This window comes from Triticum aestivum, chromosome 4B (assembly GCF_018294505.1).
Source record: "Triticum aestivum cultivar Chinese Spring chromosome 4B, IWGSC CS RefSeq v2.1, whole genome shotgun sequence".
In the NCBI taxonomy this organism is placed as follows: domain Eukaryota; kingdom Viridiplantae; phylum Streptophyta; class Magnoliopsida; order Poales; family Poaceae; genus Triticum; species Triticum aestivum.
The window spans coordinates 169440237-169512325 of NC_057804.1; positions in this window are offsets into that span (position 1 = coordinate 169440237).

Genomic DNA, 72089 nt, shown 5'->3' on the forward strand with positions numbered 1-72089 from the left:
ATAAACCATTTTATAGGGAGACATACCCATAGGACCTTTATAGGTTGTTCTGTAGGCCCAAAGTGCATCATCTAGTTTCTTAGACCAATTCTTTCGGAACCTATTAACAATTTTTTGTAATATAAGTTCTATTTCTCTATTGCTAAGTTCAACTTGACCACTAGATTGAGGATGATAGGTTGATGCAATTCTATGGTTAACATCATATTTAGCAAGCATTTTACGGAAAGCACCATGAATAAAGTGTGAACCACCATCAGTCATTAAATATCTAGGGACTCCAAACCTCAGGAAAATAACTTCTTTGAGCATTTTAATGGAAGTGTTATGATCAACACTACTAGTTGGAATAGCTTCTACCCACTTAGTAACATAATCAACAACAACCAAAATATGTGTATACCCATTGGAGGAAGGAAAATGTCCCATATAATCAAAACCCCAAACATCAAATGGTTCAACAACAAGTGAATAATTCATAGGCATTTCTTGACGCTTACCAATAGTACTAATTCCTGACATTCATCACAAGATAAAACAAACTTACGGGCATCCTTGAAGAGAGCAGGCCATTAAAAACAGATTGCAATACCTTGTGAGCAGTTCTATCTCCCGCATGATGCCCTCCATAAGCTTCAGAGTGACAATTCTGTAGGATTTGTTCCTGTCCATGCTCAGGTACACAATGTCTAATAATACCATCTACTCATTCATTATAAAGATGTGGGTCATCCCAAAAGTAATGTCTTAAATCATAGAAGAATTTTTTTTGTTGGTATGTTTAACTATGTGGTATGTATTTAGCAACAATATAATTAGCATAGTCAGCATACCAAGGAGTGTTATGAGGAACATTTATTGCAGCCAGGTTCTCATCATGAAAGCTATCATCAATAGGTAGTGGGTCATCATGGATATTCTCTAACCTAGACAAGTTATCATCTACGAGGTTCTCGGCTCCTTTTCTACCAGTGATATGTAAATAAAATTCTTGTAGAAAGTGAACCCACCTAATGAGCCTAGGTTTAGCATCTTTATTTTCCATAAGATATTTAATAGCAGCATGATCAGTGTGAATAATTAGCTTGGAATCAAGAATGTAAGATCTGAATTTATCACAAGGAAACACAATTACTAAAAAGTCTTTTTTCAGTAGTAGCATAATTTCTTTGGGCACTGTCTAGAGATTTGCGAGCATAATGAATAACATTCATTTTTATCAATTCTTTGTCCTAGAACAACACCAACAGCAGAATCGCTAGTATCACACATAGTTTCAAAAGGTAAGTTCCAATTAGGCGGTTGAACAATAGGTGCAGAAGTTAATGCTTTCTTAACTGTTTCAAAGGCTTCTAAACAATCATCATCAAAAACAAATGGAACGTCCTTTTGTAAAATATTTGTAAGAGGCCTAGATATTTTTAGAGAAGTCTTTAATAAACCTCCTATAGAAACCAACATGACCATGGAAACTATGAATACCTTTTATATCTCTGGGACATGATATTTTCTCAATTGCATCAACTTTTGCTTGGTTCACCTCAATACCTCATTCAAAAATTTTAGGCCCCAAGACAATACCCTCATTAATCATAAAGTGTCACTTCTCCCAATTCAAGACAAGATTAGTTTGCTCACATCTCTGCAAAACTCGATCAAGGTTGCTCAAGCAATCATCAAAAGAAGTTCCATAAACAGTGAAATCATCCATGAAAACCTCAACAATCTTTTGACAAAAATCAGAGAATATAGCAGTCATACATCTTTGAAAGGTAGTAGGTGCATTGCATAAACCAAAAGGCATACATCTATAAGCATAAGTTCCAAAAGGGCAAGTAAAAGTGGTTTTATCTTGATCAGGTTGTAAGACAGGTATTTCAGAAAAAGCATAATATCCATAAAGGAAGCAAAAGTGTGTGTGCTTTGATAATCTTTCTAGCATTTGATCGATAAAAGGCAAAGGATAATGATCTTTTCTATTATCTTTATTTAACTTTCTAAAATCAATTACCATTCTATAGCCAGTAATAATTCTTTGTGGAATTTGTTCATTTTATCATTAGGAACAACAGTAATACCTCCTTTCTTAGGGACACATTGAACATGACTTGGTCAAAAGGTAGCGGGCCGGCCCACGGAAAGCCTGTTAACGACCTGTTCGCATATAGCCCATTTACAGCCCGCTAACTCACGACCCGTTATGGGCTATCTGAATTGGGCCCAGTAGCGTTATCTGGGCCGTCGAATATGATTCTAGAATGTTGTAACTTCCAGCCCATGTATGGCCCATGACGTCTTTCGGCCCATAGAGGCCCTTTGTAACTCTTGGCCCTTTAAATGCCCGTGGTGAAACCGGCCCATAATGAATAGTGTAATGCTTTACATCCACTGGTATAGCGAGGTGCTATACAAATAGTTTTTAACCCCTTTCCATGACGGTGTTCTGAACCGTCGCCAAGTGAGTGACTGCGATAGGGGGGTCCTTCCCACACGACCCGGAAACCATCGGTGATATGCCCTCCTGACACACACACTCGGCAAAATGAGGTCGTGTGCAACCGGCGAGCGATCAAATACAGTTATACGTATAGTAGTACTAAAAAATATAATTATACAGGCAAAATCATTTCCGATCGTAAGTACATCCCACACAGTCAGTCCCCGCTAAACCTTTCCGTTCATATATACATCCCACACAGTGGCTATAGGAAAACGTTTCCGTTCACAGGTACATCGCACACAATTTTCCCCATTAAATCATTTGTGATAGCGTTGCCATTGCACATGATATTAAAATTTTTAGCGTTTGCATTATTGAATGCATCACACACGGTGCATAGAAGAAACTGTTTGGCAAAGGCTGTCCATCACACACACTTTTTATGTGGTAAACATTTGTGCAAGGTGGCCTAATGCAAACAGTTTTCAAGAGGATGTTGTGTGTGATTGTTCATTGATCCAACACGGTTTAATCCTAGAAACTATGTGCGTTGCCTAAGGTCATCGCCCACGGTGTTTTCTCAATAAGCATTTGCAATAGAAAACCCAATTAGCAGGCTAATTGTCCTATTATTAATAACCTTTCCATTTATTAATCTAATTGACATTTCATATTAAGCACCCAATATTTTTCATTTTCATATTAAGGAAGTAGGATTTCATAATTGAAATACATCAGAGTACAACATCATATAGCTTCAGCACTCAGCTACCCCATTACACAACTACATCAGCACCAAGTTTCAGATGCAACATCTATAACCTTTAGAAATTAGCATCATAGATGGTACATAGACAGATGAATCTCATATGGAAAACTGCTGAAACCGAAGGCGAATATTGAGCCTTCATTGATGTTGAAGGTCTTTGCAACTTTAGGCCAGTGCCTATGGATGATTGACCTTCCAACCTTCATCCTCTTCAGGAACACTTCAATATTGAACCATGGGTGTTGTATGAATACCTTCCTCGCCTCCTGACCATACAGGTGGTCTTAGAGGTAATCATCAGTGAACTGCTTTGGAAAGGCCTGAAAGAAAGGATGTGCATAAATATCTTCTCTATATTGGAAATGAGGCAAAGGGATAAAAAAGGAAAGGTATAATAGTTAGTACCATCCTGTAGTGAACTAATGCCTTCTTCATTGTGCAGAGAAAGATCTTGTTGTTTTTTGTCGCTAATTTCTTTATCCGAACAATCTTTCTGAGTTTCTTGACTCGACTGATATTCATGGACAACTCATTTCCCCATATGCAAAAAGGGTCGAACAGTGGGTCAAAACCTCTGACGGCAGGACCCACATGTGCAAGACCAAATTGTTAAAAACCTAAATATTAGAATGGTTCTTGCAATTGCACAATAACATGCTATTAGACAAGGGACCATGCATGTGCAAACCTCGATTGTAAACCTCAGTGCTTCCCATTGTTTCCTTGCAACACATATAAGGTAGTTAGTGATCAAGTTAAGTGAGGGTTCACATGCTATTAGTAAAATATGTTGATGAAAAATAAGCACATTGCAGATTCATCAGATTAATTCAAGCCACATGGAAAACCCATTTATCCAAACCAATCATGATTAAGAACTAGGAAATATAGCAATTGTATATGTTTCTCGTGTATTAAGTGCAGTCAAATTCGATTTATTCCTCACATGCACAACAATACAAAATTCTACCCATGACAATCGGGCATCGCATTGCAGAATTGAACCAAGCTGTTAACTAAACAAAACAACAAATGAACCAAATATTAACTAAGCGCCACATTGCATAATATAACATACTCGTAATAGAATATCAGACAGTTAACCAAACCAAGCATGCTTAACAACTTGGAAATATAGCAAATGTATTTGTTTCTCATGTATTTAGTACAACCAAATTCGATTTATTTCTCACATAGTATACAATAATAGAATGCACTCACAAAAATTGAACATTGTATTGCAGAATCGAACCAAACAGTTAACTAAACACCACAACAAATGAATCAAACATTAATTGAGCACCACATTGAACAATGTATAACATACTAGAAGATCAGACAGTTAACCAAACCAGGCATGCTTGACAACTTGGACATATAGCAATTGTATTTGTTTCTCATGTATTTTGTAAAGATAAATTTGATTTATTTCTCACATGAAGACGCTACATTGAACATCACATTTGCAGAATTGCACCATGAAGAATTGAACATCACATTTGTAGAATTGAATCAAACAGTTAACTGAACACGACAACTAATTAACCAAACAGTTAATAAGTGAGCACCACATTGCATGACATATAGAACATATACACTAGAGCAACAGATTGCATGGTCAAAGTAGATAGCACAATTCACTAGAATTTGTTAAGGAAAGGCAGGAGCAGCACATGCAACGGGTAAACCGAGCATGCTTAACGGGTGTAGCTAGAAAACTGAACATGGGTCCATATAGTGAGCTAATAAGACAAGCTACTCCTCTTCGTCAGAGATATCGATGATAATTTGCTCCTTTGACATGGAAGAGGGCGAGGCCTCCGCATCGTGGGTGCCCTCGTCATAGTGGTGAGAAGCCTGAGCCGCTCCGGGCACCAACCTGTTGGCTCTCGAGTTGAGTTAAGCACGTGCATGCTAAGAAAACACCTCGTAGTCTTCGTTGAAGGCACCGAGGGTGGCCTCAAGAAAACGCCACGAACTGTCATTTAAAGCAGCCAAACGCGTCGCGGCATCGCCATGTGAGGTGTCGATGGTGGCCTCCACGGTGAGGTGCTCCTCCAAGATCTGGGGGTCGACACAAATGGCAGCCATCGCGACCTCATCCGCTCATGCGACCGTGATTTGCTTCTCCGCTGCCAAATGCACCTTGAGCTCCTGGCTATACTGCGTGCACCATGGCTTAGGGGGGCGCTTATTTGGTGGAGGGTTCGGTGATTTGGGTGGAAGGTGTCGTGCTGGCGGTCGGGGCATGTCGGATGTGGAAGGAGGATGAGGATGGGGGTCAGGTGTGGATTACCTGCCTGGATAGACGAAGCCGAGTAGCATGAAAGAGGGTCGCCGCTCGCCGGTGAGGAGGCGGCGCTGCAAGCAAGGAGTGAAGGTTTCAACTTGGAAAGGAAGGCGGAAATAGGGGAAATGTGGCTTTTGTTAAGGGGGAGGGGGCGGGGAGGTAGATATTTCCGCGGATGCCAAATTTTTTGAATCAGTGCAGCGAAAAAACTGGCGCGCAAAGTGTCATCAGTCACGGTCCCTTTTTCAGCACTGTGTACGATATGTGAACATCACGAACGATTCATATAGCTTAACCCGTGTGTGATGAGTTCGAACGTGAAATTTTTTGGTTCAAATGTCCTTGGTTACAGTGGTCATCCACGCCATTGCATAATTTGGGTACACAAAGGAGACTACAACACACCCACACTTCTTAATCGGGCAATTTCAGAAATTAAACTAAGATAGCTGACCTCAACATTACTCTAGCAAATTAAAGACATGTGGTCTTAATTAAACAAAACATACACTAGTACATCGACGTTCTATACAAACGGTTTTTAACCCCTTTCCGCGACGGCTTTTGGAACCGTCACCAAGTGAGTGTGGGTGATAGGGGGGCCCTTCCCACACGACCGAGAAACAGTCGGGGATAGGCCCTCCTGGGACACACGCTGGGGAAAAATGAGCTCGTGTGCGATCTGGTGGGGCATCGAAACCCAATTGTTTCCATTCGTATGTACATCCGACACAGTGAATCCTAGAAAATCATTTCCGTTCGTATGTATATCACACACAGTTTTTTGTGTGGAAACAATTGTGCAAGGTGGCCTAACGCAAACAGTTCTCCGCCGGAAGCCATGTGTGATTCTTAGTTGATCAAACATGCCTACTTTCTAGAAACCGTGTGGATTGTTTGAGTTCTTCGCCCACGGTGTTGTTTGAGTAACCGTGTGCAATAAAAAACCCCAATAAGCAGGGTAATTAGCCTATTATTGATAATCCATGTACTAATCAAATTGATATTTCATATCGTATAACAACAACCAGGATTTCATAATCAAATTACATCAGATAGCTTTGGCACTTAGTTACGCCATTACACAACAGCACCAAGTTTCACATGCAACATCAAAAACCTTTGGAAAGTAGCATCATACACGGTAAATAGACAGATGAATCTCATCTGGGAAACTGCAGAAGCGGAAGGCAAATATTGAGCCCTTAGTGATGTTGAATGTCCTTGCAACTTTAGGACATTGGCTACGGATAATTGCCCGCCCAACGTTCGTCATCTTCAGCAAGAATTCAATATTGTACCGTGGGTGTTGAATGAATACCTTCATCGCCTCTTGACCATGCAGGTGGTTTGAGAGGTAATCATCGGTGAACTACATTGAAAAGTATTGAAAACAAAGATATGCATAAATAGCTGTTATAAATTTTGAAATGGCGCAAGGGATAAAAACAAGGTAAAAGAGTTTGTACCATCCTATAGTTGACTGATGTCTTCTTCATTGTGCAAACAAAGATCATGCTAGTATTCATCACAAGTTTCTTCATCCTAACAATCTTTCTGAGTTTCTTGACTTGACTGATATTCATGGACATCTCATCCCCCCCTATGCAAAATGGGTCGAACAGTGGGTCTAAGCCTCTGATAGCAGGACCTACATGTGCAAGACCAAAATGTAAGAAACCTAAATATTAGAATGATTCCTACAACTGCACAATAATGTGCTGTTAGACAAAGGACCATGCTTGAACAAACCTCGATGGTAAACCGCAGTGTCTCCCATTGTTTCCCTGCAACAGACATAAGGAAGATCTTGATCAGGCTAACTGAGAGTTGCGATACTATCAGTAGAATATGTATTGAGTATAGCCAAATTCGATTTATTTCACATGCATAACAATACAAAATTGTACCTATAGCAAATGAAAATTAAATTGCAGAACTGAACCAAACATGTTGGGGATATGACTATTGGGTATGACCCGCCCAGGAGGGGCCAGGTTATCCCAATGGCGGTTCATCAAGACGAAGCTCATGAAGATGTTAAGATGGTGGTTCATGAAGCAGACTTGTTAAAGGGCTCAAAGCCCAGTGGCGGCTTAAAGCCCATAAGTGTAAACCGCCATATATGTACAACTTATATTGTAAGGCAAGTATAATTTATCACCAGGCCGGACACGTTGTTTATGAGTCGGCCGGGACTCTGTAGGCTGCTGGGTGTCAACCTGTGTATATAAAGCGACGACTCGGCAGCAGCTTAGGGCAAGAGAGAAGAGATCGAAAGCTAGGTCAAGCGTAATCGCTCCCTGGTAACCGCCTCAAACTGGATTAGGCCTTTACCTTCACCGCAAGGGTCCGAACCAGTATAAACTCCTCGTGTCCTTTGTCCCGTTTAACCCCTTTAAGCTAACCACGTCACGATGGATCCATGACTAAGTCCTCACACTAGGACATCTGCCGTGACAATTCCACGACAGTTGGCGCCCACCGTGGGGCCACCACACGGTGGTTTCGAGTTCTTACAGGGCAGCTTTGAAGGGATGAAGGGGTACGCTGTGGGCCGGATGACCAAGAGTCGTCGCGCAAGCTCTACATCAATGATGCAGGCTGGGGCCCCGAGGCCGGCTCAATCGAGTACGGGTACCGGGTCCCCTTCGACAGGATCCACGTCTTCATCGGCAAGATCGGCGAGCCGGGCCCTGAGCCAGATATCTGCACCGACATCATCGAGATGGCTCAACGTGCACGACCCGCCCGGGTTCAACCCGCCATGAAGCACGTCTTTGTTGGATTCATCCATGGGGAATTTGAGGAAGGATCCGTGTATGGTGGTGAGACGACCATCTATTCTAATGGTGAATCATCCACATGCGAGACTAATTTAATGTATCAGCTGCAAGACGGCCGGCTTGGGGGCTGTTCCAATGGCGACAGTATTCCGGACCCCTATGAGCCGCCAAATAGGGTTGCAATTTTCATGACCGCTACACAGCCAGCATAGAATTCTATGACTGCAGCGGCGATCATTTCTGGGTCAGCAACAGCAATGGCGGCCGGGGCAGGAGGCCCTGTGCGCCCACCGGCTCAAGTTTTGGCTGACTTGCTGGACAGTCTGACAACATTGTTAGCAGCAAATGTTAACCCGACGAATCAAGATCAGTATAACACGGAGGTTTCAAAATTGCGTGACGAGATAGCGGAAGCCAAGGAAGATCTGGCGGCTGAGAATGCTAGGATGACTGCTTGAGCGAGCTGTTTTGGATGCTCACGCACAACAGATACATGTTGATTCCTTTCGGCTCTCGTTGGATCAGAACGCTTCTAATGAAGTCATCAGGAGAAGGCACCGGAGTCGTCTACCTCTAGTTTACGAGGCGAGGAACCTCTTCAACACACCTGGTGCAAGGACCAGTGATCCACCAGGGGTAAATCGGTTGGTAGCTGCGCCTGGGACTGGAGCGCCGGCTCAACCACGCACAAAGGATCTGCTTCGTCTGTATCATATCCCGCCACAATATGTGCCAACGCCACCGGGTCATTATTCTAACCCTTTGGATAATATTATCGCTCCGGCGACACGATTGGCGGCCCTTCCAGTTGAAAGCGAGTCTCCAACTATGATTGAAACGCGGTGGGCTAGAGATCTTCTTCAGACAACATTGGTGTAGCAGGAGGCTTATTCTTACAGTCGTGAAAGGATTCACTAGACCCCTTGCCCAAGCCGGAGTTATAGCAGATACATTGACTCACCGGCCATTTCAAGCAGTGACAGGGGCCATAACCAGCCTCATGGACATGACCCGACGCGTGATGGTGCTCAGGATTTGGTGGATCAGGACAGGGCACGTCGGGAGGCTGAGCTGGCGGCTCAACAAGCGGCTCATCTACGGCCTCTGGCTTATCCGACAACTTCGGTGGAGATGGGTGTGACCTCCATAACCTTGGGAGTACCATGTTTAGTGTCGGCTCTACGAAACGTACGTCTGCCCAAGGATTTCAAGGGTCCTCGTAAGGTACCCAACTACACAGCTGACTTACCCCCTGAGGCGTGGGTTGAGAGTTATGAGATGGCGATGGAGCTGTTGCATGTGCTAAGTACTTCACCATGATGTTGGAAGGAACAACCCGTACTTGGTTGAAGGGGCTGCTAGCCAACTCAATTGGATCATGGGCCGAGTTAAAAGCCCAGTTTATCCAAAATTTTAAGGATACGTGCAAGCAGCCTATGTCAATTGTGGATTTGGACGCTTGTGTCCAGAAAGAGGGCGAGTCAGCAACCCACTGGGTACGTCGGGTCTCGACTATCCTGCACTCATCAGATCAAATGAACGCCGGCTCAGCAGTCTTAATGTTAGAGAAGAATTGTCATTTTATGCCCCTTAAGCAGAAACTTGGGCGTCTTAAGCACTTGGGCATCTTAAGCGCCACTGTAATGAAATGGGGGAGCTCATGGGGGCTCTTGTCATATATGCCGACTCTGATAGTACCAATGACCCCGAGTCAGATGAGGAAAGGTTGGGTAAGGGAAAAAAGAGTAGCGGTGTGAAAGGGCAGCAAGGTGGCAACGGTAAACGCAGAGCTGAGGGGAGTTTGGACTTCTTGGCTAATACTAGGGCGCGGAATTATAACCAGCGGCGCAAAGCAGGGCCGGCTCAGGCTGAAGGTTCAAGCATCAACCTCGAAGCATTGATGAATCAGCCGTGTCTGAAGCACGGATCTCATGAGAAGCTGTCCAAGCATCTATGGAAGGATTGCAATATCATGAAAGAATTCAGGAAATCCCATCTGTTTCAGAATAATCATGGGCCGAGTGGCAGCTCATGTTCCGGCTCTCATGGTCCGGGTTACGGTGGTGGCGGTTCTCATTACGGTTTTCAGGGCCAAGGCAATCAAAGCAACCAAGGCAGTCAGAGTGGTTATCATCAACAGTCTTGTTAGGGGAATCAACAACAGCAGTCTAGGTATGAAAGTAATCCAAAGCAGTTGAATAGTGAGCAGTACCATGTCTTCACCATGAGTTTATGCAAGCGAGACCAGAAGCTCTATAAAAGAGGTGTGAGCACCGTTGAGCCGGCGGTTCCCCATTACTTGCGATGGTCTGAGCAACCCATTGTGTGGAGTCGTGAGGATCACCCGCCCCGGGTTGATAATCCTGGTCAATTGGCTTTGGTGGTGGAACCTCAGGTCAGAGGGTACAAGTTCACTAAGGTACTCATGGATGGAGGCAGCAGTATTAATATCCTTTACTATGATACTTTCCATCGTATGGGGCCGACTGATAAAAATCTTAAGCCATCCAATACTGTTTTCCATGGGGTGGTGCCTGGTAAGTTGGCATTCCCTGTAGGCAGGATTAATTTGGAAGTGGCTTTTGGGGATGAACATGACTCCAGGGCCGAGATGCTAACCTTTCAAGGTGTTAAGATTCAAAGCCCATATCACGCTTTGTTTGGACGGCCGGCTTATGCCAAGTTCATGGCACGGCCTTGTTACGTTTATCTGCAGCTCAAGATGCCGGGTTACAAGGGGACCATCACGGTGCATGGAAGCCGGAAGATAGCTTTCGAGTGTGAAGAAGGTGACGCTGCTTTTGCTGAGTCTGTCTGCGCGATAGAGGAATTGAAGTTTTATAAAGAGAATGTTGACCCGGCAGATATGACATCTTTGAAAAAGCCAACTACAGAGCATGATCCGGTCTTGAAGTTTAAGTCGGTAGATGACACTAAGCTAGTTGACTTCGTTCCTGGCGATTTATCCAAGCAGTTCAGCATCAGTGCTAATCTGGATCTGAAATAGGAAAGCGCGCTCATCGAGTTCATCCGTGAGAACCGAGACATCTTTGCATGGAAATCTTCTGACATGCCACGTGTACCGAGGGACTCGCTGAGCACACTCTCAATACTGATCTGAAGTTTAAGCCGGTCAAGCAATTCCTTCATCGTTTTAAGGCGTAAGGCCATTGGTGAAGAAGTGGCACGGCTCTTGGCAGCTGGGTTCATTGTTGAAGTTTTTCATCCTGAGTGGTTGGCTAACCCGGTGCTGGTACTTAAAAAGATGGCACCTGGCGTATGTGTGTGGACTACACGGACTTAAACAAGGCTTGTCCGGCTGCTCCTTTCGCTCTCCCCCATATGATCAAATTATTGATGCTATAGCGGATTGTGAGCATTTGAGCTTTTTGGATGCTTATTCTGGTTATCATCAGATCAATATGGCAGTTAAGAACCAGGAGAAGACAACTTTCATCACTCCATTTGGAGCCTTCTGCTATGTGTCTATTCTGTTGGGGCTCAAGAGTGCCCAGGCGACTTACCAACGGTGTGTGCAAGATTGCCTTCATAATCAGATCGAGCATAATGTTCATGCTTATGTGGATGACATTATGGTGAAATCCAGGAAAAAGGAGACCCTGATTGATTATTTGAAGGAGACATTTGACAATCTCTGGGTTTATAAGATGACGCTTAACCCGGCCAAGTGTGTTTTTGGTGTGCCAGCAGGCAAGCTTTTGGGTTTCCTGGTTTCGGAACGAGGTATAGAAGCTAACCCGGAGAAGATAAAGGCTATCACCTCTCTGGCTAAACCGGCGTGTGTCAATGTTGTCCAGCATTTGACGGATCAAATTGCGGCCTTAAGCCGGTTCATAAGCCGATTGGGTGAGAAGGCTATTCCTCTTTACCAGATGATGAAGAAGACATATCACTTTGTTTGGAGTGATGCTGCGAATCAAGCGTTTGAGGACTTGAAGAAACAGTTGGCTGAGCCGCCCGTTCTTGCTGCTCCCATTGACAAGGAGCCCTTGCTGTTATTTGTGGCTGCCAATGGCCAAGCTATTAGTGTAGCCATTGTGGTGGAAAGGAAGGAAGCATGCAAAGAATACCCGGTTCAACGGCCGGTTTACTACATCAGTGAGGTCCTTATTGAGTCAAAACAGAGGTACCCTCATTGGCAGAACCTTGTATATGGGGTTTCCATGGCTAGCCGAAAGCCTAAGTAGTATTTTCAGGGTCATCCTATCACTGTGGTTAGTTCTGCCCCTTTAGGGGATATCATTCAAAACAAAGAAGCCACAGGTCGGGTAGCCAAATGGGCCATTGAGCTTGGACCTCACGGTTTAAAGTATGTGCCTCGTACAACCATCAAGTCTCAAGCACTTGTTGATTTTATCAATGATTGGACAGAATTGTAGATGCCTGAGGAGAAGCCAGATAACACATATTGGACTATTCACTTTGATGGGTCCAGGCAGTTGGAAGGCTCGGGGGCTGGAGTTGTATTGACTTCCCCACGAGGTGATAAATTTTCTTATGTTCTCCGGTTGATGTTCCCTTGTACTAACAATGCAGCTGAGTATGAGGCCCTGCTCCATGGTCTTCGGATGGCTAAGGAGATGAACTTAAGCCTGGTAAGGTGCTTCGATGACTCAGATCTGGTAGCTCAACAAGTTTCCGGCACTTGGGATTCTAAGGATCCGCTCATGGCGGCTTATCGTCGAGAGGTTGATGCTATTGCTGGGCATTTCAAGGGTTAGCAGGTTGAACACATTGATCGCGGGAAAAATGAGGCGGCTGATGCTTTAAGCCGGTTAGGATCTCAGCGTAAGCTGGTCCCACCTAACACTTTCCTGGATGTTCTGCATAACCCTTCTGTCAAATTGCCTACAGAGGAGGATCTCGCTATTCCTGACCCGGAGGCACAATTGGTGGAGGCTCTTCATGTTATTCCTGATTGGACAGTTCCATATTTGGCTTATATGACCCGGGGCGAGTTACTTGAGGATGAAACTTTAGCCAGGCAGATAACCCAGCGGTCTAAGTCAATGACTATTGTCAATGGAGAGTTGCATCATCACAGTGTCATAGGGGCATTTCAACATTGTGTTTCTCCTCAAGAAGGTTGTGAGATTCTACGAGAGATTCATGAAGGATATTGTGGTCATCATGCCGATTCTAAATCTCTCGTAGCCAAGGCTTTCCGTCATGGGTTTTATTGGCTGACGGCTCACGCTGATGCTGAGGATCTAGTCAGTAAATGATGGTTGTCAGAAGTTCTCACGACAAGATCATGTGCCGGCTCAAGAGTCGAGGATGACTCCAATTACTTGACCGTTTGCGACCTGGGGGCTTGATATGGTTGGGCCCTTCAAAAGGTCGAAGGTTAAGAAGACCCACCTTTTGGTGGCGTTTGACAAGTTTACAAAGTGGGTTGAAGCAGAGCCAGTTAGTAAGTGTGATGCGGCGACGGTGATTCAGTTCATCAAAAAGGTGATTTTCCGGTTTGGTTTTTCCCATGGCATTATCACTGATAATGGCACTAATTTATCCAAGGGTGCTATGAAAGAATTTTGTCAACGTGAGCATATCCGGCTTGACGTATCATCAGTGGCTCACCCCCAATCTAATGGTCAAGCTGAGAGAGCCAATCAAGAGATCTTGAGAGGCATCAAACCCCGACTTATGGTTCCTTTGCAGAGGACGCCGGGTTGTTGGGTCGAGGAGTTACCCTTAGTGTTATGGAGTATCAATACTACCCCAACAAATCTACGGGTTACATGCCTTTCTTCATGGTTTACAGAGCGGAGGCGGTTCTCCCTAGTGACATCCATCACGAATCGCCCCGTGTGGCGGCTTATGTTGAAGCTGACAATGGAAAGGCACGTCAGGATGCACTTGACCTGTTAGATGAGGAGCGTGACCTTGCGGCGGCTCGTTCAGCGATTTATCAACCAGATCTGCACCGTTATCACAGCCGGCGGGTTAAAACCAGAAACTTTCAAGAAGGCGACTTGGTGCTACGGCTTATTCAAGATTTGACTGATATGCATAAATTATCCCCACCTTGGGATGGGCCTTTTGTGGTCAGCAAGAACTTGCATAATGGGTCATATTATCTTATTGATGTTCGAGACCACAAGGACTCACGCAAATCAGAGGAGGAGACCTGGCAGCCGTGGAATATTGCTCATCTTTGGCCTTACTACACTTGATTCACCGGCTCTCATGATGTACATATTTATATCAGTGTATATACTATGAGAAATATAATAAAATGAGCACCCCTGATAATTCAGGGCCTCTGTTGTCTTCAAATATCAGAATCTGAGTCGTTATTTTCAGGACATATGATTAACTTCCGCGGCTTGAAGCCTGGTTTACCGGAACCAATGAGAGTTTTGTTGCACAACACAACTCGAAATAAGTACCCGACGAGCACAACTCATGGATATGTCACTTGGGGGCTTCCTGTTCAAACATAGGTGTATTCACCAAACAGAACATAGCGTTACTACCCTTTGGACTGGGTTATGTTGTTCAAACATAGGTGTATTCACCAAAGAGGACATAACCATTCCGGATCATCCTGCCTGTATGTCAGCTGCTTCTTCATCAGGTAATCCTGATTGGCTCGGCGAACTCTTAACAGTCAATCTTTAAAACAAGACTCTGAACTCGTTAAGGTTAAAACGCCGGTTTGTCATGTGAGGGTATGGCTACAGATAGGGCGGATGAACCCAGGCTACTAAGACGCCTTCATTGAAACTTGGGTAAACCTGCCTGTTTGCTTGATGCTACTCCGACCTCATGTACTCTCGATAAGTCAAATCTGAACTTATCCAGGTTAAACCATCAATTGGGTCATGTGAGAGACGGCTTACAGAAAGCAAGGATACTCCAGTGGCTATCATGCTAGTTTCATTGAAGTTTTATGTTTAAAGGTTTGGTTTTTCCAATTTATGACAACCTCGTTTTTTATGGGTTTTATCTTGGATTTATATTACTCCTTTTTTCTCGCCTTGTGGTTTTCACAAATCGGGCCAAGCAGCCCTGTATGTCTCATATTTGAAGCATCTTCGAGTTTTTATATACCCCGCCAGGAGGGCAGACTATAAGTCGCTAGTATATGATACTTGGAAGCATTGTATTCTAAGTTTTGGGATATTACCCCTCGCTGTATGAGCGTTATAAGCTCGCAATAGTTGACAATTAAACAAGACATTATATATTCAATTCTTGGGTTGTCACCCTTACTGCACTAGTATAATAAACCGGCAGTATGATCAATTATCACAGGTATGATATTTTTTGATTATGTCTGGTTATGATTAAATCGGCCCTGGTTATGAACTGTTTTAGTGGTTTTATATGGGATATTATGACCCGTCCTGCGGTAAACCACCAGGACACTTGTGATCTGTTTATGTGCAGGGTAATGCTAAATCTCATCTGCATAAATCGACGTTATGATAAGCATAAAGTAACTTTTTCACTGGCGGATCAAGCATTGTTGAGCAAAAAAAGCATGCACGATGGCACGACAGATCAAAGTTTCACTACTCTATTACATGACTTGGCGAGCCAAAAAGATCAAGTGTTTTCAGAAGATAAAATATATGAACCGCCCAGCGGATCAATCTTCTTGGCCTTGACGATTTGAAGCTTCTGGATCATCCTTCTTCGGTTCTTCGTCCTCCTCCACCGTCTGGAAATTTGGTGATGACCAATCGATGCCACACAAGACTTGGAATTTAGCTTCATCATCTATAAGTTCTGACGAATCAACTTCAGCGGCGAAAGTATGCTTATGGATTGGGGGGGTCAGATCCATCACTTTATAAGCCAACGTAGGCATCTTCTGATTCTCCATGTCATAAGCCGGTTGATATCTGGAAAGATCCGTTCCATTTGCAGTCAGACTGGCCAGGGGACATATCTCCTTCACGCAGGCCGTAAAGTCTTTCTTATCAAAGGGAGTGCCATCTTCTTTTGAACTTGGATACCCAGTAGCTAGCTCGGTCGGGTCTAGCTCTGCTTCCCATGCCTTGGCCCGGCTTAAAGTCATAACGGCACAGGCTCTTGCAGAGGACCGCTTCATTTCTTCAATCCTAGCAGGCAGAATTGAAAGTTTTTTCAAAACATCACTCAGAAGAGTGGGTGCTTGATTCGTTGGAGAAATTGTGGCCAGCGCGCGCTGAGTTCCAGCATATAACTGTTCAACCAGTGTATATACAGCCGTGAGCTTCACAAGCATTTCTTGGCTAAGATTGCTGCTCCTGGGACCTGAGTAATAATTATGGATTTATTAGAGGCGGTTTGTACCATCAAGGAAGAGATTCAATGTTGATACTAGCAAGGCGACTCACCAAAGATAGCATAAACCATCTGAGATACACGCTGTCTTAAACCGGTAAGCTCAGTTGTCACCTTTTGAAGATCAGCTTCCGCTTTTCCAGCCTGCTGTGTAAGAGCAGTTTTCTCTTCAGCCCAGGCGACTCTTTCAGCATCAAAACCGGTCTTCGGTTTTTTTGTCTCCTCCAGACTAAATTTGAACTTTGATTCGGATTTTCGGGTCTCAGCTTCTTGATGCTCCAGTCGAGTTTTCACATCAGCCAGTTCAGATTGAAGTTCAGCAGTGGCGTCCGATGTATGCACAGAGTTGAAATCATATTCATATTTGGGTTACAAGAAAAAAGTCCCAAGCCTTTTGCAAGCAACAATGCTTTATACTTGGGGGCTAATGCATACGGAAACATTCTTCATACAAATGGAAAAATATAAATAAGTCCCAAGTACTTTGCAAGAAAGAGCACTTGGCACTTGGAGGCTAATGCATATTGCTCGCATTTCATTACCATTTTATGATGACCCGATTATGCTGCAAACAACCACAGCCGGCTCATGGGGACTACACAAGTAAGCTTTCATTTATAAACAATGGTGAATAGTACCGGTTCATTCATGCTGATTAAACCGGTCCTAGGGGCTACGGATGCAATGTGAATTGTTAAAGGCCCGGTTCAATTCTGAAAGTGAAAGCCGGCCTTTGAAAGATTCTATCCAAGATGCTTCTTATACTCATAGCTATTCTAAGTCTACAACATATTCAATCCTACCATACGCAGTAGACTTGGGGGCTAGTAGGATATACATAACTTATTAAAGGAGGATTTTATACCTCATATTTTTGATGCATCTGCTTCACCATATCAATTTCAAGGTCGCGGCTGGTGTGCACTTGGTTGAGGTAGCCAGAGAGTACTTCACTAAGACTCAATTGAGAATAATTGGCGATGTCAAATCTCACTTTTCGCTTTTCAATGAACTCCTATTTGGCGTGTGCTTGGCCAAGACAATGGGATTTCCCGGTTCTTTAAAGCCGATGCCAATGGTCACAATATCGTCGGCATGTGTTACCAAAGGTTTAATTGGGCTTGTTGATTCAGTGGTCACAGGATTGAGGTCACTCGAGAAGTCAGGAATTTCTGGTGGAACATCACGAACAAGCTCTTCAGTTTGTAACACGGAGGTGTCAGATGCCGGGATTTGCTACTCCGGTTCATGGACTTTGGGGTCTTCCGCTGGCTTGATCACCTTTGCCTTCTTGCTAGGCTTTGCTTTTCCACTGCATGGGTTATGAGAGGTCAATAAAAGTATGAGAACATAAGGAAGCAGAGGATAACAAGTAATTATTATTACCCAGGGGCTGTTTTGAAAGCTGGCAGTTGGGTCTGTGATGAGTCGCCGGAAGAAAAGTGAGAAGCCTCCTGATAGTTGGAATCAGAAGAATTAAGCGGCTGACGAATGATACCCGCCAGTGGATAAAAAGAGTTTAAATTTGGAAGGATCTCGTTTCGACATTTCCGCGGAGGTGGAGTATTCGGTAAGCCGGAGGATAATTCTTCACCTCCGCTGGTCTGGGTTTGTCGCCAGTTCTCATGCTTCTGTTGTTTCAAAAAAAGTGAGGATCCAAATGAGCTAAGGGGTGTGAAAAGCTTACTTTCCTGGTTACCCGTCGAATTTTCTGTCTTGGCAAAGGCGCTAAGTGGGAGGAAATAATAGTTACCTCTTCTTCGACCGCTTGACTGGCCCCCGTGTCATCCTGATAATAATCAGTGTCAATAAGATGGTTGAAAAAAGAGCCAAGGGAATCAAGGGCTACCTCCGACTCAGAACTATCGTCTAGCTCAAACATATCGGAAGCGCTCAATTTCTTCTTATTCTTCTTGGCGGCTTTCACTTTGGCCCTCGCCTTTTTGGCAGCTTCATGGTCATATGCTTTATTCCAAAAATCGGATTTAGCCTGTGAAAATCATCAAAGTTGAGTGAGTTGAACATTTGAGTAATAAGGTGAAATAAGTTATTTAGAGACTTACATCTGGTGGCGGGTTAAGCCTGCAGAAAGGGTTTAGTCCCACTTTGCTGCAGCTCTCTAGGCTCTCTTTTAGAAGGGTCTTTGTCATTTCATTGATGGCATCATCACTTAAGCACACGGAGTCGTGGCGAGGTGGATTTTGCACCACCCGTGTAGGTACACATTAAGCCGGGGCGACGGCTCAAGGGTATGATTTGCCAAGAAACCCAGCACCGAACCAAGTCAACACCGGTTAAACCATTTCCTAGCAGGTCCATGACCTTTGAAATAGTGGGGGCAAGCTTGACACGTTCAACAGTGGTAAGCTTTTTAGGAAGATGATGCTTTGGGTCAAGCCACTACACGCAATAACCCGACAGAGGATTCTCGTCAGCCGGAGAGGTATCTTTGCAATAGAACCATGTTTGGTTCCAATCTTTTGGGTGACTTGGCAGGCGAGCGTAGGGGAAGATAGAATCTCTTCTCCGTTGAATTAATACCCCGCCAAGTTCTAAGCTGGGTCCGTTGGTAAATTCATTTTGCTGGTTCAGATAAAAATATTCTCTCAAGAGTTCAAAATTGGGCTCCTCTTGAAGGTATACTTCACAGAAGACTTGAAAATTACAGATGTTTGACATGGAGTTGGGTCAGATGTCTTGAGGATGCAATTGAAAGAAGTGCAGAACGTCTCAGAAGAATTTAGATCCAGGTGGTGAGAAGCCCCGGTTCATATGATCAGTAAAAACAATGATCTCACCATCCTGCGGCTGAAGTTTTTTCTCATTTTGCTTGGGAGCGCGCCAATGCAGAATGTCTTTTGCTGGTAAGAAGCCGATCTTAACAAAATCCTTGAGCGTGTTTTCGGTGACGATAGAAGGAACTCAAGTGCATGAAGTGACTGTGTTCGGCATTGTGAAGGAAGAAGCCTAAAAGAAAGAAAATTTACCGGTTTACGTTGTTTCATTAAGCCGGGAATAAACGTAGTAGTATATATTCAGATTGGCGGCTTAAACGAGGCCTAATGACATATGACTAAATTATAACTGGTGATGTAAGCCGCCATGACAGAAATGGTATTCAAGATCTATCAAGAGCGTATTCTACTAAGTGTTGAAGCAAACAGGTTTCACAAATTGATGCTAGGATTTCGGATCTACGACACTTCGGATAATAGAAAATATTTTTGACCTAAATTACAGTGCTCAAGCAGTTCATATGTTCAGATTTGTTTTTCTTATGCAAAGGAGATGGTCTAATAACAAAGGCAAGTATTACGACTGCCGCAGTACATGAGGAGTGCTAAGTCTGAATCAAAGTTGCGATCTACAACAAAGAACAAGGATGAACTCCGACGAACTTGTAGGAGACCCTAATGTGATCCAGAGGAAAGGGAAGGGGGGAAACTTACCTGAGCTGTTAAGTGGTGGAGGCAGGGGACCAAGCTCTGGACAGATCAGGTTGATGCAGTGGCTGTTGTCGATTCAGTAGTGGAGGTCGAGGACGGCGGCAGAGCTCGGGCACTGGAGCGGTGTGAGGAAGAAGAAAGAAATGAAGAGGCAAGGGGGAAAAAAGGGACCCCTGGCCCTATTTATAAGGCTGGAAGGATAAGTGGCATGCGCGGGAATCGAGGAGACCAAAAAATGGATACGTCATGACGGAAACACCTCGATTTTCGGGATGGTTATTCAAGATAAGGATCTGTTAAGATATGCTGAGTATTGTGCAACATTAATGATAGATGACGTCACGGCGGGTTTCCGAGATTCCAGGAGATGATGTCATGGCGGGTTATGATATCTCGTGAGAATAATCAAAGATAGATTTTTTCTAAGTGTTTGAAGGTTGACATGAACAAGTTCAAATCAACCTGGGTCTAATGTTGGGGATCTGACTATTGGGTATGACCTGCCCAAGAGGGGACGGGTTATCCCAATGGCGGTTCATCAAGACGAAACCCATGAAGATGTTAAGAAGGCGGTTCATGAAGCAGACTTGTTAAAGGGCTCAAAGCCCGGAGGCGGCTTAAAGCCCATAAGTGTAAGCCGCCATATATTTATAACTAATATTGTAAGGCAAGTATAATTAGTCACCAGGCCAGACAAGTTACTTATGAGCCAGCCGGGACTCTGTAGGCCGCTGGGCGTCAACCAGGGACGACCCGGCAGCGGCTTAGGGCAAGAGAGAAGAGATCGAAAGCTAGGTCAAGCGTAATCGCTCCCTGGTAATTGAAACATCAGCAATACCACCTCAAACTGGATTAGGCCTTTACCTTCACCTCAAGGGGCCGAACTAGTATAAACTCCTCATGTCCTTTGTCCTGTTTAACCCCTTTAAGCTAACCTCGTCGCGATGGCTCCACGACTAAGTCCTCCCACTAGGACATCTGCCGTGACAATTCCACGACAAAACAGTTAAATGGATAGGAGACCAAATGAACCAAAAAAGTTAACTGGTCACGACATTGCTGCTACCTCTTGAGAACTGCATTGGTTTTCCCTTGAAGAGGAAAGGATGATGCAGCAAAGTAGCGTAAGTATTTCCCTCAGTTTTGAGAACCAAGGTATCAATCTAGTAGGAGGCTCCACACAAGTCCCTCGTACGTTCACAAACAAACAAGAACCTCGCAACCAATGCGATAAAGGGGTTGTCAATCCCTTCATGGTCACTTGCGAAAGTAAGTCTGGTAGAGATAATAAGATAAGATAAATATTTTTGGTATTTTTATGATATAGATTGGAAAGTAAATATTGCAAAATAAAGTAGATCGGAAACTTATATGATAAAAGATAGACCTGGGGGCCATATGTTTCACTAGTTGCTTCTCTTAAGATAGCATAAGTATTACGGTGGGTGAACAAATTACTGTCGAGCAATTGATACAGAAGTGCACAGTTATGAGAATATCTAGGCATGATCATGTATATAGGCATCATGTCCGCGACAAGTAGACCGAAACAATTCTGCATCTACTACTATTACTCCACACATCGACCGCTATCCAGCATGCATCTAGAGTATTAAGTTCATAAGAACGGAGTAACACATTAAGAAAGATGACATGATGTAGGAGGATAAACTCAAGCAATATGATGTAAACCCCATCTTTTTATCCTCGATGGCAACAATACAATACGTGCCTTGCTGCCCCTGCTGTCACTAGGAAAGGACACCGCAAGATTGAACCCAAAGCTAAGCACTTCCCCCATTGCAAGAAAGATCAATCTAGTAGGCCAAAGCAAACTGATAATTCGAAGAGACTTGCAAAGATAACCAATCATACATAAAAAAATTTAGAGGAGATTCAAATATTTCTCATAGATAAACTTGATCATAAACCCACAATTCATTGGATCTTGACAAACACACCGCAAAAAGAGTTACATCGAATAGATCCCAAAGAAGATCGAGGAGAACTTTGTATTGAGATTCAAAGAGAGAGAATAAGCCATCTAGCTAATAACTATGGACCTGAAGGTCTATGGTAAACAACTCACACATCATCGGAGAGGCTATGGTGTTGATGTAGAAGCCCTCCGTGATCGGTTCCTCCTCCGGCGGAGCGCCGACAAAGGCTCCAAGATGGGATCTCACAGGTACAGAAGGTCGCGGCGGTGGAAATAGGGTTTCGTGGTGCTCCTCGATGTTTTCAGGGTATGCAACTATATATAGGCGAAGGAGGTCGGTCAGGGGAGCCACAAGGGGCCCACGAGGGTGAGGGGCGTGCCCGCCCCCGTAGGGCGTGCCCTGGACCCTCGTGTCTGCCTCGGCTGCTTCTTGACGTCCACTCCAAGTCTCCTGGATTGCGTTTGTTCCAAAAAGATCGCTCCCGAAGGTTTCATTCCGTTTGGACTCCGTTTGATATTCCTTTTCTTGGAAAACACTGAAATAGACAAAAAAACAACAATTTGGGCTGGGCCTCCAGTTAGTAGGTTAGTCCCAAAAATGATATAAAAGCGCAAAGTAAAACCCATAAACATCCAAGACAGGTAATATAATAGTATGGAACAATCAAAAATTATAGATACGTTGGAGACATATCAAGCATCCCCAAGATTAATTCCTGCTCGTCCTCGAGTAGGTAAATGATAAAAACAGAATTTTTGATGTGGAATGCTACCTAGCATAATTATCAATGTAATTTTCTTTATTGTGGCGTGAATGTTTAGATCCAAATGATTCAAGATAAAAGTTCATATTGACATAAGAGTAATAATACTTCAAGCATACTAACAAAGTAATCATGTCTTCTCAAAATAACATGGCCAAAGAAAGTTATCCCTACAAAATATATAGTTTGGCTATGCTCTATTTTCATCACACAAAATATTCAAATCATGCACAACCCCGATGACAAGCCAAGCAATTGTTTCATACTTTTGATGTTCTCAAAATCTTTCATTCTTCACGCAATACATGAGCATGAGCCATGGACATAGCACTATATGTGGAATAGGATGGTGGTCGTGGGAAGAAAAAAAGGGAGAAGATAGTCTCACATCAACTAGGCGTATCAACAGGCCATGGAGATGCCCATTAATAGATATCAATGTGAGTGAGTAGGGATTGCCATGCAACGAATGCACTAGGGCTATAAGTGTATGAAAGCTCAAAAGGAAACTAAGTAGGTGTGCATCCAACTTGCTTGCTCACGAAGACCTAAGGCATTTTGAGGAAGCCCATCATTAGAATATACAAGCCAAGTTCTATAATGAAAATTTCCCACTAGTATATGAAAGTGACAACATAGGAGACTCTCTATCATGAAGATCATGGTGCTACTTTGAAGCACAAGTGTGGAAAAAGGATAGTAACATTGTCCCTTCTCTCATTTTCTCTCATTTTTTGGTGGGCTTCTTTGGCCTCTTTTTTATTTGGGCTTCTTTGGCCTCTTTTATTTTTTGTAAAGTCCGAAGTCTCATCTCGACTTGTGGGGGAATCATAGTCCCCATCATCCTTTCCTCACTTGGGACAATGCTCTAATAATGAAGACCATAACACTTTTATTTACTTACAACTCAAGAATTACAACTCAATACTTAGAACAAAATATGACTCTATGTGGATGCCTCCGGCGATGTACCGGGATATGCAATGAATCAAGAGTGACATGTATGAAAGAATTATGAAAGTGGCTTTGCCACAAATACGATGTCAACTACATGATCATGCAAAAGCAATATGACAATGATGGAGCGTGTCATAATAAACGGAACGGTGGAAAGTTGCATGGCAATATATCTCAGAATGGCTATGGAAATGCCATAATGGTCAGGTATGGTGGCTGTTTTGAGGAAGGTATATGGTGGGCGTATGATACCGGCGAAAGGTGCGCGGTATTAGAGGGGCTAGCAATGGTGGAAGGGTGAGAGTGCATATAATACATGGACTCAACATTAGTCATAAAGAACTCGCATACTTATTGCAAAAATCTATTAGTTATCAAAACGAAGTACTACGCGCATGCTCCTAGGGGGATAGATTGGTAGGAAAAGACCAGCGCTCGTCCCCGAACGCCACTCATCTGGAAGACAATCAATAAATAAATCATGCTCTGACTTCATCACATAACGGTTCACCATACATGCATGCTACGGGAATCACAAACTTTAAAACAAGTATTTCTCAAATTCACAACTACCCAACTAGCATGACTCTAATATTACCATCCTCATATCCCAAAACAACCATCAAGTATCAAACTTCTCATAGTATTCAATGCACTTTCTATGATAGTTTTTATAATACCCAACTTGGATGCCCATCATATTAAGACCAATTTTATAACCGTAGCAAATACCATGCTGTTCAAAAAAGACTCTCAAAATAATATAAGTGAAGTGTGAGAGATCAATAATTTCTACAAAATAAAACCACCACCGTGCTCTAAAAGATATAAGTGAAGCACTAGAGCAAATTTTGTCTAGCTCAAAAGATATAAGTGAAGCACATAGAGTATTCTAATAAATTCCAAATCATGTGTGTCTCTCCCAAAAGGTGTGTACAGCAAGGATGATTGTGTTAAACTAGATAGCAAAGACTCAAATCATACAAGATGCTCCAAGCAAAACACATATCATGTGGTGAATAAAAATATAGCTCCAAGTAAAGTTACCAATAGACGAAGACGAAAGAGGGGATGCCTTCTGGGGCATCCCCAAGCTTAGGCTTTTTGTTTCCCTTGCATTATCTTGGGGTGCCATGGGCATCCCCAAACTTAGGCTCTTGCCACTCCTTATTCCATAATCCGTCAAATCTTTACCCAAAACTTGAAAACTTCACAACACAAAACTCAACAGAAAATCTCATGAGCTCCGTTAGTGCTAGAAAGAATAACCACCACTTAAGGTACTGTAATGAACTCATTATTTATTTATATTGGTGTTAAACCTACTGTATTCCAACTTCTCTATGGTTCATACCCCTGATACTAGCCATAGATTCATCACAATAAGCAAACAACACACGAAAAACAGAATCTGTCAAAAAACAGAACAGTCTGTAGAAATCTGTAAGTTTCGAGTACTTCTGGAACTCCAAAAATTATAAAATAAATTGGTGGACGTAAGGAAATTTTCTATTAATCATCTCCATAAAGAATAAACCTAAAAGCACTCTCCAGTAAAACATGGCAGCTAATCTAGTGAGCGCTAAAGTTTCTGTTTTTTACAACAAGATCATAAAGACTTCACCCAAGTCTTCCCAAAGGTTCTACTTGGCACAAACACTAATTAAAACATAAAACCACATCTAACCAGAGGCTTGATGAATTATTTATTACTAAACATAAGAAAAAAGTAAAGAACAGAAATTAAATTGGGTTGCCTCCCAACAAGCGCTATCGTTTAACGCCCCTAGCTAGGCATATATAATTTCAATGATGCTCACATGAAATACAAGAATTGAAGCACAAAGAGAGCATCATGAAACACGTGACAAACACATCTAAGTCTAACATACTTCCTATGCATATGCATATTATAGGGAAACAAATTATCATAGCAGACAAAAACTAGCATATGCAAGGAAGCGGAAAGAAACAATAGCAATCTCAACATAATGACAAGTAATTTAGTAACATGAAAATATATACAATCATATTTTCCTCTCTCATAATAATTACATGTGGGATCATAAGCAAATTAAACAAAATAGCTATCGCAAAAATATTTTTAACACGATCCACATACATGCAAAGTTGACACTCTTCCAAAATAGTGGGATTAACATTAACTAAAGTCATGACCTCTCCAAACCCACTTTTATCAAAAATATCATAAGATTGAACATACTCCAAATATGTGGGATCTAAAGTTGACACTCTTCCAAACCCACTTTCAATATTATTGCAGACACTATTATCAAACTCATATTCAGCATGGGGCTTAAATAAATTTTCAAGATTATAAGAAGAATCACCCCAATCATGATCATTGCAAAAAGTAGTAGACATAGCAAAACTAGCATCCCCAAGCTTAGGGTTTCGCATATTACTAGCACAATTGACATCAATAGAATTTATAATAACATCATTGCAATCATGTTTTTCATCAAAGGAACTATCAAGTATGAGTGCAATAGCAACGATCTCAGGTTTAACATAAGGAACTATAGCAAATTCATCTTCACAAATATTGGCATCATGGCCACAAGAATGGCAAGCACCATGTTCATCAAGGGATATTTCAATCAAATCATCGGAATCATGATTATCTATAGATTCATGCATATCATTTTTTTCTTCCAAAGCAACGGACATTCTCTCAATAAATTCCTTAACATAGGCATTATGAGCACAGTTTTCATAGCAATATTTAAGTATGTCAGAATTTTCAGATTTGTAGAGAGTAATATCATACTTTTCAATCAAAGAAGTAACTTCATGAGCACCCTTAAAAACAACAAATTCTTCAATTTGTTCGATATCATAGTAACTATAAACACCCTTTCCATAAGAAGATAATATTTCATTATCATTAAACTCACATAGGTAGGGGAGGTGTTTTTTAGGGTTCTTAGAGCAACAAGTAAAATCATAAATTTCACAAAGATTCCAAGCATAGAATAGCAAACTATTTATGTGATACCATAAGAGCTTCCCCTTTTCAGACAAACGATGATGCACAAAATGAGCATGCTCATCTAAAGATTTCCCATCAACTAGGCTAGTTGGGGTTTCAGCACGAGCGCATAAGGATCAAAGATGATCCAAGTAGAACACTTTAAGTGGATCCATATCAATAGGTTTTTAGCAAGAAAAGATGCAAGCACATAGAAGGCACATGGAGACACAAACAAACATAAGATCGAACGAAAGAGGTACAAAGAAAAAGCAAAGTTTTTCAAAAATCGTTTTAGAAGTGGGGAGAGGAAAACAAGAGGCAAATGGCAAATAATGTAATGCGAGGGTGAAGAGTTTGTGATGGGTACTTGGTATGTCTTGACTTGAGCAAATACCTCTTGCTACCTCTTGGTTTTCCCTTAAAGAGGAAAGGGTGACGCAGCAAAGTAGCGTAAGTATTTCCCTCAATTTTTGGGAACCAAGGTATCAATCCAGTAGGAGGCTCCACACAAGTCCCTCATACCTACACAAACAAATAAGAACCTCGCAACCAACGCGATAAAGGGGTTGTCAATCCCTTCACCATCACTTGCAAAAGTAAGATCTGATAGAGATAATAAGATAAGATTGATATTTTTGGTATTTTTATGATATAGATTGGAAAGTAAAGATTGCAAAATAAAGTAGATCGGAAACTTATATGATAAAAGATAGACCCGGGGGCCATAGGTTTCACTAGTGGCTTCTCTCAAGATAGCATAAGTATTACGGTGGGTGAACAAATTACTGTCGAACAATTGATAGAAAAGTGCATAGTTATGAGAATATCTAGGCATGATCATGTATATAGGCATCACGTCCGCGACAAGTAGATCGAAACGATTCTGCATCTACTACTATTACTCCACACATCAACCGCTATCCAGCATGCATCTAGAGTATTAAGTTCATAAGAACGGAGTAACACATTAAGCAAGATGACATGATGTAGAAGGTTAAACTCAAGCAATATGATGTAAACCCCATCTTTTTATCCTTGATGGTAACAATACAATACGTGCCTTGCTGCCCCTGCTGTCACTAGGAAAGGACACCGCAAGATTGAACCAAAAGCTAAGCACTTCTCCCATTGCAAGAAAGATCAATCTAGTAGGCCAAACCAAACTGATAATTCAAAGAGACTTGCAAAGATATCCAATCATACATAAAAGAATTCAGAGGAGATTCAAATATTTCACATAGAAAACTTGATCATAAACCCACAATTCATCGGATCTCGACAAACACACCGTAAAAAGAGTTACATCAAATAGATCTCCAAGAAGATCGAGGAGAACTTTGTATTGAGATTCAAAGAGAGAGAAGAAGCCATCTAGATAATAACTATGGACCCGAAGGTTTGTGGTAAACTACTCACACATCATTGGAGAGGCTATGGTGTTGATGTAGAAGCCCTCCGTGATCGATTCCTCCTCCGGCGGAGCACCGACGAAGGCTCCAAGATGGGATCTCATGGGTACAGAAGGTTGCGGCGGTGGAAATAGGGTTTCGTGGTGCTCCTCAATGTTTTCAGGGTATGCAAGTATATATAGGCGAAGGAGGTCGGTCAGGGGAGCCACAAGGGGCGCACGAGGGTGGGGGGCGCGCCCACCCACCTAGGGCGCGCCCTGGACCCTCGTGGCCCCCTCGGCTGCTTCTTGACGTCCACTCCAAGTCTCCTGGATTGCGTTTGTTCCAAAAATATCGCTCCCGAAGGTTTCATTCCGTTTGGACTCTGTTTGATATTCCTTTTCTTGGAAAACACTAAAATAGGCAAAAAAAACAGCAATTGGGGTTGGGCCTCCGGTTATTAGGTTAGTCCCAAAAATGATATAAAAGTGTAAAGTAAAGCCCATAAACATCCAAAACGGGTAATATAATAGCATGGAACAATTAAAAATTATAGATACGTTGGAGACGTATCAATTGCAGAATAGAAACATGTACTAGAAGATAAGACAGTTAACAAAACAAAGAATGCTTGAGAACAGTACTACAAAATGTAGCAATTGTTGGACCAAACTGTTAACTGAACATTACATTTCAGAGGACCAAAGTGTTAACTGAACATTACATTTCAGAGGACCAAATTATTAACTGAACATCAGATTGCATATTAACATGATAGAGGACAAATCACTAGAAGGCATTGGCGGTGGCCTCAAGAAAACAACACGAACTGTATTTTAATGTAGACAACCGCGTGGCGGTGTCAATGTTGGCCTCGAAGATGAGGTGCTCCTCCAAGATCTGGCGGTCGGCACGCATGGCAGCCATAGCGACCTCGTGCGCGCGTGCGGCCACATGCTACTGAGCTCCACGTTATACTGCATGCAAAATGGCTGTGGGCGGCGCTTAATTTGGAGGAGGGGGACAGTGATTTCGACGGAAGGTGTCGCGCCGTCGGTCGGGGCATGTGGGATGGGAAAGGAGGAGGATGGTGTGGGTGGGGTGTGGATTACCTGACCATATCAATGAGGTCGCGCAGCAAGAAGAAGGGTCAGCGGCGAGGAGGCCACACAACAAGAAGAAGGGTCGCTGGCGAGGAGGCGACGCTACAAGAAGAAGGGTCACTAGCGAGGAGGCGGCGCTACAAGAAGAAGGGTAGTCGACGAGGAGGCGGCATTGCAAGAAGATGGGTCGCCGGCGACGAGGCTGAGCTGCCAGTAAGCATTAGTGAAGGTTTGAACTTGGAAAGCAAGAAGGAATAGTGGAAATGTGGCTTTTTGTGGGAGGGAGGGGGCGGGGAGATAGATATTTCCGCGGTGGCGAAAAAATTTCGCTCGGTGCCACGAGAAACTGGTGCACAAGTGTGGTTCAAGCGGGGGCGATGGACTATAGACAACGAAGCTTCCTGTATAAGCCAGACAAGACGGTGCGCCAAGATATTTTGTACCGCATCCCACATGATTCTTTCTAGTAAACTGTTTGTGGTATACCTGATTTTTTTCATTATGTTGTTACGGAGGGAAAGGATGGTGTTTGAATTGCTAGAACATTTATGTACAGTGACATGCAACTACTCCTACACGAGTGTCGTGTTTAAATTTGGAATTATTCCAGGTTCATTTCTCCTTTTTATGCATTAATTGAGTTTTTGGATATTTAATATGCATCATTCAAATTTGAACTACATGCACATTCTCCACTCCATGAAGTATCTTTACCTCTAACAATAGAAAAAAAATTAGGTGACGTTGGACCATCCGATCGAGAGGGGCTGAGAGGTAGAAAATGATGCACATGCAGCGAGGTAGTGAGCTTGGGAAGTAGAGATAGGCCGGTTTCAAAGGAAGATATACTTGAAGGTCATCGGGATGTGGATAGGTGGCGGCAGGAGGCCGGATCCGCCCACACTATGGCAGCGATGAAGGGATCGGAGGACCTCCCGCGCCGGCTCTCGGCCAAAGATAACGTTGCGGCTGGTAGTGGGTCTCCTCCCTTGCTATCGACGACGGCCTAAACGCTGCCCCTCCTCCCATTCCACTACAAATAAAGACACATATATGACATTTTGGGCCGAACGATTTTTTTCTATCATACTTATGACACTTCTATGATGATAATTGTGACAAAACCCGGTATCATCATAGATGTGGTGGGCTCCTACTTATATGACAAAAAATCATGACAGAAAATGGGCTTTTCGTCCTGGGCGGGCCGGAGACGCAACTGCATGACATTCTTTGGGCCGTCCATGATGGAAAAAACCGTGGTAGAAGCGAGGGCGAGGAAAATATCGGGGAGTTCCCGGTTACGGTGGGTGGTCGGGGGCCGAGCAATGTGTGTTTCTCTTGTACACATACACGTGTGGGTGCGAGGCATTGGGCTCTAACTGAACCCGTGCGAGGCATTCGCCTACTGAACCAGAGAGATTGCACTGCAGGCTACGTGTTACTGAACCCGAGCGATCGATTGATGGTTGTTAACTGAACCCCATTGAGCGATTCCTTCATTACTGCTACTAACTCAAGCCGATCGAACCTGCTACCTCTGGATGAACAGTGAGCGTTGTTGGGGGGTTGGATGAACAGTTCCCGGTGGAGGGTTGGATGAACAGGAACTCGTGGTGTTGCCGCTGGATAAACATGACCCTGATCAATTGAGCCGGTGGAGGGCTGGATGAACAGGACCCCGTGGAGGGCTGGATGAACAGGACGAACCCGTGGAGGGCTGGTTGAACAGTAGCCAGTGGAGGGCTGGATGAACAGTAGCCTGTGGAGGGGTGGTTGAACAGGACCCCGTGGAGAGGGATGGTTGAACAGTAGCCGGTGGAGGAGCGCGCGGTGGAGGCTGGATGAGCAGGAGCCCGTGGATGAACAGTCGCAGGTGGAGGCTGGAGGAGGTACATGGTGGATGAACAGTAGCCCGTGGAGGCTGGAGGAGGTCAACGGTGGAGATGAACAGTATCCCGTGGAGTCCTGTTTTGCGGTACGCCACACCCCTCCCTATCAACAGGACCCCGTTTTGATCGTAGGATGTCCAAGAGAAGTCTGTTTCCTCCGTTTTGCGGTACGCCAGACCCCTCCCGATGAATAGGATCCCGTTTCGACCATGGCCCGTAGAACGCAAGGCCGTTTCCTCCGTTCCGCGGTACGCTAGGCCTCGTTTCCATCGGTTGTTCCTTCCAAGGCAGTTGGCTCCCTATGAACAGCACGCCTTCCGTTGCCTCCCGATGAACACAGCGCATTCCGTTTCCTCCCCATGAACACGACGACGACGCAGTTTCTCTGTTCTGAACCAGCCATGTACACAAGCCCTGGCCGTACGTATGCACGAGTAGGCGTTCGAGACCCCTCCCATATGTACATACGTGGCCGTATTTACTTTCTTGCACCCTGGCTATACGTACATGTACACGCTACGTGCGTGTCTCTACTATGACACGTGCGCACCTCTACTACAACACGTGCCCTTCCTTACACAGCCACGGTTCATCGCTGCAGCCTACAGACAGACCGATCATATGTACGTACACGTTCGTGACCAGAATGACAATGCTACATACGCTTCAACCAGGTGGGTCTTGACTATCAGGCACTTCCTTGCGTGCGAAGATGTAGCTGGTGGGTCCCAGCAGTCAGGGGGTGAATCATTTTTTTGCCCGTAATATGAACGCACTTCCTTGCGTGCGAAGATGTAGCTAGTGGGTCCCAACAGTCAGGGGGAAACGGGTTTTTCGCGTAATACGGTGGCCCGTCCGGTGGGTCCCTACTGTCAGGTGGAGGAATCACTATTTTCCGCGTAATAAGGAGGCACTTCCTTGCTGTGGCCGTGGACCCAGCTGCCAGCCTCTCCACGTACAGTACTCTTCCGATGGAAGTCGTTCCTTCACCACGTTGACCATGCCGCGCCGAGAGCACCAGGGCGGTGGACGACGGCGAGGCCTAGGAAGGGGACGACGCGGATCTAGGGAAGACGCGGCAGTGGATGCCCACGCAGAGAGGAGTACGAGGGTTCACTGGTTCGGCTGCGGTGTGAGGTTGCCGTCGCCGCAGAATAATAGGGGGTGTGGGTGAGTGAAGGGATGGCCTGGCCATCGATGGGAGTAGTAGGGGCGGTGAGGCCTTCGTGGCATCATAGCCGGCCACGGGAGGCAGGAGCACGCGGCAGGACCGACGCTGGTTTGTGCGGCTGGAGCAAGAAGACCAGAGGTTGAAGAAGCACTACGACCGTTGGACGGACATCGTACGGTCACTTGAGCTAGAATCGTTCATATTAACTAAGTTGACAAAGCCCGCCGTCCACGTCAACTTAGTAGGCCCACAAGTCAGCATCCCATATGGTGGGCCCCAGCTAGCAGGGGGAGTATTCATTTTTTGTGTAATAAGGAAGCACTTCCTTGCATGCGAAGATATATATGGTGGGTCCGACCTGTCAGCAGGGGGAACGTTTTTTCGAAAAATACAGAGGCCCTTCCAGTGGGTCCCAGCTGTTAGGTGGAGGAGTCATTATTTTGCGCGTAATAAGGAGGCATTTCCTTGTGTGCGGCCATGGCCCTAGCTGTCAGCCTCTCCACGTACTTTCCACTTCCGATGGATGTCGTTCGTTGACCACGCCGTGCCGAGAGCACCAGGGCGGTGCACGACAGTGAGGCCTAGGAAGGGAACATCATGGAGCCAGGGAAGACTCAACAATTGTTTCCCACGCGGAGGGGAGGACGAGGGTTTATTGGTTCGTCTGCCATCGCCAGAGAATAACAGCAGGTGTGGGTGAGTAGAGGGATGGCTAGGCCAGCTATGGGAGTATGATGGGGCGGTGAGGCCTGCGCCGCAGCATAGCTAGCCGCGGGAGGAGGGAGCAGGCAGTCCCGCCGGCGCTTGTTTGAGCGGCTGGAGCAGGAAGAGCAGAGATTGAAGAAGCACGATGGCTGTTGGATGGACATCCAGTAGTCACTGCTCTCGTGTGTTGACTAAGTTGACACGACGCTGCGTGTGCGTCAACCTTTTTTTAGGAAAGCATACACGTCAACCTGTAGTAGGCGCACAAGTCAGCCTCAAATCTGTGGAAAATAGCATACAACCCATCTGCCATTAGTTCTAATAATTTACAACCCATTTGTTAATCCTTAAGAATTTTTTTGGAGCCCATCTTATTTTTGTTAGCATTACACCCCATATTGTGGCCACGGTTAAAAATTATACGAAATTTTGCATATTTTGGTGCGGTCAACTGTTTTTAATCCCAAAATATCGAGTCACATTCAAACTATTTTCAAAAATAAATTATATAAATATAAAATCCAGATAATTTTCCATGCATAAAAATCAATGGAATTTAAAATCTTGTAATGAAAACAATTGAAACCAATTCCCGGTTTGATGTGTTTAAAAAATTTACAACCCACTTCTGGGCAAACCGAATGAAACTCTCCTCGTCTTGAAAGATTTGTAGCCCAGCAGGGCTAATAAAGCAAGTAGGCCTCGTTTGGGTATTTCTTTTAAAAATAGAACTGGGCTAGCTATTTTCAGCAAGAAAAAAACACAACTGGGCTCATGATGTGGTAAACATAAATAAAACCCTGGCTAGATGGGCCACAGCCCCCGCACAACCCCGTCGTTACCCTGATCCATCACTAAAACTAGTATATATAACAACTGCTTGTTCCTAAAAAAGTAAATAACAACTGCGCGACCTGCTGGGTCCCTGGTGTCAGCCGCCCGTTGTATAATTCTCTCGTTTATTGACTACATTGACAATGGTGTGAGCCCCATATGTCCAACCATTAGGAGGAACCATTTTTTGGGCTTGTAATAACGAGGCACTTTCTTGCATACTGTCATGACGCTGGTGGGTCCCTATTGTCATCCTCTCCATGCACAGTCATCTCTTTGTTCCTCTCGGTTGTTGACGACGTTGACAACGCAAGAGGGCGGCGCACCACGCACGGCGAGCGAACCAAGGCCAAGGACGACAGCGAGGCCTCGGACAGAATGAATAGGAGCCGTGGAAGATGTGCCGGTCTAGTCGCAAGCAGAGGGGAGTACAAGGGTTGACTGGTTCGGATGCCGGTGCGTGTTGGGGCTGACATCGCTGGAGAATAACATGATGTGTGGGGGAGTAGAGGGAAGGACTAGCCAATGTTGGAGGGTACGGTAGGGCGGTGGAGGCGCAGCCGACGATGGGAGGCGGGAGCAGGTGGAGCCGACGGGGTGGTTTGGTTTGGGCGGCTGGAGGAAGAAGACAAGAGATAGAAGATACACGACAGATGTTGGATGTCAATTCAATGGCTGGTAGGCAGAATCGTTTGTTGACTAGCTAGTAAGTCGACACCACCTTGGATAGGCTATTTTCTCGTGGATCCCAAATGTCAGAATCCAAATCTGTCACGGTCATGCAGCCGTTCCTATGAAAATTTACAACCCATTTGGTGTGTTAGTTCGAAATAAGTTTGTGGGTGCTGGTGGGGGCTAATCACTTGGCTTCTGTAATGCACAATGAGCTCAAGCAGCCGGCGAGAGTGACGTTATTTCCCTTGGTTGGGATTTGTTACAATATTTCACTCTAAATTAAACAAATGGCAAGCCATTTGCTTGTTTCAAAGAAAATATGACAGTCACAGCCGAGTTGAAAAGGGCAAGAACATCTAACTCCAGCTTACAAACTGTAAAAAAGCACGAGGGTTAATTGTTCATCAGGTTTAGACAAAACCGTGGTTGAAAAGGGAAACAACATCTAACTCCAGCACTATTTTCGGCAGTTACAGTCAAATGGATCGGCCTGGTCCATAGAATGAACATCCTAGGTCGTAAATTTACTAGATTATGACCACAATATGTTGTAAATAGAAGCCCGACACATTCAGAAGCTCTTTTGCCCACCTGAAACTCCTTTTGTTGCTCTTCGACATACCCTTCCGTCAAAACCATGCGGCTGATAAACTTAAGCCCGATGGACAATAGTAACCTCGCATTCAACAGGAAGAATGTGACAAATCTAGTGTTTGCATGGTTGGCTACATATGGTTCTAGCGTTATTGTCTTCAATCGAATGTTATGAGAAGTGAGAAAATCCCGGTGCTTACGAATCCACTGATTGGTTATAACTTTCTTACCCCATCATGTTGCCTAAATAGACATGAATATTGAAAACAGTTAAGTTCTAAAAAAGAGTGTGGAAAGAGCAACAACCGAACGGTTAATTCTAGTACACTATATGCGGGCTTCCAATGAGTGTGAAATTATCACCTTTATATACAACTTCTCTAGATATGGAAAGCATTGCAGCAAGCCAACAATCTTGTTTAGATCAAAACTATTCATTTGGATATATAAGATCTTGACAGAATCCTGCACCATTGATAGGCTATCCATGGAGAAACTCTTCATTGAGCATAGAACATAATATTAGTACAAAATGTGTACTCCGAGATGATATATAACTTATGCGCAAAAAAGAATGCCGCTTATGGTTACAAGTGTAGATGATAATATAAAGTACCTGGAGAACTGTGGATCCAAACACCATATTGAAATGAGCACAGAGATCATGTATTACACCCAAAGTCTCCAGTTTAGGCGCAGAGAGGACGATTATTTGCGACGATGAATAACTAGAATCAAGGATCAACCTTTGAAGTGAAGGGGCATCTTGGATGATGAGATGCCTTCCGTCAAAAGAAATTACAATTCTTACAAGGTTAGGCGACTTTATTTCAAGACAACGGATTCTAACTGTGAAAACAAGCACCAAGCACTCCAGGCAGGGCAACTGGAGTGGATGATGCTGTGCAATGAGGCCTCCGATATACGAACCCGCACAAGTGAAAGTTTCTTGAGAAATGGCAGTCGAAGGTTTAGTACCAGATTGTTTGGTAGGTAGCACAACACAAAGGTGGCAGTGTGGAGAGAGGAGGAAAACCACGAGATGGACATCGGTGCTGAGGGCACAGGTAGATGGCGTTCGGTATCTGGTAGGTGATTTCCAGGGGAGTAGTAGAACTCAAGCAGCTGTAGTTCTATGAATTGAAGGGATTTCAACCTGGCATCCACCCTGTAGGGCATGGTATGCTTGCTCTGGTAGCATGGCGAGATGCAGAGGCTTTGGACGGAGCCCTGGTGGGAGGAGATGATGGCTTTGGGGATTTCAAAATCACTGAAGAGAGATAGCTGATGACATTCGAGATTAAGGGGCACGCGCGCCATAGAGGGCGCCACCGAATTGAGAGGACTTGGGTGCGGCAGCTATCCTTAGTGGGGAGAAGCGATATGATCTCCACAAGGACGACATCCGGGAGATCGCTAATGCGGTCCACCTAAGATTCTATGGGTTCCTGAAATCCGGTGGGGGCGGGGTCGCCGCTTCTCTCCCGCTGCCGGGTGCAGGATCTACAACAGGCGTCGTCGCTGCCTGGAGTCTCAACTTCTTGGTGCTGGGGTCAGCCGACTCCATTTTCCTTGAGGGCGTCGCGTCACACTCACGGATTTGAGCAAAGTAACGAATGACGAGCCTAGTTGTAGTGCGAGTGAAGAAGAAAGGGAGCTGGGTTTTTTCTATAGTAGCGAGGAAGAAGGGGAGCTGGGGTTTTCTGTAGGAGTGAGGTGAGGAATTTGGGGGTACGAGTGGAGCGAGCTGCGTGAGGTGGGTGGGAGTGAGGAGGAAGAAGAGCACCCAAGTTTTTTGGGGGCGGTGTGCTGGGTGTGGGTAGCGCCTCTCATTAAGTAAATATATGGGCTTTTGAATTGATTTTATTATTTACTAGGGTGGATGGGCTGTTTTCTCTTGGGCCCATAGAAACAATTACTACTAGTACAGTGGAGACACACTACAGCTGCCAGAAAACAATTACTACTAGTATAGTGGATACACTACCGCTGCTGGCTCCTCCTAGGTCATCGAAATGTCTCCCTCTACTGAATGCCGTTTTACTTTTGTTCACTGACATGCGGGCCATGCCGCGCTCAGGCCCAAATGCCATCCACCAAATTAGAAGGCAGTATGCAGGCGGAGAGTCACCCCGGTCGTAGCGTGGCAGTAACGAGCCTTCGTATCACAAAACCCCACCTCCCCGCAGTCTAAGTTTGACGGACGAAGCAACCATCATTTCACTCTTCGCTGAATACCCTTCTCCCTCACCGTCTTCAAGAAAGACAACACACGCATCTGCCATTGTTCTTCTCTCCCAACGAAGGGAAGGTAAGCGGATCCATGATATTGGTATATTTTTGTTCAGAAAAAAGAACTTTTGCAAAGCAGTAACCGATCCCTACTCTCTTTTTTGTTTCATTGTCGTTGCGATTGTGTTTTCCTTTCAGTGGTCTCCTAGTATTCATCAATTTCATGATGGACCAAGGAGAACCAGGCAAAGATCTGCCGATATTGGAGCAGACGCTGGAGGCTGATCCCCACAAGACATAGAGCTCCAAGAAGATGGAGGCAGCCACCGAGTCGACCCCAGATATACTCATGGCCACTACTGAGATGGTCAACGCCCGGTTTGAGGTTACATCCCCATGTGTCCCCCCCCCTGCTGAGCTGCCCAAGGTGATTTTGTTCTTTGCCGATCTCGATTGTGGTTTTTCATCTAAGTATGTGGTGATGAATAATGCAAAAATTTATTAGCTTCGATGCCATGCTATACATAGTGGTTTAAATAACTTGTGTTTCTTATACTGTAAAGTAATTCAAAATTTGTTTCTGTTCCAATTAGAGCCCTGATGCAGACAAGGATTGTGTGGTTGTACGTGTCACCCGCTATGAGGCAGACGACCTAAATATATACACTGGGTAAACAGAGTTCTTAGGCTCTTGGATCATGGAAGCCATTTGCACTCATACCAATGTCGAGATGTATTCCGGCCTCACTATTGTTAGGAATGTTGTCCAAGGTGTACTGAAGCACAAGAAGTTCAATGCTACTCCTTTGTTTGTGAGGCATACTGTTCTTGTCAAGATTACACAGGAAGATGACGTGGAATGCCTCCACAAACAAGTTTATGAGTGGCAAGGCCACAAGGTTATCTTCATGAAGGTTCACAGGATTGAGCTGCTGTCGGACGTCCTAGATGATGTTCATGGCAAGTTCCGTCTTGTGTCTAGCCCAAATTAGATCGACGCATGAAATAGTTGCCCCAGCTAGTGTTTAATAGTAGTTTGGATTGTGTCTAATTATCCGAACCTTGCCTATTATCGAGCCATCTGGGGCTAGTACTCTGTTTGAAGCCGTCAATGGGAACTGCTGCTACTTTTGTGTTCTCATGAATCATGTGAGAACCATCATAATTGTCGTCGAATAGATGCGTCCTCACTAGTTTTTTCATGAATATGGAATGGTAAGACATAAGTTGTCACGGTTTATCATACGAGCAGTTTGTGTTTGATGAAATAGAGTACTCGTTCGAGAACTGTGCGCCGACATATACATAAGTACTTGTAAACACTGTTGGTGCTACCACACTTGTAAGCAGTTGTGCAAAACACGACACATTGGCTCAGCTCGCTTCAAGACTAGGCTATCGACCAGCTAACAATCAATAATATGTTGTCTGACATATAAGCAACTACTCCTACGTATCTTGTTGTAGTAGTTCATATAGTTAACTGAGTCCACAATGTAAATTCCAAATGTTCACACGCTAGTACAACATTCATGTGTAATACTCACATTAAACTCGGCTTCATAAAAAACTTGAAAAGCATAAGTTAAGCAATTTATACATCTCGATGATTCCTGGAACATAACAAACATATACTAGTTCACAACAAAAGACAAAGTTGTGAGAAGGTTTACAAATCAGGAAAAAACAAGCAATGCTTCTCTGAGCAAAGGGCCTCCCGGCAGGCTTAAATTTCCTGGAGTTCACTCTAGTTTTTTCTTGTTGCCACCATCCAGGATTAGGTTATCTCAATACAGAATAACCAATTATAATTGTGTTCTCAGCTGGAATGCTGAACTGAACCATGTAGTGTACTGACCAGCTGAAATTCTTGTGCATTCGACTAAATTTAAGCACCACTATTTGTAGAAATAAGCAGACCACAATGCCTCTTGTCGGCGCACCTATCCCAAAAACCTCCGTGCAGCCGTGCCAGCTAGTCCTCGGTCCATGGATCACCTCATAGAAAGTGCATTCTGGACTAGGATGCAGTTGTTTTCGCTCGTCCCTACACTGCAATCAGGAAGTAAAACATACGAACCAGCTTCTTTTAGATTACGTTGGTCATTCTACCTAGTTACTACCAATGTTGTAATACCTGGAAGACTGGTGGTTAGAGGACGGCAGCTAGGAATAGCCATCTCATTTTGTGCAGTTGTACTAAAACTGAGGTGTGTACTTTTGATTGCGCAGATAGAAACGATATGGAGACAGATATCCCTATTTGCGCAAATATGAAATACAGTTATTTAAACAGTGACAGATATTTGCAGTGGCATATGATTAACATCAACATCTATTGTGTTATAATTGGCACTAGATTGACAGTATAAAAGTGCCCTTAAGTAAGTGTCATCACATCACATCAACACTGCCACTAGATTAACATGCAGAACAATAACATTAGTATTACTGTCATGAGAGTAGCACATGGTCAGTAAATGTGCAATCAAATTTGTGCAGTTCCACTGGGATGAAGCAATGTTAGCGGTGTGAGATTTAAGTGTAACCGCAAAAACACAATTCATGGGAAATAAAGCAAGATGGAAGCACTTCATAAAATTGTGGTGGCATTGCTTCAATTTATAGATGGCACTAGACCATTACCTACAGGGACATTAGGTGGCATTGCTTAATGCTTCATGTGATTTTACATTAATGATAGCGATATGGGCGTAGGGGCAGCAGGGGCATAAAGTGGTGAGGCAGATGTGGTTGCCGAGAGTGACAAACACTCAGGAAACATGTCTGCATTTGTCCCATTTTTTATCTCCTCGGCGACATTTTCCTATGTGAGCATAGGAAATCTAGACCTGCTCATTCTCATTTGTGTTGTCCCCCAACACCCCTCAGTTTCTTCCCTTTTCAACCAAGAGATAGGTCCACTTCCACCCATCCTTCTCCATCCACCATGCTTTCTTCGCCTTTTCAACCAAGAGACCGGTTGGGTAGCCAGTATCTACTACTTTCCCCTGTTTCCTCTTAGAACCAAGTCCTAGATTCATGCTACAACTTTCCCACTTTCTTCCCTGTTTGAACCAACTCTTAGATTCAACTGTATGAACTAGCTTTACCTCTAATAATAGTAAAAGTGTGGTTTGGAGCAGCCGACGGTAGTAGAAAAAGGTCCACACGCAGCCACATGGGGAGCTGGGGTAGTAGAGCAAGGAGGGTTTCGAAGGAATATATACTTGAGGGTCGTCGGCATGTGGCAAAGACGGCGTCGGGAGACCGCATCTTGGCCACAATACCGCAGGGAGGAAGAAGGGTTCGGAGGCCCTCCCGAGCCGGCACTCTCTCAGAGAGAACAACACGGCTGCCGATCGGGACGCGCGGGCAACCGTTGGTCTCTTCCCTCGCCACCGACGATAGCATGAACGATGCACCTACACCCCTGCCCCAGTCGAGGTGGCCCGGCCAGATTTGTGACCAGCCGTGAGCAGAGAGAGAGTGTGGCCACCTATGTCTTGCTTAGATCTGGAGAGCATGAGAGAGTGAAAGAGAGGAACCCTAGTAAGCAAGTGCTAAGGCTCCTGCTTATATATATAGTGGAGTGATTTTGTTGTACCAGCTTCAAAAAAATGCGCTCCTACATGTACCCGCGAGTGGGTGTGAGAGAACTAGTGCGTGCGTGCACCGCTTCTCTTCATGAGAGTACAATATACTATGCCCAAAGAACGTTCGCCACAAGAGTAATAGTATAAGTGTGTGACATGTGAGCTAAAATAAAAGGTGTGCGACGTCTTTTGTTTTCTAGAAGTTCTATGGGTAAGGTGTGAAGATAACATATGTGTGTGACGTCTACCTGCAGATAGACGGTGGGTGCGAGAGGACTCGGGAGAGTCGTGACTCGTGAGGGGGTGTGTGTGTGTGTGCGTGAGAGAGGGGGGGCACGTATCAATGCAATGCATGTGTTCGTAAATCATTATCCGACAAACGTTCGCCACAAGCCATTTCCTGACGAACGCCGTAAGAACCGTTAGATCGACATCCGACACAGTCAGTTTTGCCTTGTCATTTAATAGAGCAGCCACTCCTCCTACACACAAATCTTCCACGCGAGTGTTAGCAACTGCTGTATGCTCCTCCCTCCGTTCCAAAATGCAGTGCATATAGCTTTATTGAAAACTCGAATCTCGCAAACTTTTACTGAGTTTTCGTGTACCAAAATGCACATATAGAATACCCTGTATATATCATTTCATTCATCTTTGAGAGGTAACTATGAAGAAGTGGGAGGAGTCTACAAATAAAGACCGTCGTATCACCTGCAACAATTTCAACCATCCTTTGGTGTGGAGGAATATCATAGGAACTCTATATGATATGATTTTTATAGGATGTTTTCCTTTACAGCCAATTGGTTCATATGAATAGATTCATATACTCCACATTTCAAAGGAAATAAACATGATATCATTTTTATAGCTTTAGAGCCACTTGGTTCATATGAATGGATTCCTATACTCCGATAATTTCAAATGAAAATAAACATTAGCGTATATTCAATAGAAAAGTTCCTATGATGTGAACCAAATGACATCTCTTTTCTAATCCCTCCTCATAGGAATTGAGATAAATGCCATCTCTAGATTCAATAGAAAAGTTCCTATGATGTGAACCAAATGACATCTCTTTTCTGATCCCTACTCATAGGAATTGAGATACATGTCATCTCTTTCCCTACAACTTCCATGTATACATCTTCTATTCCTAAATAGCTAGTACAACCCACTAGTAGCTTTTTTTCCTAGACATGCAACTATGGAACAAGAACACATCATGCATGCAAGTCATAAATCACATTGTTTTTCTACTCTATGCATGCAAGCACCACATTATCAATTCGTGCATGTTACTCATAAGTTATTTCTTGCATTAAATTTTGTATTGACAATGTATGTGCTGGTCACGTGCACACATATGTAGTTCACATTCACATTTTTGTTAGAAATGTCGCAATTCATTTTTTCTCTTTGTACTCCCTCCGTCTAGGTGTGTAAGTCATCTTCCGAAAACCAAATAATCTCAAAACACTTTGGCACAGTACATTAACTCCCTCCTCATTTCTTGTTTCATGACATATCAACCAATAAGAGATGTGGGCCGTGCATGCTTTCAATGGCTTGAGACATTCAAACATGACATGTAGTGGTTAATTCATTGCATGGAATGCTATTAATTAGCAAAAAAACCTAAGATGACTTATAGACTTAGACGGAGGGAGTATTACATTTTTTTCATTTTAAGCATACATTCACTTCCCATTAGTTATAGATGTTTTTGGAGGAACTTTTATGCATTATCTATACCTATACCCCTATATAGTGTGCGAATAACTTTGAAAGATGGTCGTTGGATGAAGCTAATCCGACATTGCAGAGATGGAAAATCCAAGCACTACTAGCCATTGGATATCATCAACGTTCCACCAGATTCTGTCACATGTACAATCTAGAAAACTCCATGGTTGAACTTAAGCATAATGCACAAACCTCAAAACACGAGCACTTCTCCTTTGTTCTTGAATCTTCCGTACCATAATTTCCCAATTTTTTTCCTAAATGAATTGCCATTATTTGTTTTTTTACTTTATGCTTTACAATGCACAATCCCATGAATCTTAACCTTTTTATAAAACTAATTGATTTTGAGTGAGATGAACTATAAGAACTGAACGAACATCTACATCATGCATATATGACTCAAAGCTTTACATGCTATAGTGTGTATTTATTCATGCTCTTGCGCCCTAGAGTGAAATGTTGGTTGCTTTGTCTGTCCAGCTTAATGCGGGAAAGGTGGGGCTTTGTGATTTGACCCCTCATCGCTCGTTTTCGACTACTGCGGCACTACGACCGGGGTGCCTCCAAGTCTAACCGCTGCTCCGAACTATGATTTGGTGCCTCGCACGTGGAACAAGACGGTGGATGAGCCACATGTCGGCCAAAGGGGTCCTGTTAAGTGTGTCACCATTTTGTGTGCGGACTCACCCTACTTGAGTTGCTATGCCAACACGACAGGAGCAGCATCCCACCTGGTTTTGCTCCTTGGTGAATCCTGACTATATTGATCTAAAAAGATACGTACTGTACTACCCTCTCCGTCTCGGTTTATAGGGTGCGCACATAGTTCTCGGTCATCCATTTCACTAACTAAATATAAGTCACTATGTCACAAAAAGTATATCATTGGATTCTTAAGCGGATGTAGTTTCTAAACATATACTGTTCATCACGTATATAGTGAGTTAAATTCTCAACCTAGAACGATGTGCATGCCCTGTAAACCGATACAGAGGAAGTAGTAAAAATTAGGTGATTTTACCGAGCGATGGGAGGGGGAGCATGGCCTGTCATGCGGTCCCACGTGTCATGATGTACCAAGGCGATGCACGTGTCCCTCTTGAGGCAGAACAATGGCAGAAGCAATACTACGTGGTTTTCTTGAAGGAGATGATGGCGAAGCAAAGTGTGAACTAATGGTTGCTTTGTCCGTCTGGGAAGGAGCGACATTGTGATTTGACGTCTCATTGCTCATTACTACTACTAGGACGGTATGACTGGGGTGCGTCCCCCCTGCTGTTCTGCACTGTTATTTGGTGCATGACACGTCGACCCGGTTGCTATATGTCCCACATGTCGGCGAGAGGAAGTACATAATTCATGAAAGCGAGCGTCGACGGAGGAGTACAAGACACGACTTGGTTTTTGCTGCTTCGCGCGATCCATCGATACAAAACCGGACTAAAAAAAGGCGAGGGCGGGTCTTTTCCCGCGCGGCAGGCAGGGGAGTTTGGCATAGTCTGTTCGAGGCAACGAGGCAGGAAGGGAAACAAGCAAATAAAGGTTGAGCGACTTAGTTTTGGGAAAATATGATTTTACGGAGTACGAACCCACTATGGAGGTAGTATACTACTTACTACTCCCTCCTTTCCGGTTTATAGGGCCATCTAAAAAAATTTGTTTTTCCATTTTATAAGTCTCAATTCTACTACTAGTAGTAGTACCATCACATGTTGGATTTCGAGGTGCGCTAAATCAACCGATGCAAGCATTGTCAAGAGAAAACTCACGAATGCATGTAGAAGTTCATGGAAATTTAGTGGTCATGCATGCATTCGTTCTAATTAATGCCTCAGTAAACATAACTTCTTGAGAAAAACGAGCGTACATTACTTGTGCAAACTACGAAATTAACTCCACCACTCACCGTCTACCTTGGTTGGAGATATTTTGAAATTGAGCCATAAACTGGAAAGGAGGGAGTAGTAACATAGCCTAGGGTAGCTTGCTGCACCACAGACTCCAAGGAAATTGATGTAGTAGTACTACTCCTATATACCAGTGTATTATTCCTACTGCTACTAAAAGACATAATATGATAATCTCTCTAACCAAGGTAGGGACGAGGTGTAAACGGAGGGAGTAGTAAAATTTTCTCCTCGTCATGCGAGCCACCGCGCGCATGGGCGAGGGAGCGGGCGTAAGGTGTAGTACTACTACCTTCCTCCAGGTTTATAGGTCACCATTGTAGTTCGTGCCAAATTTTGACCACATATTTAGCTAAAAAAATGTTAATGCATGTCAACAAAAAATATATCGTTGGATTCGTATTTCAACATAGTTTTCAATGATATAATTTTTGGTAACATGCATGAACGTTTTGTTAGTTCAATCTATAGTCAAAATTTGGCACAATATACAATGGGGACCAATAAACCAAGATGGAGGTAGCAGTCAGCAAGCTTCACCTCGTCCTCCGAGCCACTGCGCCCGTGGGCGGGGGAGACGGTGTAGTAAGCAAGCTTCTCCTCGTTCTGCGAGTTGACGGGACACATCAAAACTAATATGTACAGAGCATCTCGAGTGTATAGAGCCTTGCCTCTAAGGTAGGCCCCACATGGTTTGCTTATTTTTTAACATAACGCGTCAAGTCGCAATTTTTTTGTTCACCCGTGGTAGACGATCCTCCATGAAGTGGACAACCAGTACACATGTCAAATTACCACGTGGGCTGCCTTTTGGTACAGAAATGAGCTCCACCATGTACCCGCGCGGGTGTGGTTTGGAAAGATACGGGAGTATGTGCACCATTCGTGCACCTCTTCTGTCTGTGCACGTCCCCCACCTACGTGGGTGTGTGTGAGAGAGATGGCGATGCCCGAATTCTCGAGCGCCTTTACATCGTTGGTGATGTACACTGTGGCGAACATGTAGTGGGGGTTGTTGACAAACCTGGCGAAACGCTCGCATGTCCTTGTGGCCAGGCAGTAGTGGTAGACGAGGACGTGGTTGGCACACGCACATCTGGGCGACTGCGACCTTGGGACGAGACCCGACACGAGCGTAGGTGTTCTCGAGGTCGAACCCGATCACCTTGTACTTCTCCTCGGCAAGCAACAACTCCATGATGTGAATGGAGTGCTCAGCCCAGACCGGGTCGTTGGTGTACACCACCGAGAGGTCCATGAACCTTCTGTGCGTGTCCACCATGGCATGCATGGTGTACTGCTGCTCGTCGTTGTCAGCCGCTCGGAGCGCCATTGGAGCCGCGCAGGATACCCTCTAAGAATTTCTTGTGGTGGGTGTGCTTCTTGCAATGGTGGGGTGCTACCGAAATGTTGAAGCGACACAAGGGTAGGTTAAATGGCTACTGTAATAAATGGGGGCCGACCAGCCTATAATTGTCATGTCTTGTCATGGTGTTCATAGCGGAGGATTCCATAATCCAGTGCATGCTTGACAACACCGCACCCCAGGCGTGGCATCGAAGAGCCTGTTCCCGCACTACCGCGCTATTTACTGTGCAAGCTTCCCACCCGGCTAGTTTTGCCATGCGTTGGCTAGAAGAGGGACACATCTTGGGTGTTTATTGGCAAAAAGCTTTGTAAAAACAAAGTGTGTGGAATGACTTTGGTCATAAGTTTACCCTTGGGAGATGAGGTCAAAGTTACACAGAAGGGTGATGATGGACACTCGAGTGCGATAATTAATTTTGTGCTCTACAGTGCACACGGTGGAAGAAACCAACTGTGTGCAATATTGTCGAATATCGCACTCAAGTTAGCTATACAGATCATGTGCTGTGAGATCGACAAGGTAATCTGATTCGAGAATGGTTAATAAAATCTAAGACCATTGCATATTAAGGTCAAAATAGTGCTAGAAATATACGAGTCTCATATGATGCCATTTCAACGATTGTACCATAAAAGCTCGAAATGTTACATGGTTCAAACTCCAGAGTTATATGGATCAAATTCGAAGATTACAAGGTTCAAACTGATATTAGAAATGAAATTTAGCTCATCAGCTACAAACGCTCATGCTGATGCGCTGTACATGGATACCAAAGAGGTTCAAACTAATATCACCGCTTCTAAGTCTGGCTTTGAAACCTCACAATTTTTGCAAAGGGGTCAGCCACTGAGAAGTCATGTATGGGGTTGACCCGATGACTTCCGATTACTCTGTCATCTGAAGTTCCAAAATGAAATTCAGCATTTTTGGAGCCTACTCCATTCTGCCGCAGGCGCCGGTGTTGATCCACAGACCATTCATTTTTGTGAAATAAATGTAGGGCAAACCTCATTCCCTTCAGCACCCTTGCTCTGAGAACAAATAACCCAGTGAATATAATCTCCGGTAAGGTCCCTCGGTAGGAGTTCAAAGTAATTTCTAAGAGATGGAGATCTAGGCATTCAACGTGATTGTTATATTGTATCACATTATCCACCACTGGACCTAATCTTATCTGCAAAAGAAGAAAATGTGTTAATGCCTACATGTAGTTTTGAACATTACTACAGGCCTAGCTATTTGGTTTGCAGGATTTGTAAAATGCACTAACATGCTATCTTCGATCTGACATGATTAACATGGGCATTTGATTACATTCTAGGAAAATGTAGCCTTCTTCACAAGAGGTTGGAGTGGATGAAAAGTTCCCTAAGAAAACTAGTACAGATGTATCCAAAGGAGAAATGCTTATTGAATGTAACCATATGGATCAAGCAACCAATATGGGGGGGGCATGTATGTACTGAAATCCTCCAAAAGAACCTTCAGAAATCGTAGTACATTGTCATTGTAAACTTGGACAAAGGGGTCACAAATTGAACTCCCTTATGGTTAACATTTTACAGGAAAGGAACATCACCTGAACATATAGCTTCTCCAGGCATGGAAAGCATCTTAGGAAACTGGCAACTTGCTCCAGGTCGGGCCCGATAGATTCTAGTGCCAAGACCTTCATTGTGCGCAGTTTCAGGGTCAAGCTTGTCGGAATCATTTTCTGGATGACAGACGAACAAACATATTCAAAATTAGAAATAATGTTAATTTGTAGAAGGAGAGGTAGAAGGCGGTTGTTGTACCTGAACGGGTGTGGATCCAATAAGAAGTTTGGAGTATTTGTCAGACGAGTAGCCCACCACTGTCAATTTTGGTGCAGAAATGACATTGATTCTTGTTGGACCTTCTTGATCAACTACAAGTAATCTCTCAAGTGCAGGTGTGTCCTGGACGACCATACCGTGGTCCACCTTTTGTGATGTCTTCCTGCCGCACCGGCAACACACATAAATAGTCCAGAGAGTCATGGAGGTGATGTGGAAGGTACTCAACCCATTGATCGCCTAATGACGAAGGTACTCGAGTGCAGTACAGCCATGGAGCAAGTGCTCCATGTCACCCTTTGAGAGGCAGACGACGACAAGCTCGAGGTGCTTCAGTCATGGTAGAATAAGAGCAGGCGCATCATTAAGGGGCGGGAAATGGCAGTTCCTGAACTTGGCGACGTGCAGCGTAGGCGCGAGGCGGAGTGTGGACATTGGCTGCGACCGCATATGCCCATCATCAAAAGTGAGCTCCTCGAGCTAATCTAGGGTGGGGGATCAGAACCAGTCGTCAATCTTGGCTCGGTCATTGCCGTTGGAACGGAACTTGCCCATTCTAAGGCCTTTGGTTGGGCCAAGGTGACTGCTGAGTATCTTGGAGAACGCATCCAAGCTTTTGCGATAGCCATAGCAGAGCTCGTGGGTGTCGATGAGGTCGAGAGGGCTGGAGTTCCCTAGGGGGCGCCACCGCCGGTAAAGTAGGGTTATCCGCGCCCCATATTTAATTGGGAGGGGGGAGATGATGACTCTCAACATATCATCGAGGAGGTTGCGGATTAAGTCTAGGCCTGCTGGAGTCGCTTGCGGTTCTAGCTCGCCCCGCCTCTGCTTGTTGGCAGCCCCGTTCTCCACCTCCGGAGTCTCCTTGTCAACGGCCATTTCTGATAGAAATGGGAGTATAGGGAATATTTAGTTAAAATAGGGCAATAGAAAAGTGTATTGGTAACTAGAAGTTATTAGGTAGGAATATAGTAAGATAAGGGAATAACAATTGGTTGCTTAAATACTACACAATTCATTTGACATTGCTGGGTAAGTCAACATATGCAGATAGTTGAAAAGAGAACTTACTTCGAACAAAGTCTAGATGGATGATTTTGTCGGGGAAGTTAGCATATATCTCATGACTAGGCGCTTCTATGTGCAGTGCAATTTTAGTGCCAACTTTTAGTACATAAAACTTTGCAATTTCATTCCAAAAGTCAGTGCCAAAATAGGAGTCACCACGTTCATCAAGTCTTATAGTAGCAATGATTGTAAATCCATGGTTTGTGCACAGTATAACATTCGTGGAGCCTTGATGTATGTAAAGGGAAAATTGTGCACTACATAATCTGTTGCATAGCGAGGGATGTCCTGCAGAAAATGGTAGGGTTGTTAAAGAAAATATGGTAACATGCAAATATCGGCCCAAATTGAAAGAACTGTATAGCAGTTGAAATCAAAGGACAAAAGTCTATAATTTAACAGATAGGGTAAACATGATGTCATGGAAATATGAGAGTAATCAAAAGAAAAATACATCATTAATTTGCCAAATATAGAAAGAAGAGGGGGGAAAATCCCCTTTGACGTATACGGTGCATGTGGCACCTTCTATCCAAATGTAGAAATATTTAGAATATGTTCAGGAAAGTAGGCCATGCCAACCGATTTAGGGTGAGATTAAACATACCGCGTGCGTCCTCAAGTTATCTGGTATGATGAGATGGAATCTCTGGCGGCGGTCGCCAAGTCCTGAAGTATCGGCGCACTGTACATTCTATGAATGAAAGAAAACCCTCAAATCAGCTCAAAATGAATTCACGGTGTTTTCTGCCAGGTGATTAAAGGAGGCAGATGAACTGGGATAAGAGATGAGATAATATCTCGGTAATTAGTTACCTTGTCATCCATGAGAAAGAACCCTCAGTATGACAGATTCCCCAACCGAGCAGAGCTGGGTCAAACGCGAGTAGCGTCGAGAAAGTCGATGGCGATAGGCGGCAACAAGTGGAAGTGGCGAAATGTGGTGGGCTTTGCCGGCAGCCTGGCGGTGGTGGCATGCGTCGAGCTAAGTGTTTACCGCCGCGATAGGCGGTGACATGGCATAGGCGCGGAGGAGCTTGTGCAGGTGTGAATGGGGAACGTACCGGAGGGGCCGAGGTGGGTGGCGGGCATGGTGAGGGTTTTTGTGACGTGGGGATGGTGAGGGTTTTCTTTTTTGAATTGGGTGGTGAGGCTTTCTGTCCCACACAGAATTTTGGGGCGACGGTTTGCTAGAGCGAAACGTGTGTGATTGATGCATCAGGCAAAATGATAGTCATTGCACACGGTTCCAATTTTGGGAACTGTGTGTGATTGATGTACTACCTTCGTCCTGGTTTATTGGTCCCCCGTTGTAATTTTTACCAAAATTTGGCAAAATATTTAATATACTCAGACATAGATAATAAGCGTACACATACATAAGCATAGTTCAACCATAAGTACATAGTTCAACCGTCATTAAGCATACTCAACCGTACATAGTTCGATCCATCCCGCATCTCTTCTCACATGCGGCCGACACGATCCTAAAGCTTCTCCAGGAACTCGGCGTACGCGCCGTGCGCCACCCTGCGAGAAAACTTCTGCTTGAAGGAGACAACGGCCCGTCCTCTTGCATGCGCAAGAACACTTAGATACGTGTCATGAATCTTGTGGTTGCAAAATGGGCATCTATAGCCGTCGTTCAATTGGTATCAAAGCTAGGTACTCCCTTCTTCTGTGTGATTTTGGTTTAACCACCTGGAGTTCTAGTTATGCCGACCGCAGGATCGAGGAACGTTTCCTGCCCCCTCTTTGATGGTCATGAGTATCCTCGGTGGAAGGCCATGATGAAAAAGCGACTCATGGCTATGGACAGCAAACTGTGGACCATCACCGAGATCGGTCTTACCGATCTATGCAAGATGGCTGAGGCTGATGACATTCGCAAGTACACACTGCTTAACCTCATAGCAAAGGATGTCATCTACTCTAGTCTGTCCCGAAATCAGTTCAGGAACGTCATGCATCTCAATCATGCGAAGCTAATCTGGGACCGTCTCTCTGAGGTCTATGAAGGTCATCGGACTCGTCATGATCCTTGGTTTGAGGATTACAAGGAATCACTCAATGCGATGACATTCGAACTAGAATCATCATCGTCTACCCCCTGCCTTATGGCAAACGGTGCTGAGGTAACCGAATCCTACCTATCCGAATCTAGTGATGATGAATCTAGCGATGAATTTGGACCTAGCTGTCAAACTTGCTTCCCTTGGCGCTAAACAACAAAGAGCCTTGGAAAAAGTTCAATACATGCTAAATAAGAGCGATGATATGTTGGGTGAAGAAATGGATCAGTCAAAAGCCTTGGCTAAAAGTCTTCAGGGACTTCAGTCTAAGTTTGACGACCATCAAGGTCATCATAACACTCTCTTATCTAATCACGAGAAGCTTTCTCTTGAACTTCTTCAAAGAAAGCAAGATCTTGAGAAGCTAAGAGTGAGTTATGAAGATCTTCAGAAGGAGTGCGATTCATTACTTGCTCAACAAATCAGCGCTACTCAGGAAGAACTTGATCCTCCATTCTTAAAGTGCATTGAACGTGAATCTGCTAATTCTTCACGTGAATGTTCAAATGTTACAAATTCTTCACCTGCCTCTGCTATCACTAATTCCTCATCTGAGGACATTGCTAGTATCACTAACGATGCAGGGCTGAAGGAATTGTATATGACAGGCATGTACAAAATCCTCAAAGGGCATCAGACTCTTTGTGATGTGCTTAAAAAGCAGATCCTCAACAGAAACACTAGGAAAGAGGGTATTGCTTTTGAGAGGAAACTCAATGCTGATGGAACATATTGGAAGCCTGAGCAGTACCCCAAAACCTCATGGGTTGCTGCAAAGGGACCTCCAGTTGATCCATCTAACTTATCTGGCTTTACATGTGAATCTCCTCATTCTTCTGATGAGTCATTTGACTCCAACTATAAACTGTTCAAAAATCAGAATGGTGAAGTATTTGTTAGATATGTTGGCACTAACTGCAGGAACGGTTCCCCTATGAAGAAAATCTGGGTTCCCAAAAGTTATGTTGAAAGTCTTCAGGTGAATGTCCTCATGGCACCACCAGTGAAGAATAGGAACCCCAGATCAAACTCTTCATATGGACCAAATTCTTCATATGGATCCAAGTCCTCATACGGACAAAATTCCTCACGTAGATCAAATTCCACAAATGGATCAAAGTCCTCATATGAACATCATCGTGCTAACCCTTCTGTTTCACAGGGTAGAGCTAAGGGCTATGAATATGCACATTATTCTTCAAATCATTATGTTCATAAGTCCGCGAAGAATTTCTCTGCTTATTCATATGCTTACCCTAACCCCTCTTATGTGAAGCGAAGTGGACTAGCTTCTATGCCACCTTTCTCATATGGTGCTCGCAGAGTGATGAATTCTTTGCCACCCCTTCAGATGTGGGTGGTGAAGAAAAAGAACTAACTTCTTCCGCACGGTCAGGTCTCCAGACGTGCTTTAACGTCTGAAGAATTTGCTGGGGGCCTGACAAACTGCCTGAAAGGACGCAGGCGAATCATGATGAAATGAAATTTCATTTCACACGTCCTCACACTGCTTATCTGTGCTATTGCTTGATGAAATTGAACTGATGAAATTGACGTCATATTCTTCACTGATGAAGTATATGTGTTCGTAAGATGCACTAATTCATCTGCAGGATGATCAGCCCAAAGCAAACGAGTGGGTCCTCGATAGTGGATGTACAAATCACATGACTGGTGAAAAGAACCTATTGATGGATGCTCCCTTAACACCGTCACATCTGAAGCATATCATCTTTGCTGACAAAGGAAAAAGTCAGGTATTGGGTCTAGGTAAGGTTGCGTTCTCAAAGGATCGACACATGGACAAAGTCATGCTTGTCGAGTCCTTAGGATACAACCTCATGTCTGTCTCAATGCTTTGTGATCTCGATATGGTTGTATGGTTGTTGTCTTTGGAAGATATCATTGTGTTGTGATCATGGAAGCTAACCATTTCAAAGTCTTCGAAGGCTTTAGGAGAGGAGATCTGTATATTGTTGATTTCTCTACAGGACCACAACCAGCCGTGTGCTTACTGGCAAAAGCTTCAGAAGGCTAGCTATGGCATCGATGACTTGGTCACGCAGGCATGAGGAATTTGCACACGCTTGCGAAGGAAAAGCATGTCATTGGCATTGAGAATGTCAAATTCCTCGAGGATCACTTGTGTGGTGCCTGTGAAGCTGGAAAAATGACCAAGGCCAAGCATCCAGCGAAGACTATCATGACCACTACTCGTCCATTCGAATTGCTTCACATGGACCTCTTTGGTCCTATTCATTACTCAGAAGTCACTAATGATGCATCTCTATATGGCTTTGTTATTGTTGATGATTACTCTCGTTACACATGGGTACACATTGTCACCTACAAACATGAAGTGCAGGAAGTCTTCAAACGATTTTCCTCGAGAGCTTCAACCAACTTTGGTGTGAAGATCAAGCACATCAGGAGTGACAATGGAACTGAGTTCAAGAATTCCGGTCTTAATGACTATCTTGATGAACTTGGTATTACTCATGAGTTATCTGCTCCTTATACTCCTCAGCAAAATGGCGTCGTGGAGCGCAAGAACATAACTCTTGTTGAGATGGCTTGCACTATGCTTGATGAATACAAAATGCCTCGTCGATTTTGGATTGATGCAATTGATACCGTGTGCCACATCATCAACAGAGTATATCTTCACAAATTCTTCAAGAAGACTGCCTATGAACTCCTCACTGACAAGAAACCCAATGTGAGTTATTTCAAAGTCTTCGTTGCTAAATGTTGGATTAGGGATCCTGATCACAATGCTAAATTCACACTGAAAGCACATGAAGGTTTTATGCTTGGTTACGGAAAGGACTCGCACACCTACAGAGTCTTCAACAACGCTCTTCGCAAAGTTGTTGAAACTGTAGATGTGCGGTTCGATGAAACTAATGGCTTGCAAAGAGAGCACCTACCTTCTGTGATAGATGAACCAGCACCTGAGGATTCTATCAAGTTCAAGGCTACCGAGGATCTCATTCCTACCGAAGAATCTACTGAAGAATTCATTCCAGAACGCGAAGATCGTCGAGCTAATGCACCTGAGGAAAATGCTGAAGAAAATGCTGATCAAGTTCCTTGAGGACAACCAGTTCATCCTCGCGTTGCAAAAGAAGTGCAAGTTGAAAAGATCATCGATGACATTGAAGCACCAGGTCCTCTCACCCGCTCAAAAGCTTCACATTTATCTAACTTTCGTGGGCACTATGCTTTTGTCTCCATCACAGAGCCCACTAAGGTAGATGAAGCATTTTTAGAGCCTGAGTGGATTCAGGCCATGCAAGAAGAATTACATCAGTTCGAGCTCAACAATGTCTAGGAACTAGTCAAACGTCCAGATCCTCGCAAGCATAATATCATTGGCACAAAGTGGATCTACCGCAATAAGCAAGATGAAAATGGCCTTGTGGTGAGGAATAAGGCACGACTTGTAGATCAAGGCTACACACAGGTTGAAGGAATTGATTTCGATGAAACTTTTGCACCTGTTGCTAGACTTGAGGCTATTCGCATATTACTTGCTTATGCTAACCATCATAATATCACTTTATATCAAATGGATGTGAAAAGTGCATTCCTCAATGGTAATCTTGAGGAAGAAGTATATGTTGCTCAACCCCCAGGTTTTGAAGATCCAAAGAATCCCGACAAAGTCTTCAGACTCAACAAGGCCCTCTATGGCCTCAAGCAGGCCCCTCGGGCGTGGTATGATACTTTGAAGGAATTCTTCATGAAGAATGGCTTCACACCCGGTTCACTCGACCCTACTCTCTTTACTAAATCTTATGATGGTGAACTGTTTGTGTGCCCAATATACGTTGATGATATTATCTTTGGCTGTACTAACTAACGTTATAGTGATGAATTTGCCTATATGATGAGTGAAGAATATCAAATGTCTATGATGTGAGAGTTGAAATTCTTCTTAGGTCTTCAAATTCGTTAACAGCACAAATGGCATATTCATATCTCAGGAGAAATACCTCAAGGATGTTCTGAGGAAATTTGGGATGCAAGATTGCAAAGGAGTCAAAATTCCTATGCCCACAAATGGCCATCTATGCACTGATGAAAATGGTATTGACTTCGATCACAAGGTATAACACTCCATGATTGGTTCTTTATTGTACTTATGTGCATCTAGGCTAGATATAATGCTTAGTGTTCGCATGTGTGCCCCCTGAAGGAATCACACCATAAGGCTGTGAAGCATATTCTTCGATATCTAGCTCACACACCAACACTAGGACTATGGTACCCCAAGGGCTCTACTTTTGATCTCATTGGATATTCTGACTCTGACTATGCTGGTGATCGTGTGGACCGCAAGTCAACATCTGGTACTTGTCATTTCCTCGGACGATCTTTGGTCTGTTGGTCCTCGAAGAAATAGAATTGCGTATCACTGTCTACTGCGGAAGCTGAGTACATTGCTACTGGTTCTTGCTGTGCTCAATTGCTGTGGATGAAGCAAACTCTCAAGGACTACGACATCAACGTGAAGAATGTGCCTCTCTACTGTGACAATGAGAGTGCCATCAAGATTGCTCACAACCCAGTTCAGCACTTGAAGACAAAGCACATTCAGAGTCGTCATCATTTTCTTCGTTATCATGTGTTGAAGGGCGACATCTTTATTGATCATGTGAAGACTGAAGATCAGCTAGCCGATATCTTCACAAAGCCCTTGGATGAGAAGAGATTTAGCAAGTTGCGGTGTGAGCTAAATATCTTAGAGTCTTCGAATGTTCTTTGAAAAAGGACACTCATCCTAACACTTATGCAAAATTGATGACTTAGATGTGCAACACATGAAGAAAGGTTTTTCTTCAATCAATGAAGAATAACACTCTAAGTGTGAAGAAATTAATGAAGAATTTGATTCTTAGAACCCTACGATAATTGTACGCGGTGTCTGAAATCATCATTCTTATACGGTGGGTCACGCCACCACCAAAGTTGAAAATCTTTATTTTTGAAATTCCTCAGTTTTGAAATTCTTCAGTTTTTTTTATTCTTCAACTTTGCAAAATCTTCACTGTTTCCGTTGTTTTTCTTCATTGGCTATATATATATATATATATATATATGAGTTTATGTCCTATACAACATTCACTTATGGCTATTTCTTCAAGTTGCATTTTCTGCTAAGTGAATGTGATCGGACCCTTTCCCCTCTATGCTATACTCAACCCAATCTATTCACAAGTTCTTCATGTGCGTTCTATTTGAAACTCGTTCAAAATCTTCACTGTGTCCTTGTCAGCTGAAGAAATTGCGAACGAAACTTAAAATCTTATCTTATCCAAATTTTTGGTTTTGCTGCTCAAACCGTCCCATATCCCATGATAGAATTATATGTTCACCCACGATCTCCACTTTTCTGTTCATGGGTGACACATGTCAAGCGAATGAGAAGGGTCAGGGGCACGTTCGTCCTAAATCTTCGGGCAAACAGTTTTTCACTGCGACTATAAATACCCCCCTCACCCCTTCCTCACTTCCTTTACTCTGATCGACCGCTCTCTCTCTCACTCGAGCTTCTCAAACCCTAGCGCCGCCGCTACTCCATCATCGCCGGTGAGGAAGAGCTTCACTGCCTCGACCTCGTCGCCGTCGTACTCGCGCCGGCCGCGGAAATCTTCACTCCACCGCCGCCGTAGCTGTCTTCCTCCGCCAAGTTAGGGCGTGGAAGATCTGAACTGACGAGCTTCAAATCTACACTTCTCAGTTTGTCATGTTCTTCATCAGGGTAATTAAAAGTTACTTTTACTGCCCTCTTTGATTCAAATTTTCTCAACAATATCTTCAAAGGTGTTTTATTCTTCAAATCCTCACACACAAAACACCTCACTAGTCATCTGCTCTTGATTCGTTTCTCTAAGCATCATTTATCTTCAAGATTCCACAATTGTGTGGATCCTCAATCTATACAACTCTGGAACCTAAGACAAAGAACGCTTAGTGAAATTCTTCAAGACTCATCTGGTCAAATTCCTCAAACTTGTTCTTTTCGAAAACCTTCTGAGAATGCATATGACCTCTTCAAATTCCTCGCAACTATACTCTATTCACAAGTACTCATGTCCGCTACTGAATCACTAGGTTCTCATCAACTTAACTCATTTGCAGCGTTCCTCGAAGAAATGTTGCATACTTCTTCAGAGAATTCGATTTTTCAAATCCCTCAACTGAAGAATATGGCAGACAGAAGAAACCACAGAAAGGAGGAAAGAGGCCTGAGGTCATGACTGCGTTTGAAATACCTGAGGACATCTATGCTGACTATTGCACACCTGATGAGGCTAAGTTCGGAAAGGAGAACAAAAATCAGCGCAAGGTGCGCATACAGAGGATTGAAAGGAGATGGGCAAGAGAATGGAGGGAGTACAGATATATAACTCCAAAGTATATGAAGAAATTCGCTCTAAACCCTCCATGCCCAAGAGCTCCATTGGCACCTGGCCAAGAAGCTGACCCCACCAGCATCAAGCATGGTGAGTATTTCCCTGGAGAATGGGCCAAATGCCAAGCCAAGTTGGCAAGACAAGCCAAAGAAGCAGTGAGGAAATTCAATGAAGACTCTGCTACTGCAGCTGCTACTGAGGCCTCTGTCAGGCCTAGAAAATCAATGGCAAAGAAGCCCGCTCACAAGCCAAGTGCTTCACCAACTGTGCCCTCACGGCCAAGTTCCTCAGCAATGCCCTCATGGCTAGAATCTTCAAAGCCCTCATGGCCAGATTCTTCAAAGCCCTCACGGCCAGTTCCTCATGCTGCTCCTGCTCCTCCAAAGTCCTCAGCTCCTTCCCCAAAGTCCTCAGTTGCTCCGGCAAAGTCCTCAACACCTGTACATCTGGCCACGTGCCAAAGGACTGCAGGCATCTCTATTGCCTCTGGTGTCTCAGCGAGTTCCTCAGCTGCACGAAACTCTTCATCAGGCCCCACTCTACTGAAGACAAAGGCAACAGCTGGTCGAGGTCCTCGGCCAAATCTGAAGAAGAAATAGGTTGCCTTCCAAGTGCCATCTGACGATGAAGCTGATGATGATGAAATTGCAGAAATCATCAGAGACAGGCAGGAAAGGGCCGCTAGACCCAAAGGCACGAATGTGCCACTGCTTTTGGATCCAAAGGCGATCCTCGACCACATTGATCTCTGGCACAAGGACCCAAACACTCCTATGCCTGATTTTCATTTGACTCCTGGCCAAAGTCACATGCTGACCCATTTCATCACCGAAGAGAAATGGAAATTTGAGAAGGGTAGACAAATCAAGAAGGCTCAGTTCAGGAAAGAGAAGTTCCTGAGGAAAAACGTTGTCAAAATGACAACTGATGAACTCCTCAAGATCCAGACTGAAATCAAAGCCCTCAGCGATGATTTCAATGCTTATTATGCTGATTGGCAAGGAGCCAAAGTCAGGTTCGTTAAACTGACTGAGAAGTTTACCAATGTTGCAGCCCCATCGCAACAAGAAATTCCTCAATCTGAAGAACATGCTAGCACCGCTGATGACTTTCAGGCTGCTGATGAAAATGCTAGTTCTAGGGCTGATGACTCCATTCCAGCCACTGAAGACATTGCCAGGGCATCCACTAGTGGTGCGCCTGAAGAAAATGAAGAAGTCAGGGCAACTGCATCAGTTTCGCCTGAGGAAATTCAAACAGATTCCTCAGCTCCTCCTGCGCCTACACCAACTCCTACCCTTCCATCTGCATGAGATGTGAGGAAGACCAAGGCTGTAGAGAGAGCTGCATTGAAGAAAAGGAAAGCATCATCAGCTTCAGATTCTTCAGCTCCAAAGAAAATGAAGCCTATGACCACCTCACTTGAAAATCCAATTGATGTTGTTCCGATTTCCACCCTGCCATCAAAGGACCTTGTTCCTTTTGGTGAAGAATATGTGATCCCTAGTAGATTTGATGAAGAAAATCATTTTGCTGCTTCGTCAGAGCAGATTGATGAAGAAATTGAAGTGGATGCGATCCCTTCAACGCCTGTTGCTTCCTCGACAATGCCTCAGTTCACAACTTAAGAGGCTGGCATTGAAGAAATTGAAGATGAAGACGTGGATATTGGATGCACTACGCCTGTGATGAATGATGACTTTTGGGAAAGTCAGCATCCCAATTCTCCACTCTTCACCCCAATACAACAAATACCTCAGTCCCCTGCACCAGCCATTCAAATGGGCTCTGAACAAACTCATCCTACCTCGTATGTGCATGAAGAAATTCCAGCCACTAGTGCTGAAGAAACTGTTGTTGCTGATCCTTTGAACACGCAGACTGCCACTGAAGAGGAACCAGAAATTCCTCAGCCTGAAGAACCGGAGATTGCGATTCCTGAGGTTGTGATACAACTCAGTGACACTCCTCTTCCCAAGCCAAAGGATCCATTCTCAAAGAAGCAAAAGTTCAAGGCTGAAGATTTCTTCAACGAGCATGTGTTGTTCACAGACTACAATCCCTATGATTCTGCTCGCATAAGGAAGAGGCGTTTCTGGACTGCTAGTCAAGCCAATTTCTATTCCTTAGTGCTATTTAACAAAGACAAAGTCTTCGAGCATGAACACATTCCTCACGTGGACATGGAATCTCTGCCAGGCTTCGAGCCAGTCCTCGGTGTTCTTCACGATGCTGGATTGCTGAATTTCTGCACTGACATCTGTGATTGGAATGAAGAAATCATTCTTCAATTCTATGCAACACTGCACATCACAGGAAATTCTGAAGATGTGAACTCATGGGTGCTGGACTAGATGTCAGAAAATACTCACTACAAGGCACCGACAACTGAATTGCTTCGTGCCCTCCCACTCAGTCCTCCCCTTGAAGGTGCTCGTTGCATCTACAACGAATCTAAGCTTACAAATCATTACATGCAAGTGCTGATGAAGCCCTTGAAGCCAGGGCAAGCCCCTCGAACCAAATTCCTCGTCAAGGAATTACTGTATGTGCCACGAACTGTCTATCGCATTCTGACGAAGACAATGAGTCCTATCAAAGGCCATGACTCAAATGATGAAGAAGTCATTGGCATCATGAAGAATATGCTTTTCAATATCATTCTTGGCATTCCCGTCAACTTCCATGATTTCTTCATGAGGACTCTGGTGGATATTGCTATGTCACCATTTGAGCTGAAGCCTTATGCACCATGGATTATGAGGTTCATCAGGACAAGGTCTTCACTCAATTACAAGGCTGATACTCTGAACCACGTCAGCTATTTGCCTCCAATTGAAGTCCTCAAATGGACATTTTCCTTAGTTGATGACAAAGGCAAGGCAACTGCTGTGATAAATGAAGGCATTCGTCCATTGGATGGTCAATTTCGCAAGGCTGCATCCTACTCCACCAATGATGACTCTGCCACACATGCCTCTGCCGCCAACACCTCTGCCAAGCAAATTCCTCAACCCACAGCACCCAGGGTGATGACTGATTGTGAGTTACTCCTCAGTCTTCATCAGAAAGTTGATCGCAATCATAAATGGGCAAGCGTCAGTTTGGTTCAATTCTTCACAACATGACCTCCACACACAATGCAGTGAAGAAAAACCACTACTACCTCCACGAAACCTTCAACTGTACCTGGGCTGTTCTATCTCATGTCTACAGCGCAGAAGATCTGAAGAGAATGGGTCTCAAGGAAGAATTTGACTGGTCTGCACCTCCACCGAAGAAATTCAAGAAGGTCAAGGTTCCTTCCTTGGTGGCCAGCTCCTATTCTTCATCGCACGACACTGATGAAAATGAAGACTTGGACGACACTGCAGCAGGCCCTACTACGACAACTGACCCATACAACGCTGATGCTCCTCCATCAACTTGATATTCTTCAGGGATGTTAGTCCTCAGTTTCGATCCTTTTGGTCATTCGATGACAAAGGGGGAGAAATCTGAGTTAGTCTTCAAGCGGATCTATTATATGGGCGTTTTTTGCTAAGTTACAACTCTCGCTCTTGAAACTTTTATTGGATCGAGTTGTAATCTTAAAACCGATGGTGCTCTGATACTTTTGATGCACTGCGCTCTGATACTTTTGATGCGTTATTCTGCATGCTTGTTCCTCATTAATATTATTGCACACATGCTGAATTTCTTCAGGCACCATATTTCATCATGCATTTCAAATTCTTCATATTATATGTCAAATGCATGTATGAATTACAAGATATAGGGGGAGATCTCCATGATTCAACTCTTCAAGTGTGCATTGCTTCAAAAGCAAATTCCTCACTATGCACATCTTCAGGGGGAGTTCTTCTATATCTTTCAATCAAATTCCTCAATATCAGTACTTACACTTCATATGTTTATCCCCATTGAAAACTTAACCTATATTGTCATCAATCACCAAAAAGGGGGAGATTGTAAGTGCATCTAGGGCCCCTTAGTGATTTTGGTGTATTGAAGACTTATAGGTTAAGGGACTAATGTGTTTATGAGTGTACACAGGTCTATAAGTCTATGAGGAGTTTGATATTTACACAAAAAGTCGACCCCTAAAAATGAATATCTTCGACTAAAGATTTTGGTATTCCTGAAGACTTTCATGAAGACTTTGAAAGTGAAGAAATTGGTGTGTCCGTGAGGACTTGATATTCATGCAAGGAATATGAAGCTTGAAGACATTCATTTTCATAGTTTTGTTTTTTTCCTTCTTGAGTCATAGGAAACACCGTACTGTTAAAGGGGGTCGAGGAAATACTAAGGAAAAATTCCCATGTGATGCTCAACTCAAAATCCTACACCTACCAATCCCTTCGAGTGAAGCCATTGGAAATCTCATACAGTTCAGTCAATTTCTTCAGTGACAGAGACGAAGTTCTTCTGGTCGCTGAGGAATTTGTTCTGACTGAGGAGTTAGGAATTTGCCAGTGCGGATTGCCTACATAGTGAGGAACATGATAGCCCTGAGGAATTTGAGAGTCAAAATTCCGACCGTTGCTGTGCTGCGCGCCAGGTGTCCCAAAATATCTTATCCACCTAACAGTCATATCATCGAAGGGCATTTATGTCTTATCATGTCGGGCTGCTCCCTAGGCTATAAATAGCCGCCCCCTACAACCACTAGCTGGTTGGCTGCTCCGAGAGAAACTGACACTTGTCATTTGAGAGCAACCCATCCTCCGAGGACTTTGAGCGAAAATCATCGAGTGAGGAAAAACCCAAACCCAAATACCTACAAACCCAAAGTGATTGAGCATCACTGAAGAGATTGATCCTACGTGGATCCGACGCTTGTTACCCTTGAAGACTGTGCTTCTTCCAGACGGTTAGGCATCATGGTCTAGAGCATCCACGAGGAATTGTGGATCGCCGAGTGGCCGAAGTCTCTGAAGGTTTGGAAGTCGCCTGAAGACTTACCACGAGTGATTGGACAAGGTCTGTGTGACCTTAGTTCAAGGAGAATACGGTGAGGACTTGGTGTCCTGAGCTGTGTGCTCACCGACTGGGTGTCCGGGACTGTGTGTCCTCGAGTTTAAATACTCAGCCACTCCAACTAGATGTACAACTGAGACAGCGGTTGGAACTGGTCTACCAAATCATTGTCTTCACCAACCTTACTGGTTCTATTTCCTCAACTCTTTCATTTCTTCATTACTGTGTTGAGTGATTGTTCATATCTGTGTTTGAAGACTTTGACTGAAGACTTCCTCAATTTTCTCAGTTCAATTTCTTCAGTCTGTTTGTCTTCATCTTGTGTTATCCTGTCTTTACACTTTCTGTACTCTGTGTTTGTCTTCATTTCATCATGATGACTACGTGTGTATTCTGTCATGCTTACTTCTGAGTACTAATTCCGCTGCAAGTACTGTTCGCTAAGGAATTTCCTCACCGGCAAATTCCTTAGTGAAGAATTCATAAAAATCGCCTATTCACCCCCCTCTAGTCGATATAACGCACTTTCATGGTCAAACCGATGGCTCGCCTCCGGGTGAGCCTGCGCACCGGACTGCTGGCATGCCTACCAAAGTTTCACACAGCTACTCACACGCCTCCCGATGACACTGCGTAGCAAGCACGCCCTCGTCAATTCACACACCTACATGCATGCCTCCCCGTTTGCCTGCATGGCGGACTGCTCGCATGTGTCCCGTCAACTCACGCCTACTCGCACGCCACACGGGTCATGCGGCGACACGTATAATGTTTTTCTATTTGGATGATTAATGCTGCCGCTTTATTGCTTAACCGAAGCATGGCATGTATCCATTGTTGGTCTAATGCTCATGGTTCGAATGAATAATCCGTTTGGGATATTGGTTCCCAATTATTAATAATCTCCCGTCTGTAATTAGATAAAGATTATGTCAAAACTGGTCTCAAATTTGACAAAAAAAGTATAATGCCACATTGTATTGGTGTCCATATGACAAGAGATAAGTTTCATGAACTTCAAATAAGTTTGGATATACTAGAATTTAAAAATCAAGATTCTCAATGTTTGAAATTTGTTGCACACGGAGTAAACATGCACCCAGTGAGACACATGTGTTTTCAATCCATTTAGGTGCACTGTCACGTGTGCATGTAGCTCAAATTTGACTTTTGCACATTATACCCATAGAAAGTCAACCAATGTACTAAAACATCTTAATGATCTCTACTACGTCTTGAGCTTGCATTGGTTTTCCTTGAAGAGGAAAGGGTGATGCAGCAAAGTAGCGTAAGTATTTCCCTCAGTTTTTTAGAAGCAAGGTAACAATCCAGTAGGAGGCTCCTCAAAAGTCTCACGCACCTACACAAACAAACAAGAACCTCGCAACCAACGCAATAAAGGGGTTGTCAATCCCTTCACGGCCACTTGCGAAAGTGATATCTGATAGACATAATATGATAAGATAAATATTTTTGGTATTTTTATGATATAGATTGGAAAAGTAAAGATGCAAATAAAAGTAGATTGAAAACTTATATGATAAAAGATAGACCCGGGGGCCATAGGTTTCACTAGTGGCTTCTCTCAAGATAGCATAAGTATTACAGTGGGTGAACAAATTACTATTGAGCAATTGATAGAAAAGTGCATAGTTATGAGAATATCTAGGCATGATCATGTATATAGGCATCACATCCGCGACAAGTAGACCAAAACGATTCTGCATCTACTACTATTACTCCACACATCGACCGCTATCCAGCATGCATCTAGAGTATTAAGTTCAAAAGAACAGAGTAACGCATTAAGCAAGATGACATGATGTAGAAGGATCAATGGTGGAATCCGCAAGGTGCAAATTTAAGGAGCAATCATCAAAATCATGGAAACCTGGAATATCACATAAAGTTTTCGAAATCATGGAAACACTAGCACCCAAATCACACAAAGCAAAAAGAATCAACGTAAAAGCACGTTTCTGTGAATTACTAAAATTATTTTCGTGCGTGCAAAGTTTTTGTTTTTCAGCAGAATCAAATTAACTATTACCATAGGTTATCCTATAGGTTCTACTTGGCACAAACACTAACTAAAACATGAAAACACATCTAAATAGAAGCTAGATGAAATATTTATTACTAAACAGAAGCAAAAACAAAAAAAGAAAAATAAAATTGGGTTGCCTCCCAACTAGCGCTATTGTTTAACGCCCCTAGCTAGGCAGAAAAGCGAGGATAGATCTAAGTAGTGCCATCTTTGGCACTCAATTCATAAGTAGCTCACACGATAGATTCATAAGGTAATTTGACTTTCTTTCTTGGAAAGTGCTCCATGCCTTTCCTTAATGGAAATTGGAATCTAATATTCCCTTCCTTATATCAATAATTGCACCAATCGTTCTAAGGAAAGGTCTACCAAGAATAATAGGACACGAAAGATTGCAATCTATATCAATAACGATAAAATATACGGCCACATAATTCCTATTTGCAACAATAAGAACATCATTGATCCTTCCCATAGGTTTTTTATTGGTGGAATCGGCAAGGTGCAAATTTAAGGAGCAATCATCAAAATCATGGAAACCTAGAATATCACATAAAGTTTTCGGAATCGTGGAAACACTAGCACCCAAATCACACAAAGCATAACACTCATGATCTTTAATGTTAATCTTTATAGTAGGTTCCCACTCATCATAAAGTTTTCTAGGTATAGAAACTTCCAAATTAAGTTTTTCATCATAAGATTGCATCAAGGTATCAATGATATGTTTGGTAAAAGCTTTATTTTGACTATAAGCATGAGGAGAATTCAACACGGATTGCAACAAGGAAATACAATCTATTAAAGAACAATTATCATAATTAAATTCCTTGAAATCCAAGATAGTGGGTTCGATGCTATTTAACGTCTTGAAATCTCCAATCCCACTTTTACCAAATTTAGCATCAAGATCTAAGAACTCCGAATTATTGGGACGCCTTTTAACTAAAGTTGACTCATCTCCAGTCCCATCATTATTAAGATTCATATTGCAAAACAAGGATTTAATAGGGGATACATCAATAACTTTTAGATCTTCATCATTATTTTCCCCTAACCCTTCTGGTTTGGCAGCCATCTTATTAACCAAGGTGGCTTGCTTATCAGAAATTTGGGCTATTGATTTTTCAAGACGAGCAATCTGAGAATTCAAACCATAGAATTCTTTGGACATATCATCAAGCCCTTTGTTCATGTACTCCATAAAGCTTTTTTCTTCTTTAAGTTCTTTTCTAAAGAAACTATTATGCTCAAATTGTAAAGTCATAAAACTTCTAATATTTAATTCAATCTCATCCAACCTTCTAAGATGAAGGTCTGTGTTCTTAGGCAAAGCCATAAGGGCAAACAATCACACAAGAAGACAAGAGAAAGAGAGAGGAGATTGGGAAGGAGAGGGCGAATAAAACGGCAAGGGTGAAGTGGAGGAGAGGAAAACGAGAGGCAAATGGCAAATAATGTAATGCGAGGGAGATGAGTTTGTGATGGGTACTTGGTATGTCTTGACTTGAGCAAAGACCTCCCCGGCAACGGCGCCAGAAATCCTTCTTGCTACGTCTTGAGCTTGCATTGGTTTTCCTTGAAGAGGAAAGGGTGATGCAGCAAAGTAGCGTAAGTATTTCCCTCATTTTTTGAGAACCAAGGTATCAGTCTAGTAGGAGGCTCCTCAAAAGTCCCACACACCTACCAAACAAACAAGAACCTCACAACCAATGCAATAAAGGGGTTGTCAATCCTTCACGGCCACTTGCGAAAGTGAGATCTGATAGAGATATTATGATAAGATAAATAGTTTTGATATTTTTATGATATAGATTGGAAAAGTAAAGATGCAAATAAAATTAGATTGAAAACTTATATTATAAAAGATAGACCCGGGGCCATAGGTTTCACTAGTGGCTTCTCTCAAGATAGCTTAAGTATTACGGTGGGTGAACAAATTACTGTCAAGCAATTGATAGAAAAGAGAATAATTATGAGATTATCTAGGCATGATCATGTATATAGGCATCACGTCCGTGACAAGTAGACAGACTCCTGCCTGCATCTACTACTATTACTCCACACATCGACTGACTCCTTCCTGCATCTAGAGTATGAAGTTCATAAAGAACAGAGTGACGCATTAAGAAAGATGACATGATGTAGAGGGATAAACTCATGCAATATGATATAAACCCCATCCTTTTATCCTCGACGGCAACAATACAATACGTGCCTTGCTGCCCCTGCTGTCACTGGGAAAGGACACCACAAGATTGAACCCAAAGCTAAGCACTTCTCCCATTGCAAGGAAGATCAGTCTAGTAGGCCAAACCAAACTGATAATTCAAAGAGACTTGAAAAAATAACTTAATCACACACAAAAGAATTCAGAGGAGATTCAAATATTTCTCATAGATAAACTTGATCATAAACCCACAATTCATCGGATTTCGACAAACACACCGAATAGATCTCCAAGAAGATCGAGGGGAACTTTGTATTGAGAATCAAAGAGAGAGAAGAAGCCATCTAGCTAATAACTATGGACTCGAAGGTCTGTGGTAAACTACTCACAACTCATCGGAAGGGCCTTGGAGATGATGTAGAGTCCCTCCTGGGTCGATTCCCCCTCTGGCAGAGCACCGGCGAAGGCTCAAAGATGGGAGCTCGCGGATACAAAAGGTTGCGGAGGTGGAATTTGGTTTTTGTGGCCTGTTCTTATGTTCTCAGGGTACGTGGGTATATATAGGAGGAAGAAGTAGGTCGGTGGACTCCCGAGGGGCCCACGAGGGTGGGGGCGCGCCCACCTATAGGGGGTGCGCCATGCACCCTTGTGGCCGCCTTTCTTGTTGCTTGACTTCCATTCCTAGTCTCCAGGTTTGCATTTGTTCCAAAAAGGTCGTTCCCAAAGGTTTCATCCCGTTTGGACTCCGTTTGATATTCCTTTTTTTCGAAACACTAAAATAGGCAAAAAAACATCAATTCGGGTTGGGCCACCGTTTAGTAGGTTAGTCCCAAAAATGATATAAAAGTGTAAAGTAAAGCCCATAAACATCCAAAACGGGTAATATAATAGTATGGAACAATAAAAAATATTAGATATGTTGGAGACGTATCAATCTCTGTGAATTTTTTGAAATTAAAACGTCCCTTCTTTGGTAACATGTATGTTCACTGCGGGATAATTAATTTAACATGCATCGTAGTTGCGGTGGATTCACGGTGAGTGTGTGGGTGTGTGCATCTGGGTGTAGCGGGTGGCTCACAGTACACTACGAGTTGTGAGCCACCGTGTGGGTTAGCCGTTTTGTTAGGCAGGCTGGTGCCACATCAGAGTCGTGAAATGGTTATTTAAAACATTACACAACCCTTTCACACATAAATGTTTTGGCCACATGTAGTCGATGGTTGTCCTACATGACACTCGATACTCGCGTGTGACGCTTTCTGTGGTCCCGCGAGGTCGTCGTCCATCACTTTGACGAACAGTCGGTAGTGAGGTTAATTTGACCAGCAAGGTATAATCTTTTTTGTTTGTGTTATGGTGGTATATAGTATGTGTCGAAGAGGTGGGAGGGGACTAGGATATATACTATACATATGCGTCCATGAACAAGTACACCTCACTCAGTGTCGGGACTTTTTGGTTACCGAGGCACGTGCCACATGAAAACTGTGAAATTGGTTATTCAAACATCACACAACACCTTTTTGGGCCACATGCATATATATCCTAGCTAGGACACTCATGTGTGACAATTCCATCTGTGGGCCCATGAGTCCATCGTCGATGCATGCATGCATGCATCACTTTTCCCTACCTCGGGATGTAGCGACCCGACCCGAATGGGTCAAATCTCCGTGCTTAAGTGTCACCCTCGATCGGTATGCTGACACACACAATACTCGAGGATTTATAACAGAGGTAAATCACATGTATACAGTAACATAAATACTATTACCTCAATCCAAAAAGCGGAAGTAACAAGGTTGTGGATTCCCATAAACACCAACGGCAAAGTTGAGTGTAGAAACCGTAAAGCTAACGTAACACTTACTCGTCGTAAGATTCCTGCAACATGAGACGTTGCAGCCACAGAGGGTCAGTACATTGAATGTACCGGCAAATTCACACCATAGAGCAATGATGAATAAAGCCTATCACTACATGCATATTTGGCTGGTGGGGGCTCTATGGTTATAATGTTTTTGAGAAAAGCCAATTTTTCCCTACTGCAAAGGAATAAATTTTATTTAACTATCATGGTGGTTGTTAAACATTGAGAATGGTTGACAACATTCTCAATCCCAATTAAGTAATATCAATGAAACCCAACAATATTAATTAAAGTAACATGATCAGATTCACATGATAATCCAAGTACTAGATACTCAAAACGTCCATAACCGGGGACACGACTAATCATGACTAGTTTATACACTCTGTAGAGGTTTGCGCACTTTTCCCCACACGACTCGATCTCCTCCGTTGGTTTTCTCGCACTACATGGTGTTTGAGAAACAGATGAACGAGACATAATCTTTATAAGCGCTAGCACCTTACGATGGGTAGACCTGTACACCTACTTTCCCCTACATCTGCTAGTCCACCACTGTAAGAGTTCGCACGACTTAATCAACTATGCTAGAGCCCATAATAGCATGTGGCTGCACACGGAAGTTTCTAGCATGAATAATCTTATGATCCCTTTGAGCCTGGGTGGCGGTCCAAAAACAAACAGGCAATCCTGGAATACCCAAGTGCCTCAATTCACCGAGATGTGTATTAAAGTTGCCACCTTAAATAAACCATTAATTAACAATCTCACATCTGTCATGGAAATTCACTCACCCAATCCACGTCTACTAGCATAGCATGGCATAATAAGCAAACATAGAAGTAACTCCCAAGGGTTTGATAATAAAACTGGTGATAGGTACTACCTCATCTACTTTCCAAAACCCACATATTAATCAGATCCTAATAATGCAATTGTTTGAGGATTGATCTAATGCATAAAAACTGGGAAATTAAAGAGGTATGATCAAAGTGTGAACTTGCCTGCAATGTTGATGAAGATGATTTGCACTCAAAACTCTTGATAGTTATATTCGTCACACTCCGGTCAATCTGTCGTGAGCAGGCAATAATAACCACACATAAGCAATCACTCAAAAGATCGGAAAGAACGAAGAAAACAACTCAAAAAACATCAAAACCTAGCAAATAACTCTTGCAACATAAAACAATTTCTAACAGTACCAAAATTATGTGAATTTGGCCTTATCAGAAAGTTTAGGTCAAGAGCTTCGAGTTGCAAAAAGAATCACTCAAATCGGAGTTATAAAACTTGAGTTACGATCAAACGAAGTTCAAATACAAAACTGTTTGAAATTGAAAATTTAAACTTTCAAAACATGTTTAAGTTGTTTTACTGGATAGAGGAGATCATAACGAAGAAGTGGGCGTTGGTTTTGTTGGATTTGGATAAACGAGTAAAAAGTTGTGAGCGTTTGAAGATTAGGGGCTAATTTGTGAATAAAATATTCACGGATGGGTCCCTGGCCGAAATAACAGAAAAAGAAAAAGAACTAATTAACGAACGTTCATTTATAAGATCTAAATAGTGGATGTTCGTTGTTTAAATAAAACAGAAAACCGATCTAGTCTAGGGTTTTAAAGAAAACCGAAGTTAAAAGAAAATCCGGATCGGACCGGGGTCGGTTTTAAACCGGTTGGCCGCGGTTTTCATCGAAGAAACGGCGACGGCGGTTTCCGGCGGCAGTGGCGTGTTTCGGCGACGGGACGATGACGGCGGCTCGGGTCCGGCTGGGGCGGCGGCTCCGGTGGCCCTCCGGCTCGGCGGAGTGAACGGGGGGATGCGGCGCGGGACGGCGGTCAGGTGGGTGGTGGCTGCGGCGGTGGTGCAGCGGCGCAGTTGGCAACGGCGGAGGCGACGGCAACCGATGGCGGCGGCGGCAGATCTGGCGAGGGGCGAGGGCACGAGGGGAGGAGAAGTGGGGTCGGGGCTGCGGGATTTATAGGAGGAGGGGGCGAGGGTGGCGTGGAGGAGGGGCCAAGGCGGCGGGGTAGCCGGGTCGGTCACGGCGGCTCGGTGGCATGCGGGCGGCGGACTCCCGCTGGAGCTCAGGGACGGGCGCGTGCGCGGCTGGGCTAGCTGGGCCTGGCCTGGCTCGGCTGGGCCGGCCCAGTCGGGAGAAGTTTTTTTTCGAAAAAGATTTTCCACACAACAAAAATAATAACAACAAAATAAAATAAAAAATATTATGTAGGCATATAATACATCAAAATTTTCAGAAAATTATTTCCTGCAGCATGAACATTATTCTAATTTTAAATAAAATCTACAAAAAAATCAAATAATTCAAACAGTGCTACTGCTCTAGTAAAATCCAACAAAAATCATTTTAAAAAAATACCAAAATAACTTCAAATTTATTTATCTCCATTTTTCTATTGTAGGGAATCATTTTACCCTAATTTCCATATATTTTATTTTTGGAGATAAATAATTTGTATAAAATCCAAATAACTCCAAATTGAAAATAATTTCCAAAAGGACTTTAAATTTGATCCTTTTAAACTCCCAACTCATATTTCATATGTTTTGAAGAAGTCATTTTATCTTCTCCCATGAAAATCATTGAGTTGCATGAAGTTTATGAATTGGAAATATGTTCCAAATGAAATTCAAATATTTTTCAACAACCCTTTTCATTTAGAAAAATGGAAGAAGTCATGTCATCTTCTCTCTAGGGTTTTGTATTTGAAATGAATTTGAATTCGCAGGGATCATAAAAGAAAACGATAGTTTGGGAAAGTCCTTTTATTCCCTCTCATTTAACTTTCATAAAGTTTCGAATTCACTCACTTTCAGTCAATCAATCAAAACTATCTATTTGTTTATAACATTCCAAAATTTAGAATTTTGGGATGTTACACGGGAGAGGTTAATTAATTTCACCATCGATGAGGATTCTTTTGGGTTGTACATATATTACGGCGGGAGCATATCGTATGCGGTTAAGAGGGCAGAAGGGGACCATCATATGTAGTATGCTTGATATGAACCTCGCTCTCTGTGGGTGCATGGTTTACAGTTTTTGAGGCATGTGGCACATCAAAGTTGTGCATTTTGGGTATTCAACATATATATGTTTGGCCCACATGCAAAGCAATGGTGGTTGTCCTCTCGCACCCACTTAAGCGGATATCAGCGATATCGACGCTTTCGATCTGTGGGCCCGCTTGGTCCATCACTTCTTTTTGCCTGACAACAAGAGAGGTTAATTTGACTTAGGAGGGGATTATTATTTTTGCTCTGGGCTGACATGCATGATACACTTTGAGCACACACATATGCATGTGTACACATGAATCCCTCCCATCGAGTCTAAGTGGCTAGTACAATGACACCATCATGAACCGATCTCGCTCTGTGTGGGGAGCTAGTGTACGATTTTTGACACATGCGCCAGATCAATGTTGTGTATTCAAACAGGCATGCACGCATCACCTCCATACATATGCATGTAGTGGTTGCCTTCAAACGGTACACTCCCTCGCGTGGTTATCGATGACAAGCCTATATATTCGTGGGCCCACGTGGACATCCATGATCACCTTGACGGATTCTTCGTTTGGTTAGTGTTATCGTAGTATAGGTCATGGTAAGATTCAGACCTAATTAAGTTTGAGCGCATACTGTGCATGCATGCACGCATATATGAATCCCCGTTGTTGGCTTAAAGTGTGGTGTAACATACATATGCAT